Source organism: Schistocerca serialis, chromosome 8 (assembly GCF_023864345.2).
Source record: "Schistocerca serialis cubense isolate TAMUIC-IGC-003099 chromosome 8, iqSchSeri2.2, whole genome shotgun sequence".
In the NCBI taxonomy this organism is placed as follows: Eukaryota; Metazoa; Arthropoda; class Insecta; order Orthoptera; family Acrididae; genus Schistocerca; species Schistocerca serialis.
Window position 1 is genome coordinate 326,810,746 of NC_064645.1, and position 72,089 is coordinate 326,882,834.

At 43.9% G+C, this 72,089-nt stretch overlaps 1 protein-coding gene and 4 non-coding genes across 5 annotated transcripts; 2 read left to right on the forward strand and 3 right to left on the reverse strand.

The window, feature by feature from the left end:
• The first annotated feature begins 4,329 nt into the window (after positions 1 to 4,329).
• On the forward strand, positions 4,330 to 4,401 carry Trnaa-ugc (transfer RNA alanine (anticodon UGC)). Its single transcript has one exon. It is a non-coding gene; the product is annotated as a tRNA-Ala (tRNA).
• Positions 4,402 to 16,882: 12,481 nt separating this feature from the next.
• LOC126417001 (uncharacterized protein in mobD 3'region-like) lies at positions 16,883 to 18,136 on the reverse strand. The gene has a single exon (XM_050084888.1). It carries the CDS (start codon positions 18,134 to 18,136, stop codon positions 16,883 to 16,885), a length of 1,254 nt encoding a protein of 417 aa, XP_049940845.1.
• A 12,530-nt stretch (positions 18,137 to 30,666) lies between these two features.
• On the forward strand, positions 30,667 to 30,738 carry Trnaa-ugc (transfer RNA alanine (anticodon UGC)). Its single transcript has one exon. It is a non-coding gene; the product is annotated as a tRNA-Ala (tRNA).
• A 17,733-nt stretch (positions 30,739 to 48,471) lies between these two features.
• On the reverse strand, positions 48,472 to 48,543 carry Trnaa-ugc (transfer RNA alanine (anticodon UGC)). The gene has a single exon. It is a non-coding gene; the product is annotated as a tRNA-Ala (tRNA).
• Positions 48,544 to 52,474: 3,931 nt separating this feature from the next.
• Trnaa-ugc (transfer RNA alanine (anticodon UGC)) lies at positions 52,475 to 52,546 on the reverse strand. The gene has a single exon. It is a non-coding gene; the product is annotated as a tRNA-Ala (tRNA).
• Positions 52,547 to 72,089: the final 19,543 nt, after the last annotated feature.

Consider the following 72,089-nt stretch of genomic DNA (forward strand, 5'->3'; position numbering starts at 1 on the left):
TGGTATCGGCGGCAGACGCTGGATCCTTCCGGCGGGTCGCCTCGTAGCAGAGGCGGCGAGTCGGCTTCTGTCTGCGGTGTCTCGGCTTCGCTGTGAGCTCCTGGACCGGTCTCCACCATGAGCGTCCACCGTGGGTTGGGTAGCCGAAGCAACGATACACGGTGCCGGGGGGCGGACGTTAGGCAAGGAAACTGCTATTCCCAGCCGGCCGGGGTGGACGAGCGGTTCTAGGCGCTACAGTCTGGAATCGCGTGACCGCTGCGGTCCCAGGTTCGAATCCTGCCTCGGGTATGGATGTGTTAGGTTAGTTAGGTTTAAGTAGTTCTAAGTTCTAGGGGACTGATGACCATAGAAGTTAAGTCCCATAGTGCTCAGAGCCATTTCAACCATTTTTGCTATTCCCAGTCGAGTGTTTCATTCCCAAGCACCGAACTCTATGGATTTGTACATTTAACTTGGAAAAGGATAAGTCACAACGTGACGATGAACATCAGACTGGGAGTATCAGATTCAAAGTCAGCACACTAAGTAGGCTAGGAGTCAAAGGGCCTCCGTGTCCTCTAGGTTTCGTGCTGTCTCACCGACTCTCTCTTCACTCCGCATCGCTCTCCTTAGCTCACAGACTCAATTTTCTTTCTCCGCTTGGCGTTGTCATTTGCGGACTACATTCACAGGGCCACCCTGTGACCACGTCTCCCAGTGCCGGGTGGAAATTTTCTACCTTGCTTGGCCTGATATTTGACTCGTGAGCTGGTGTTTATCACATATTCACTGTAGAGGCTATTCTCAACGTCCGTCACACATTCTCCCGATGTTTTTCCGCACTCCTTAATTTCTGCGAAAGCAGCCGCACAACATTTTCTTTTAACGGCTGTCTCTGTGAGAGGCCTGGACCGTTTTCTGTTTGCGCTTCGTCTAAGAATCTGCTGGTGTTCGTGATTTATGACCAACGTTCTTAATGTCCTGCGAATTCTTTTTCTTTTTTAAGCTGGATGACTCTTCTTTCGCAGTTTCACAGTTTTGCACACCTTCCTGTGCGAGTTCTTGGCACGTTTGTCTCTACACTCCATCTCAGTTCACTTAATTGACTTTTGTAAATAACAGATTTTAGCTATCAGTTGTCCTTTGGAATTTTTATTGGCAGATCTAGATTTCAGTATTCCATTAACTGTGTACAAAGCCAGACCAACAGGCATTACATGCATCGGCCAAAAAAAGGATAGTGCATTGAGAATGGCTAGTTGCTAGCTGAAATCTAGATCTGCCAACAAAAATTCCAAAGGCCGACTGATAGCTGAAATCTATTATTTACAAATCAAAATAACGGTCGCTGCGTGCAACAGCCTCTGAATGGAGGGTAACCTGACTAATTGACTTTGTAAATTATAGGGATTATTTGGAATCTATTACATCATCGACATCGGTATTCGCGACTGGAAACATCAGTTCCCTATATTTTTTCGAATTTTCACGTAAAGGTCTTCGCGGACGGGATAAATTTCTAGTAAGTCAGTGGTTCACAGCACTCTCAACCTCACTAAAGTTTCGGGTTTCTAGACAAGTAACTTCCAGTCTATATCTTCGGAATTATGATGTGCAAGCGATCGGTAGCATACTGCTATGTGCTTGATATCGAAAAGTACCGTGAAAATGGTATGATATTCTGACAAAAAATGTGAAATTAGATGTGTTCTTGTAATCCCAGAGTCTGGAGATCATCGTAGAAAGCAAACAAACATGCACGTCGGGACCAGAAACAGCAATGTCTCTGTACCGAGGGGAAACGAGTCCGTCTTTGTACAACAGTATTCGCGGTATATGTACTAGTGTCTGGCGGTCGCTACTGCGTGTCCTATCGTCAGATACGGATAGATGCAGCACGTCGATAGTCGGAAGGGGAATGAAATCTTTTCTTTTTTACATAGAAAATTATGTGCGCTATAGATACTGAGATTCGTTCCAGAACCACAGTCGTAAAGAGAAAACTTACCGAGTACATTGCTCGGTGTCAGACTGCGGTAGCAATCCTAATATTTAATTGTAGTTACACCGATAATTATGTCTGGTTCCCAATATTTTTGTGAGTCTGGAGATGGCCGTTGAAAGCGTAGCAGCAAGCCAGCAGGTCAGGGCCGGAAACAGCATCTCAGCGGAAGCCTTTGTTCCGAGATGGGGCTTCTCCATCCTTTGTACACCAATTCGGAGAGTCCAAGAAAGCTACTGGCATATGACGATTTGGCTCGCGGCTCCCCCTAGGAGGGCGAATAGTGAACTAATACCCATTTGCCTTCGGGACCGCGTGTGTCGCGTGTATACTGTGCGGAAATTTGAGAAAATTCAATACGAATGTTTGCGCTGGGAGTATGGATAGCGGTCCAACTGCTACAGAGGGCAGATAACCCTCTGGCCGGATACGATGAGCTACACCACTCGGTCACCTCGTCTTGCTGTGTGTTTGTTTATGCTACTGATTTTGTGTACGTAAGTTTCATTAAGACATAATTCATTTGTACAAGCGATTGCCACCACATTTTCTCTTAACTGTGTGTTGCCATCACATCAGCAATGATACATTGGAGATGAGTGAATGGCAGTGAGGACAACACACTTCGTTGCGTTGCGCGCTTATTACTAGTCACCCCGGGCACAAAATGAAACTCTCAGAACTGGGGTCTTCAGATGGCCAAGCGTTTAGAAAAAAATAGTATTCTTGACGCCGGTCGCTAACAACATGAGCCTTTTGTTTTGGCATAAATTCGAAACAGGAGCTGGCGCTGTTTTCAATTTCTACATCACTTAAACAGCAAAATGTTCAGTATATTCTACGCTTCAATAAATTCATAAAAGGTATGAGAAGGAAAGGCAGTGGTAGTTGTGGTGGACGATTCCGTGGCAGATATAGGAATTCCGTCATTACTTAATCACAGTCTGGGTAACTTACAACAACCTTGTTTAAAAGGAAATTACTGTTGTGATGTAGTGTTCCCTCAAACAGATGGACGGCGTCGCACACCGTCAGCGCCTGCATGTCTGTCGATGTCTCGCTAAGGACTACACTATGGCACGGATGATGACTTCTCTTCTGTTGTAGCGCGTGCCACGAAGAGGGTCCTCCGTTTTGGCGAACGGCTCGTAACCGCATTGACTGATATCGGGTGAAATACGTTGGGTGTTGTAACATCTCCCATTCCCAGGTAAGCAGAAGCTCCTGCACGTGGTTCGCCGTGTGACACGACGCATTGTCATGAAGCACGACAGGATGCAGTGCCAGGAGGAACAGTGTAATGCGCTCCGACCACTTGCCATTTCAATCTCGATCTATGCACGACGTTCATGTTTCCCAAACATATTGTTAGATCGCTTGAACTGGACTTGCACACTTTCAGACAGTGCACACAGCAACTGATTCAGACACAGCCGTCGCCACCCACTGCACTAACAAAAGTGACGTGCTACAAGCTGCAGGCAGTGGGGATCCCGAGGCCCAGGAGAAAGGCAGGCCGCGCCGCGTACGTCATGAAGGTAGGCCTGAACTCGTCCGTTCGCTCAGCTCAGCAGACAAACTTCCTTTTCTAAACCTGTGAACTCGCAACTGGGGGCGTACATACTAACGAGAATCACATCTTCTAATGGAATATGCTATTATGAAGTCTTACTGATTAACAGTACTGCAACAAAATTTAAATTAAGATAAAATTTAATTAAGATATAAATGGCATAACAGCTTGTTTGTAGCATTTAGTCTCTTCTGCTTAACAATCCTTATTTCATACAATACTTGGTGCCATCTACAACCGATAATCATCTTGGCACGATTTTAATTTCATTGTACCACAGAACAGCCGTAACAAATTATAAGTAAGCCGGTGGGCTTCCGATCATTGTAGGACGAATAACAGCAAGACTCCATAATAGCGGATTCCAGTAGAAGATGCGCACTAAAATCGTGAGGTCTATAGTTCTCCAGCAAAAGTATCTAAAAGAATTTCAAGAATTTATGCAACATTTACCCAGTAATGATACTCTAAATGGATGCACAAATAGAAAGTTACAGTATTTAATTATAAACATTTACCACTCAGAATTCATACTGTATACTGAATGGAAGAACCATTCTACAGCGTAGCGTTTCCAGCACAAGGCAGTTCATAGCTAAGGAGCAGCTATCTGCATCCTTGACTGAAAGAGGACAGGGGACATGGGAGAGTGAGCGCGCACTTTCCTGGAATGGGGTACCGTTCTGTTCGCTCACTGTCGCAATCGTTCTCAGATAACGGCAATGTGTTGTAAATTGACACGGGGAGCACAAATGCAACGTCCTGCGTATGTGGGGATGTAGCTCAGTGGTAGAGCGTTCGCTTTGCATGTGAAAGGCCCCGGGTTCGATCCCCGGCATCTCCAACCAATTTTTATAACGAACTCCCATCGTTGGTCGACAGCATTAATAATTAACCTCTCAGGGGCAGTGCGTGGTTTCGAACGCTCGGAACAACACGAACACGTACTTAGAATGTAAATAGCTCATCCCAAAAACAGGTAGAAAACATCGCGTCTTACCTCCACACACACTTTAGTGGTCAGCTATTCAAGGTCTAGCGGAGAAATTTCTTCAACTCGAAGAAAGAAAACATGTATTCCACCGACAGCGGACACACCTGTGTCCTAACTTATTGCTATAATTCCATCTTCTTAAAATAACAGCGCTGTCTAAACAACTGACCTGATAGTGTTGCACAGCTGTTCAAAGTACAGGTGTGGGGATCACAAAAAAATTGCTCAAAGCAAAGTGGAACGGAATACTGTGCTCATCTGAATAAAGCCACTTCTTTCCGCATTCAACATCACTTATGCATTCAGGCAGTATCAAACACTACAGCGTTTATTTTAACGATGATATCAGTATCGCAATGTCATAACTTTATTTTTGCCAAGGATATTGTAGTATAAGCTTCTACTTCGGCGGAGAAAGTTGATTATACAGCACAGAGTGAAATCTGATGCTGAAAAGAGGATCGTGTAAGTCTACTTGTGATTTTTTACATTGTAGTTCTACGAAAGCAGAGACCCTTCTCAAGTGGAGTTTCTATTCCATAAAGAAGTACACATCAACAGGTTGACAATACTTTGTTGCCTTCTGTGCGTTTAGTTACTGTGTCTATCGTGGTAAGAGGCGCAGTTTTGCATACAAATGGTTGGTACCACTATTTTTGGGATGAGCGATTTTTATTCTAACCACATTTTCGTGGGGTTCTAAGCGTTGAATGTCACAAAGCTCGCCTGTCAGAACGTACAGTTTATTAAGTGTGAATAATTTGCAAGAGTACAGGCGACGTCATCAAAGCTGGGGTATTGTTCGTGACCTTGTGCCGTAGTGTGAACTCACTGTTTTATCAGCTTCAGATATTAAAAACGCTTTGAAAGAGCTAACCTTCGGCCGTCGTTTGAGGAGATACGTTACAAAACGCGTTGCGAGAAAATAGGACAGCTGAATTTACGTTGAAATTTAAAGTGCACAGCCACGCGACTTGGTACAGTTACAAATGGCGAGAGAACGGGAAAAATGCGTTCAGCTCCCACTTTACATTCCACCTTACCTACAACAAGTAAATCGACTCATTTAGGACCCAGATTGCTGTAATTCAATCAGAGCGTTTGTACGGTTCGGTATTTGTTATATTAACATTCTGAAGAGAAACTATGCTAATGGAGGATTAAGAGGGATAGTTGTTGAAATCTTTCAACTCAACAATTAAATAAATAAAATGGAAGCAGTCGTGATCGCACAATATTTTTTTTTTAATTTTTAGGCAGTACACCACCAGCCGCAAGCAGGAGGGCTGCCATACGCCACCGAATCCGGCAGACATCTACTGTCTGAAGATGGTCTTATAATAAGATCGAAACCGGTCAACACAATAAAAAAAAATTATGTGATCAAGGCTGCCTCCAGTTTATTTATAGTAATTATAGATCTCTGTTTCGTACAATAAGAACTATTTTCCTTAAAATGTTCAACAATCAAATGTGTCAACTACTTCTGCACAGGCCTCAATAACTCATTGGAACGTACTGTAAACATAAAAATTTTTGCTCTATTGCTTGAAATGACAAGCAGATACTAATGAGATCGCACCCCTCGCCAACAATTGACTATACGATCTTTAAATCAAACAGTAAAAGTTTGGTAGATTGCGTGACTGATGTGCGAATGGAACAGAATAATTACAGGATTAAAACATACAGTTAGTTGCGTAGCTGAGGCAGCCATACCACGGTAATTGGAATTCTCAGTCGAGTATTTCATTCCCAAGCACTGGACCATACGGATTTGTACATTTAACATGGAAGAGAAGAGGATCAGTTACAAAGTGACGGTGAACATTAGGGTAGGAGTAACGATCAGATTCAAGTTAGCAGACTATGAAGGCGATGGGTGGGAGAGCCTTCATGTCCTCTTGCATTCGCGCTGCCTCAGTGACTGTTTCTCCACTTCTCATCACTCTCCTTAGCTCACGGACTCTTCGAATTTTTTCTGCTATCGACATTGTCAATGGCAAACTAATTGTCCAGTACCATCCAATGACTAATCGCCGTTTCGTAACCACGCCTCCCGGTGCAGGGTGGAAATTTCTTATCTTGCTTGGGCTCATGTGTGACTCGTGAACTGGCATTTTTCTCTCATGTTCACTGTAGATACTGTTCCCAGCGTTGGTCGCACACTGTTCCGAAGTTTATCCCGCAGTCCTTAGTCGCTGTGAAAGCATCAACATAACACCTCTTTGTAACGACTGACTCTACCTGAGGCCTACAGTCTTACGTTTTACTGAGAAGCTGGTTGCGTTCATGACTTACGAGCAGTCTTGTTACTGTCAGACAATCTTTTTTGTTTTGTTTTTTTAAGCAGGCTGACTTTTCTTCCACAGTTTTGCAAACCACTCTGTGCTAATCCTTGACGCTTTTGTTTCTACAGTCCATCTCAGTGCCTTTGTCAGTCCATGAATTCTCGTCATTTCTTTCGAATTTTTAAGACAGGCCTAAACTGCTACTGCCACCCAGGAGTTCCACACACTTCCATGTGTGCATTCTTGATACTTTTGTGTCTGTGCTTTATCGTAGTGTCTGAAGGGGTCCATGAGTTATCGAACACTCCTAATTGTCTACCAGGCCCATGGCAAGGTGCCCATTCTGAAATGAGCCTAGGTCATCTGCCAGCCTATGCCGTCTTGTGGTTGCAGAATGAAGTCGACGTTCCACTCTCCATCCGCGCCGGCCAGGGTGGCCGAGCGGTTCTAGGCACTACAGTCTGGAACCGCGCGACCGCTACTGTCGCAGGTTCGAATCCTGCCTCGGGCATGGGTGTGTGTTAGCTTAGTTACGTGTAAGTAGTTCTAAGTTCTAGGGGACTGATGACCTTAGAAGTTAAGTCCTGTAGTGCTCAGAGCCATTTTTCCTCCATCCCCTTCTGACTTCAGGAGTCAGCGAAAGTGGTCACAGACAAAGAAAGGTATGCTACTGCTCCATGGCATGACCCTTAAAGCTTTTCGTGTGGAACGTTGAGAGTCATGGCAAAGTGGCCCGTCTATGTTCACTTTCCCTGCTGCACACCCACACTTCATAAAGAATAAAGAAACTTCACTCCCAAATAATGACACAAATACTTCAGTGACTAATGTGAGATTTTGAGGATATGTTACTTTCCAGTTGCGCTCAAGCATGTCAAGTCCAGTCGACTAAATACACGAATTGTTATCCTTAGTAAGTCTATATACAGCACGCACAGATAAATGTTAAAACAAGTGTACGGTAGCTGAGGAACACAAATCATACTGACCATGGTGATTAAGTTACAGATGTACATTAGACAGATGCAAATCAAACAAGAAACCATTCACAGTAATACTTTTCACCACGGAGATACACGTCACAAATGAAAATACTCTGCAAGTATACATACGAGACACACAGAATTAGGATGTGTGCAACTAAAACTGATAACGTTCATCCACTGTTATGTCATTCCAACGGTAGGAAGACACAGCAAGAGACACAGATTTAAGACATGTGATACAAAAGTTGACTTTACACGGTAATGATGTTCATCAAAAAGCTCTATATAATTGATGCAATGAGGTTATCTGTCCCAGTCACACAAAAAATAACTGTTGATGATATACACTCTTGGCCAACCAATTTGATTCACAGGCACGACGACGCATGCTAGAATTGTCAAATGTCAGACAGCCAACTCAGGACAAATAAGTTCACCCTCATGACACACAATATGTCTGAGGTTATATGCAGTTCCACTGTCGGTACAGTTGGAAACTGCCGTTGGCTCTTAGTCCACAACAAGGTGCAGACCACAAGTCTTATTCACTAGGGAAAGACCTGAAGTTCTCTGCCAGGGGAAGACCAGAAGACGAAGAAGGCAAAGAATTATAATCACTTTCCACGAAGCCTCGGTACAGGAGCCGAGTTAGCTGAAAAAAAAAACCGCCTCCACATTGTATAAACCAATCGAACTAACCGCTATTCATTGAATCCCTCCTCTTAACTGTTCTAGAGGCTGGGTAGCCAATCCAGACATAGCACCGTTTATCGTGAGAGGTGCCAATCAGTGACTCTAAATTTCTCTTGTCTGAAAGAAGATAATTTTAGACTATGGAGGCGTCATTCTCACGGTAAGCATGGCCATGTTATGGCAAAAAACATCTACCTAGACGGGACTATAGTCTTTCATTTATGGAGAGATAAATCTTTTTGGACCAACCGTTTCCAGTTCCTGTAAGAAGGCTGCTGAGCTTCCCAGGCAGTCGTGCCCATGAAATGTATATTTTTCCTGTTCGCTAAAACAACCCGGCGACTTCGCGGTTCTAGGCGCTACAGTCTGGAGCCGCGCGACCACTGCGGTCGCAGGTTCGAATCCTGCCTCGGGCATGGATGTGTGTGATGTCCTTAAGTTAGTTAGGTTTAAGTAGTTCTAAGTTCTATGGGAATGATGACCTCAGAAGTTAAGTCCCATAGTGCTCAGAGCCATTTAAACAATTTTTTCGACTTCACGGCATATGGGGGCGGGGAGGGGAGGGTTTACAGTCCTGCCTCCAGTAACCACATACACCAGCCTCTCTGTCCATATCGTCTCAGTTTCTAACATGAGAATGCACGGAGTGTTATGACCTTCCCACCATTTGCTCAAAAGCTCAGTTGACAGCAGTATCCCCACGTACTTTCTGCCAACTTGTGCGACAGTCTGCTACCTGGCTCAGGTAGGAGATTTTGCTGGTAACGAAGTAGTCAGACTAATGTCCTTGTCATATCAACATCTGAGGGCTTCATCCATTGTTTTGTTTTGTTTTTGTTTTGTTTCGTTTTAGGGTGCAAAAACAACTAGGGTCATACGTACCTATGTCATAACTGCAGAATACAAAGAGAGGAGCTAAAAACAACTACACGTTAATCCCAATCAATGGAAGAAAAGACAGCTAGAAATGGAGACATTTAGATGAGTCTATAAAATACGCCATAGATAAATGGAGGTCATCAACTAAAAATTAAATGTCCTTCGCCATATTGCTACGATGGACAAAAAGTAAATGCGGTCGACAGACCACGTGTCTTTCGCTAAAACAGCTGATAATGCAGACGGCAAACACAAACGAGAACGTAAGTGGTTACAAAAAGGACATACCATAAGGAAATGGCGGACCATCAAAGGTTGAGTGCAGTGTGTACAAAGTGGTGGGGGAGCACCACTTAACAAGTGGCGATGGCTAAAAAGACAGCACAACCTAGCTAAAAGGATCTCCTCATGGCGAGAGGACCGAGAGGAGGTCGTCCTAGCCACTGGGAGAGGTTTCATAACACAGAGCTTGTTCCCATGACGGAAGGACCAGTGGTCATGCCAAAGTGAACAAACTACAAGGACTGCATCCTTGGCAGTGGCGTCAGCAGCCTCGTTTCCTGTCTGACCGACGTGACAAGGAACCCACATAAACATCACAGTGCCTCCATCAAGAGTGAGCAAGTGACAACTTTCCTGGACCCATTGCGCTAAGGGATGGACAGCGTACAGAACACAGAGGCATCGAAGGCACTGAGAGAGTTGGAGCAGTTGACGCAATTGAGAATCCTGTGTCACCGGATGTACTGCATGCCCTGGTACAGGGCGAAGAGCTCCACTGTAAATACTGTGCACTGTTTCAGAAGCTGATACCGAAGAAATGAAGATGGCACACCCGACACCACAGTCATTCCGAGAGCCATCAGTGCACACAAAGTTCCGTGCGAAGGTCGTGAAACTAAAGGCGATAGAGGGAGGCTGGAGTAGAGTCCTTAAGATGTGAACGAAGGCCAAGGTGAACAAGGGCAGCCGCACGAAGCCAGGGGGTGAAGGGTTCACACCCCCAGGCAAGGAGCAGCTAGCGTGAAGTTAAGCCGCTGGAGCAAGAGCCAAAAGCAGACTCCAAGAAATAACAGAGAAGAGGGACGCGCCGCATACTGGCAACCAAAGGAGTCATCCAAGAAGGAGGTATAGGATGGGTGGCCACGTATGGCAGAGAAATAGCACGCATATCTGCTGAGGAGAAAGTCAAGGCAGTAGGACAGCAGTAGTTCCGCAGCTTCGGCATACAGACTCTCAACCAGGATAGTGCAAAGGTGCCAGTGGCCTAACGGATGCCACTATGGTGCGTTTTATTGAGACGGAATAAGTGGGATGGACGTGCAGATGCATAAACGAAACAACCATAGCCTAGATACGAACGGAGTAAGGACCGGTACAAACGTAGGAGGATGGTTCGATTTGCTCCCCAGAAGTACCACTGAGGACACGTAGGGCATTGACAGGCCGCATATGGCGGGCTGCCTGGTAAGACGTGGGAGGATCGAGAAAGTTTCCTACCGAGCATGAGCCCAGGCATTTCGTAGTTTTAGCGAACAGATGAGCAATTGACCCAAAATATAAAGACGGTGGAAGAAACCAATTGCGCCGCCAGAAATTCGTACAAACAGTTTTGTCAGTGGAAAAACGAAAGCCTTTGTCGATGCTATACGCATAAAGACGATCGGAACATCGCTGAAGACGCCAGGTCCGTGGGGAACTGCAATAGATGGCAAAATCGCCAATGGAAAGGAGCTGGAGATGCCCTGCTTGAGCCAGGCCGTTATAGGGTTAACAGCGATAGCAAAGAGGACGACGCTCAGGATGGAACGATGAGGCACACCGTTTTCCTGGATAAAGGTGTCAAACAGGGTAGAACAGACACGTATCTTGAAAACGCGGTCTTTTAAAAATTCCTGAAGGGAACGGGGAAGATGGTGACGGAAGCCCAACATGTAGAGAGTACAGAGGGTACCAGCCCACCAGCAGGTGTTGTATGCTTCCTCCAAAGCGAAAAACACGGCCACAGTCTGGGATTTCCGCAGAAAACCATTCATGACATTGGTGACCAGTGACCAGACGGTCTACTGCAGAACGGCGAGCTCGAAATCCAAACTATGTAGTGGTTAGTAAATTGCGAGACTCGAGCCACCATACCAGCCAGGCATGAATAATACATTCCATCAGCTTGCAATGGGTCGGTAACTTACAGGGCTTAGGTATAGTTATGACAATGGTTTCACGCCAATATCTGGGAAACGTGCTCTTTGCTCAGATGCGGGTGTATGTATGAAGCAGAAATTGCTTGCCCGCAAGAGAAAGGTGCCGCAATATCTGAATGTGTTCTGTGAAGTTTGGAAGGAAGGAGACGAGGTGCAGAAGTAAGTCTGTGATGACGGGGCGTGAGTCGTGCTTAGGTAACTCAGATGGTAGAGCACTTACCTGCTAGAGGCAAAGGTCCCGATTTCGAGTGTCGGTCCGGTACACAGTTTTAATCTACCAGGAAGTTTCATAGCAGTGCACACTCAACTGAAGAGTGAAAATCTCATTCTGGAAACATCTGAATGTGAATATCATCTGGCTCTGTGGTGGAGGATCAGGATTAATTGAGAGCATGATCTAGCTCCCTCACAGTAATGGCAGCATTGTAACACTGAAGACTGTGAGAAGTGTATCGCCCGAGCTTCCTCTGCTAGTTTCCGATGGATATGAAGGGGTGTCACTTTGGTGGTTGCACAGTGCCAGCCTTCCAAGACTCGCTGCTACAGGGCACCGAGGCAGGACAATCGTGCTCCATGGGGTCTACAGAAGCGTCAGAATTCTCCTTCTGTCGGCCTGCAGAGTCCTGGGCAGAAGAACGGTTGGTGGTGCTCACTTCCGACAAGGAAGTCGGCCAGGTGAGGGTATCACGCGGTGACACTGTCGAAGAGCATCTTCGAGTCGGTGAAGGTGAAGACCATTTGCCTTTGTGTGACATTTTGGAGCCTTTCCAGTTGACAGAGAAAGACTCAGATGTTGGTTGGCTGGAGGGACGTAGGAAATCTTCAAAGGAATATTCCTTCTGTCCTTTCCGGCCTGCCTGCCTGGAATGTAGCTGGTGACTTCACCCCATGACGCGAAAGTTTTATGGCGTGTTGCACAGCTGGAGGAGGAGATGGGGACGCTAACATGGGGCTGCAGTGCTAAATTTTAGGTCGCATGTCTGCGTGGCCAGAGACGTAGCAAGAATAGTACTGTAGGTGCCAGATGGTAAAATGCAGGGTTTCCGATTAGCCAACAACTTACGAGCGATCGGATAAGGGACTTTTTCCTTCACACAGATCTCCTGGACAGTCTTCTCTGAGCCGTCACGGATCGCAATTTAAATCTGTTTGCTTTTTGAAACCACCCGCCTTCTGAGGACTCGCCGCGATGTCAATATCGAGATCGGATTGGAGTCTCTGGTCGCCGCATATCTTTGGAGAGTGGGCTTCCCGCGCGCCGTGAGGCGGACAGGAGGAGGAAGAAGGGTGTTGCTGTGAGTTAGCTCTGGATTTTGCGTGAGGAGCGACGTCGGTGTCGGAGGGCAAGGCCGTTTGGTCGGTGGGCCCCGCAAAAGCAGTCGGTTGGGGACGGAACGCCGTGATCTCGAAGATCCTAGTGTGGAGGGCCGGTGTTGTCCCGATGGCGATCATCGTGCTGTCCTTCAAGGGCTGAAAAGTGATTTCTTGATTCTACCCTTGGATTCCGACGAAGACTTACTGCAAGTTTGGCGTACGAGGTGAACATAAGACTTCTAGAAAGGTGCATGTTGGTGGCGCGTATAACCGACTAGTGAGTGGTGTAAGCTTTTTTTCTGTTTAGCTGCTTTCAAGTAAATTAGTTTGGATCGAAGGTGGAACCAAGTGAAGGACCGAATCATTGCTTGTCTTATTAAGAAACCTAAGTCGGCCCCAGCGTGTTAAACTCTGTTATCTACGGTTATAACGAGTAATTGACACTCTTGTAGTGCCCACGAGTGAACTTTGGAGGTACTGTTAAGTGTTTGTAGTAAGGGAAAGATCGACTGTGGAGCTTTCATTCGGACGATTATGAATCGTGTTAATTGCAGTTCACTTCTTATGGTGTTTTACGATTCTACTTGTGGCGAAATCGCCAATAGGATTTTCATAATTTAGCTTGGGACGTCATTTGGTGTGGCCCTCCCAAGAGTGTAAAGTCCCAAATATTTTCTTACTATCTTGCTGAGATTGCTTTGCAACAGCTGTAGATTTGTCTCTTGTCTAGCCGGCCGCAATGCTGTTTGGTGCGGTGCGGTATAGACGAAGTGTTCAGTAGTACCGCATCTACTCCCTCACCCGTTTTAAGATTTGCAAGCCGCATCCCAGTATGCAGTCTGTGTAAGTTGGTTTCTCCCTTTTAACGTTCTGTACTTCGTAGAAAACATTTCCCGTGCCGCATGTGATCCTGAAGGAGAGCACGGTGCACAACAGCGCTTCTCCACGGCGAAATAAAAAGATATGTATCGTATATTTTTATAATGGGTGTAATCACTGAGATCAAGAGTTGATTTGTGTGCTTTTTTATTTATCTTGAAAGGAAAAGATTACATACTTGGTTAATTATAACATCTATGCCTCATTATTTGTCATAATTCTGCGGCCCCGTGATAGTCAGGCACGAACCCACCAAAGAGCGGTAAGGGTATTGGGGCGGTTTCCCATTGTTACCTGCCTTCATGTCTTCTGTTGGCATGGAACACATCTCTTGTCTGCCATGTATGTGGTTTTCACAGCGGAACTGCTGGCCGTCTATTCTGCCCTCTGTTTTATGAAACAGGCATCCTTCACCCAAGTTTTGTTTTGTATAGACTCAATGAAAGGCCTTCAGGCTATCACTCAGTGTTTTTCCCGCCATGCAAGATCCTCTCGCCGATCGTGGTGATGCAGCTTGTTCAGTTGATTTCCTTTGGGACCCTGGCCATGTTGGTATCCCAGGCAATGAAAAAAATGGTTCAAATGGCTCTGAGCACTATGGGACTCAACTGCTGTGGTCATAAGTCCCCGAGAACTTAGAACTACTTAAACCTAACTAACCTAAGGACATCACACACATCCATGCCTGAGGCAGGATTCGAACCTGCGACCGTAGCGGTCGTGCGGTTCCAGACTGTAGCGCCTTTAACCGTTCGGCCACTCCGGCCGGCCCAGGCAATGAATTTTTTTGTGACCTGTTTGAAGGGGGGGGGGAGGGGAGAGGCGACCGCCTACCCAGCCCTCCCCGCCCCCCATTCTTTGTGACAACTCTAGGGGCGGATTTAGGCATTTGCATCAGATCTCCTATTGCTGAATCGTGGGCTGACTCTTGGGAGGCTACCCGCTGGTCCAATAAACTTCACGCCATCAAGGAGACTCCCACAATGTGACGTTCTTAGTTCTGCCCCTCATGGCGGGAATGTACCATCCTCTGCCGTCTTCGTACTGGCCGTATTCGGTTGATCGATGGTTTCTTACTCTGCAATGAGCCGCCGCGCCTCCCCCACCCCCACCTTGAATCTCCCCTGGAATTAGCCCCTGAGTTAGCACAGTCTTTCGTTATGGAAGCGTTGACCTCTGAAGCACCCCTGTCTAACTGAAACTGAACACTTTGGTCTGAAATAACAACGGCCACAAAAAGTTTGTTGGAGTGGCGTTGTACTGAAGAAACTACTGATTTCTTGTATTGCACAGTTTCACTTTTATGCTCTACACTAGCACTACAGGTCGGCTCACAATGAACAATATACATTTGAAAGTTCGATATACGTGGACGTGTGTTCTGATCGCAAGAATTTGTCATTTGCAGACAAACAGCTTTAATGTGCCCATTCGTACCACATGCAAAACAAGTCGCGTAACGCGAAGGACACCGGTCACATTTGTGACATTTGAAGAAATGCAGGCAAGATTTTACTCCGGTAGATTTACGGCCTGGTTGTTTACGTGGTGATCTGCTGTGTATCCGATTGGGCCGCTTAGTGTTAGCCTTCGAAGTTGCAGTGCAAACAAGTCAGTGACACACGTATACACTTTATTGCGCTGTGATAAGTTGTACAGCACTGCTATCTCTTGGAGCTGCGGCACAAATGTTCCCTGCCTGAAAACTATCAACGACACTGTCTTACCAGTCGTGAAAGTCAGTAATTGGAAGTCAGTAATCTGCTAGACGTATTGCAACGTGTTGTCAGGGTATTTTAAGATTGGTTCACGGACTCTGCTATCTGCTACGTTTTGAGTAATAGCGTCACGAATCATCAAATCAGTATAGTACTTTCCACATTCACACTTCAATTTTCACCGTCTTGTGGGCTCCTGAAAATCTGTCACCCATTACTTGTACGTTTTACCAGGTTGTTTTTTTAACCTACAGAATTAAAATCTGGCAGCCACCACACTGATCTTGGTTCAATGCTTGAATACGCTCTGGAGGCAACGGCGAAGATTGTGCTTCTTGTGGCACTGCAGTGGGTGATGTAGTGTGATTCCATGTCACAATTCTTGACATCTACGTTTGGATGAACCTATTCGTTAGTTCCGTTAGCTAGTCCATTGACTGTATCTGTAACTGAAGAAACTGGTTTAGACTGAGCGGTGCTGCCGGCAGTGTTTGTGCTTGTGGCGCCGCTAATTGTGAGACAGGCAAATGAGGGATTGGGAATGGTGGGTGTGACACGGTATACAAATGCTAAAACACACACACACGCACGCACACACACACACACACACACACACACACACACACACACACACACACACACACACACACAAGACACAAGAAATCCTAAACGTAACTTATGAACTGTGATAGCGCAGCAAGCAAACAGCAAAACCGAAGAGCACAATCTGTAACAGAAAATTTTCGCAAGCAGGAAAAGTAAACAAACAAGCAAGCTAGGAACATCAAAGTGACAAAGGAAGTAATGCAGCACAGTGAGTTCGGAATTCTCATTACCAGATGAAATGTATGAGTGGTCTGAGTAGAACTGCTCGTACACGTTGTTGTGACTTGGCAAGACAGCCAAGCCACTATGAGGTAGCCGAAAGGCACGTGTTTTAAGCTCACGCAGGCTGGCGTGAGATCTGGAACAGTTAAAGGAGCTGAGTCTAGTAAAAAAAGTACGTAGCTTCTGGAATACTTAACTTTAATCCATAATTGGTAAACATCGGTCTGACCGTACATGCATCACAAGATAAATAGCAAATGATATGGCGCCTTGCTAGGTCGTAGCAAATGACATAGCTGAAGGCTACGCTAACTATCGTCTCGGCAAATGAGAGCGTAATTTGTCAGTGAACCATCGCTAGCAAAGTCGGCTGTACAACTGGGGCGAGTGCCAGGAAGTCTCTCTAGACTTGCCGTGTGGCGGCGCTCGGTCTGCAATCACTGATAGTGGCGACACGCGGGTCCGACGTATACTAACACACCGCGGCCGATTTAAAGCCTACCACCTACCAAGTGTGGTGTCTGGCGGTGACACCACACATGTCATACTGTGATAGTGTCAACCAAGTCAGTGTCAACCAAGTCAGTGTCACCCAAGTCAGTGTCAACCAAGTCAGTGTCAACCAAGTCAGTGTCAACCAAGTCAGTGTCAACCAAGTCAGTGTCAACCAAATCAGTGTCAACCAAGTCAGTGACAACCAATTCAGTGTCAACCAAGTCAGTGACAACCAAGTCATTGTCAACCGAGTCAGTGTCAACCAAGTCAGTGTCAACTGAGTCAGTGTCAACCAAGTCAGTGTCAACCAAATCAGTGACAACCAAGTCAGTGTCAACCAAGTCAGTGACAACCAAGTCAGTGTCAACCAAGTCAGTGTCAACCAAGTCAGTGTCAACCAAGTCAGTGTCAACCAAGTCAGTGTCAACCAAGTCAGTGTCAACCATGTCAGTGTCAACCAAGTCAGTGACAACCATGTCAGTGTCAACCAAGTCAGTGACAACCAAGTCAGTGTCAACCAAGTCAGTGTCAACCAAGTCAGTGACAACCAAGCCAGTGTCAACTAAGTCAGTGTCAACCAAGTCAGTGACAACCAAGTCAGTGACAACCAAGTCAATGTCAACCAGGTCAGTGACAACTAAGTCAGTGTCAACCAAGTCAGTGAGAACCAAGTCAGTGTCAACCAAGTCAGTGTCAACCAAGTCAGTGACAACCAAGTCAGTGTCAACCAAATCAGTGTCAACCAAGTCAGTGACAACCAAGTCAGTGTCAACCAAGTCAGTGACAACCAAGTCAGTGTCAACCGAGTCAGTGTCAACCAAGTCAGTGTCAACCGAGTCAGTGTCAACCAAGTCAGTGTCAACCAAATCAGTGTCAACCAAGTCAGTGACAACCAAGTCAGTGACAACCAAGTCAGTGTCAACCAAGTCAGTGTCAACCAAGTCAGTGTCAACCAAGTCAGTGTCAACCAAGTCAGCGTCAACCAAGTCAGTGACAACCATGTCAGTGTCAACCAAGTCAGTGACAACCAAGTCAGTGTCAACCAAGTCAGTGACAACCAAGTCAGTGTCAACCAAGTCAGTGTCAACCAAGTCAGTGTCAACCAAGTCAGTGTCAACCAAGCCAGTGTCAACCAAGTCAGTGACAACCAAGTCAGTGTCAACCAAGTCAGTGTCAACCAAGTCAGTGTCAACCAAGTCAGTGTCAACCAAATCAGTGTCAACCAAGTCAGTGTCAACCAAGTCAGTGTCAACTAAGTCAGTGTCAACCAAGTCAGTGTCAACCAAGTCAGTGACAACCATGTCAGTGTCAACCAAGTCAGTGACAACCAAGTCAGTGTCAACCAAGTCAGTGTCAACCAAGTCAGTGACAACCAAGTCAGTGACAACCAAGTCAGTGACAAATAAGTCAGTGACAACCAAGTCAATGACAACCAAGTCAGTGACAACCAAGTCAGTGACAAACAAGTCAGTGGCAAACAAGTCAGTGACAAACAAATGAGTGACAAACAAATAAGTGACACAAAAATATACACTTTATTGCGCTGCGGTAATTAACTAAAGTTGTACAGCCACTTGTTGGACGTGCTTGTGGACAGATAAAACTAAGCAGTGGTCTGTCAAGGCGTGTGTTACTGAATATAGTGCAACAAAAATATGTCTGTCCTGGAGGCCACACTGTCAATCACTGCAGTCCCCATGCGAAGGCCATAGGCGACTTCAGTTGCAGAGCAAGTCTCGTAGGCTGATCTCCACTACGAACTGTAGCTACAAACAGCTCCGTACTGGATCTGTCGTACGTCAACGCCGTCGTGAACCTGCCGTTGCTGCTTGTGGCCGCGCTTATCACAACGGCGACCCAGAGGTTGCTGACTGGGTTGTGCTTGAGGTTAGCGGCGAACCTTGAAGCGCCGCCCATGGCGCCAGTGGGAAACTATCTCAGCGCGCCATCTCCAGTTGCGTCCCTTGTCAGGACGCAACAAAATCAATATAATTAATTTACAAAAATATAACCATATTCCGAAGAAAGGAAGTATTAAATGGCATAGTATATTTTCATTAAAAATAGAGCAAATACCCGTAATTAACGTAAATACCAATGCTAACATATTTAAATCTATTTTTATGTTAGACGTGAGAAATGATGAGCACTGTATTAGGTAGACAGACCTCCTACTGTACAATACCTTACACGTGCATACAAAAATTAAAATTACATTTAATCAGTTTGATCCCATTGCTTAATCCCATTTACTTTTAGAACCCGCCTTCCTTCAGTGATTCATAATTAGTATTCAAGCAAAAATTACTTGTATTATCGTTTGCAGTATGCTGTTCGTTAGGAGTAACATTCTTCTCCTTCTTCTTCTTCTTCCGTCATGCATTAGGCCTTTCCTCAGCCTGTTGCAGCTATACCTGATCCTTTCATCGTTTCGCAGGTCTTGCAGTGCAACTTTTACCTTGGAGAGTATATAGCCAAAAATGTTGTGTTAACCTGATTTGTCCATTCGTAACAGATGGGATATACATTTTTGTCGGTATTCGTCAACCTTACTGTTTATATCGAAAATATTTAATTCTTCCTGATATCTGTACTTCTTTTCTAGTCTAGCTTGGTGTATCCTGCTATGTACTTGAGGAATTTCATTTCATTAACTTTTAATCTTATTTTATCTTTCTTTCTCATCACACAAGATTAATTTCCATATAGTAATGTTGGTACTGCCATAACTTTATAAAATTTTAGATATCTTTCTGTTCTTTCTTTACGTTGGAGGGCTCTTCTGATAGTGCCACTTAAGTAGTTAAATTTCTCAATTTTGTCTTTTTCATCTAGGTCTCCCCTGTACGACAGCATGGTTCCTAGAAATTTGAATCTAGCTATCTTGTTGTCTATAATAATTTTTGGATTTTTTCCACAGAAAGCCATTGCTTTTGTTTTTGCATTGATGTTGACATATTATATATCTGGCATGTTTGGTATAGTTCGTAGGCAGCTCTCTGCAGTCCATCTTCATTATTCGAAATCAGCACTTGGTCATCGGTGAATAACAATGCCATAATGTAATCTTTTTGGTTTAAGTTATACGTATAGTTCTTCAGTTTCATTCTCCATTGCCGTATAATGCCGTCAATATGTATGTTAAAAAGCAGTGTAAAGAGGCTGCAACCTTGTCGAACTCCTAAATTAATAACCCTTGTTGTTTCTTCATTATCCCCAATTAATAGGATTCTTGTATTAGCATAGATCTTTTGAACTACCTGTACAATGTGTATTGGTATACCTTTTCATATTATGATATCCCACAATAGCTGTCTATTTACTTTATCAAAAGCATTTACATAATAGACGAAAAGGATGTTTTTTTCTTTACTGAATTCCTTATGTTTTTCTATAATTTTCCGTAGCATAAATATGTTGTTTTTACAGCTTCTCCCCTTTCTGAATCCATTTTGTTCTTCTGACCGCAGGCACTCCGTTATGATTTTTAGTCTTTCAGTTATTATTCTAGCATAGACCTTATACGCTGTATTTAATCGTGATATGCCTCTATAAGTTCCATGTTTTGATCTGTCTCTTTTAAATATTGGTTTTATAAATGAGATCTTCCACTCTTCTGGTATTTACGTTGTTATCCAGCAAAGATTCAAAAATCTGAGGAACCTTTTTTGAATGCCGCTGAAGAACATTTCATTACTTCGCTGTTAATGCCATCACTTCCTACTGCCTTTTGGGTCTTTGTATATCTGAGAGCATGTCCTAATTCTTGGATTTGTTTCAAGATCTTCATCATTTTCTGTGTTCATTTTATCAGTCCACATTTGTTTGTAATAATGCAGCCAGTCTTTTTGTTCCCTATTACATTGATATCCGCCACATCATTTTCGCTGTTATTCAAGTGTCTTACCATTTTCTATGCAAGTGTTTGTCTCCCATGGACATCGTTTTCGATGCTGGCAACAAAGTTCTCAATCGTCTCGTTGGAACTTCCTGCTTAGTTTATTCACTTCTACTGTATACTTCATTATTCTCCTGAGTTGGGTTTTGCAGATTTTTTAAATATATTTCTCTCTTTAATTCAACAGCCTCCTCTGTTTCCTTTGTTCGAATCATGTTGCCTTTTTTCTTCTCCCTGTGTTTCGTTTTGTCTAAAGCGTCACTGGCTGCAGTTCTTAATATGTTCTTAATCTTTTCCCACTCATATTCAATACTCTCTGATTCTGGAACTACGCCTATTATTGTGTGTAAGCATCTTTGATAAAGATTCTTGATTGACTCCTGTTCTAGTAAGTAGACTTTATATACCTCACTTGGTTGTTCTGAGGATTTTTTGTGTGTTTTATGCCATCTCTACTTTCGGGCAACTTTTGCTTGTAGCAGGAAATGATCTGTGTTAATGTCGTGCCTTCTATATACACGCACGTCCTGAAACAGAACAGATGTTTTTTGTGTAAGTCTACAGGCTTTCGTGGCCGTTGTCACTGAAGTTAAAATCTTCTAGGTCATTAGGGCGCGTCATGTTTCTTCTAAAATGTTCGACGTTTCGACCCCTCTGCTGGGATCTTCCTCAGGATCTTTTGGTGGCCTCTGTTCTAGCAGTAGTGGACACCAAAAGATCCTGAGGAAAATCCCAGCAGAGGGGTCGAAACGTCGAACATTTTAGAAGAAACATGACGCGGCCTAATAACCCAGAAGATTTTAACTTCAGATTTTTTTGGTTTGCCACGAAGTAGTCAATTATTGCTCTAAATCCTTTGGCGGACGATGTGTGTTTGTGTATCTCTTTGTGTTTAAATAAAGAGTTTAATATTCTGAAGTTGTTGAAAGTTCCAAAATTTCTTAACATGGCTCCATTGCTGTTGACTGTAGTCTCTCCAGCATAGCCAACTATATTATCTGTCTATCCACCCCTTCCTATTCTTGCATTGTAGTCTTCGCCAGTTACAATATAGTCATTCTTATTTATCCCAGCTAGTGTTTTCTGTAGATCTTCATAGAACGTCTCGCTTTCCTTCGCTCTCCCTTCCTATGGTGTATACACTGCTATACAGGTTAGATATCCTCTAGAAATCTTGCATCTTATGCTGCATATCCGCTCGTTTATCCATGCATAGCTTATCAATCTCTTTGTCCATTTTTTATTTATTATTATGGCAACCCCAGATTGTGCTCTTTTGATTTGTTCTACTCCACTGTATATCATAGTACAATTTCCTAAATCTTTAGTTCCTTTCATTTTCTTTTTAGTTTCTGTGATAAATGCTATATCACAACTCCTCTCTTCTAATATTTTATGTGGTTCTCCTTCCTTTGTCGATACCCCTCTGACGTCCCACGTTAGTAAGGTTACATGTTCCGCTATAACAAAATCTTTAACCTTTTTCATTTTACGGTTCGTCGAGTGGTTTTCCGTCCGCCATTCCGTATGTAGCTTGCCAGTAACTTTTATTTCGCCTGGCCGCCTTACGGGGGCTGCCACTTCAAGGCCCTCCAGCGTGCCTGATTTTCTTATAAGGGTTTACTCCCCTAGGAAAGCTGGCTTCTCTATGCCTCTAGAGCCCTCCCTGGCCTACGTTGTGGGTCACACTTCGCCTGGATCCTCTGTCAAGGCCTGTCCGACTTGGGTGACCCTGCTGGTAGCTACGCTACCGTGGGCACAGCCCTTGACTTCATCGAAGCAGGCAAACCCTCACGCCCCATTAAGCCGGCGTCACCTGGGAGGGAGGAGTAACTTTCAAGTAACGTAATTAAACTGGTCTGCACAGATTTTCATCTATATGGTCTTATGCCCTGTTGATATGTTTCTACAAATAATATATGTACCAGAATGAGATTTTCACTCTGCAGCGGAGTGCTAGTTCTGCAAGGTTCGCAGGAGAGCTTCTGTAAAGTGTGGAAGGCAGGAGACGAGGTACTGGCAGAAGTAAAGCTGTGAGTACCGAGCGTGACTCGTGCTTCGGTAGCTCAGATGGTAGAGCACTTGCCCGCGAAAGGCAAAGGTCCCGAGCTCGAGTCTCGGTCGGACACACAGTTTTAATCTGCCAGGAAGTTTCATATCAGCGCACACTCCGCTGCAGAGTGAAAATCTCATTCTGGAAACATCCCCCAGGCTGTGTCTAAGCCATGTCTCCGCTATATCCTTTCTTTCAGGAGTTCTAGTTCTGCAAGGTTCGCAGGAGAGCTTCTGTAAAGTTTGGAAGGTAGGAGACGAGATACTGGCAGAAGTAAAGCTGTGAGTACCGGGCGTGAGTCGTGCTTCGGTATCTCAGATGGTAGAGCACTTGCCCGCGAAAGGCAAAGGTCCCGAGTTCGAGTCTCGGTCGGGCACACAGTTTTAATCTGCCAGGAAGTTTCAATATATGTACCGGCGATACAAAAAACAATGTATTCTGCATAAGATCAGACATTATGTTTGAATCTCAGCGTTACACAGATTTATTAAAGTAATGCAATTATAAAATTTGTTCGTATGACTTTTGAAACAAAAATACTTTATTTACTAAAAGCAGTGTGCACTTTTTGTAAAAAAATACTTTATTTACTAAAATAAATGTGATATAATTACAGTTTTTGATTAACTCATTATACTTGAATCTTAAAGTTTCATCCGCATATGTTTTTTTTATGTTTGTTACTATGACCATAAGTTATCTTGCCGTTCTCGACTTTCCTTTAGTGTTTGGGGTTTTCACTTACGCTAGTTGCCAAAGCATATAAGGTAATGTTTAACTACTCGTGTTAACCATTGATATATCTTAAGTAGGTAGCAAAGAATAAGGCCAAAAATAGTGCTGAGATTTAATAAAAGGAGAAATCAAAAGATATCTGAAGCACATTATGAATAAATGTTAAAGAAAACACAATAGACTAAGATGATACGTTCAGATAAAATGAAAATGTATCGTCAGAGGGAAATTAAAAAAAGTGTTTAAGTGAATTTACAGTCGGCGCGTATGTGAGTTGGACCAGTTAGTTAGGAAGCTTATTTGTGAAGCGATGAGACTTTGAACGAATTACTATTTACGAAGCCATTCAAATGCGTCTAATATAAGCTGTCCCCATGCAAAACGTATTCAAAATCGTTCGACGAGGATGGGATTCGAACCCACGCGTGCAGAGCACATTGGATTAGCAGTCCAACGCCTTAACCACTTTTTCTTTCTTTCTTTCTTTTTTTTTTTTTTGACGCTACCTTTCTTTTTTTTTTTGTAAACATTTTCTTTTCTTTTGAAAACCCGTTAATAAAATGGAACTAAAAAAAAGTAAGTGCCATCGCCATTTTTCATCCTACAACAAAAAAATCTAGACCACTTCAGGCGTTGGCTCCTGACTAAACCTACCCCTGAGAGCTGCCTATATACCAGGGGAAATATGGGAAATCAAGGTTAGGGCTATCCTTACAAACAAAACAAAATCTTCCTTTTTCTTAATTTTTTTTTTTTTTTTTTTTTTTTGTGTGTGTGTAAGTGATCAGAGGCCTTCTGCGCCCCGCTGGTAATATGTTGAGTCACGTCTTCTCGAAATTGATGTGTTCCGTTCAATTGTTCAGAAATGTTCATTGGTTCAAACAGGAAACCTTCTTCTCTCTTGGCTTAACACATTCTAGCTGCGAAGCGGCTCGTGGAAACCACTCCCAAGGAAGTTCGAGAAAAATTGTCTGTATTTTGGGTGACGGACAACGACATAATGACGGTCATTGAGGTATGTCCAAAAATCGAGTACAGAGTCTACAGTTTGTCCAAATATGTAGTGAATGGCATGTCCGCGAATCCAATTCACAGCATTGGTCTTTGTCCGAGGAAAATAGTCACGTTCCGGAAATAATAATGAAAGGGGAGTAATCCGATCCGGAATGTCCCGCGTTAGAAAAGCCACAAAACGTCGAACCAAGTGCCAAACCTCCGCCGCCGGTCCGCAAACAAACCGATGTTCATCATTGTCTGGCACTCCATACGTGGAGCATAGAGGTGATTGGGCGAGGTGGATACGATGAAGGCGAAATTGGTTGATTTGCTTACCATTGACAGTTAAGTACCAGACAGATTGTACATTCGTGTCAAGGTAACAGGCGAACACCGCGCGCCATACATGACGCCAGTCAACCTGGGGGAACTTTTGTTCAATCGGGTTAGGTGGACGACCTAATTGGAGGACATTGTATACTGCCTTTGTCTTGAGTAAAAGCTGTCTTGGTAAGGTGAGGCGTAGATAACTGAGTTCCAGAAAGAAGTACCGTATATAATGGAACTGGGCCGGAACATCCGAGATTATCACTGGGGCTGACAGTGAAACAGGCGAGTATGCCGACAGGAGACCAGTGAGGCTCGTTGGGCAACGGGTCCATACCGTCAACTGGGAGCTGACAAATACGGCGCGAGCTCTATCCGGCACGTGAAACAGACCTATCCCTCCTCGTTCACGGGGAAGAGTAAGGGTTGCATAGTTAACTTTGAACAACATCCCAGAGCTGACGAAAGATGCCATCGCTGCCAACATGCGACGTGCAAGCGGGAAAGGTGGAACTTGTGCTACATGGGGAACTCGGGATGCGATATATGTATTGACATATCGAGCTCGTTGGAGAATATCTAGGGATCGAAGGCGATGGTCCATAAGACCTGCTCTGATCATTAAAAGGAGGCGTCGGCAGTTGATGGTGGCTGAACGCCGGAGATCAGATGAAAAATCTATTCCCAAACAACGAATGGTATCAACAGTGGTGAGAGGTGTAACGCACTCCACGGGAAGTCCCGTGCCAATGAACATAACTTGTGACTTGCGTACGTTTAAAGAGCTACCCGACGCCTCACCATAATTCGCTACCCACGTCAAAACCGCTCGAACCTCATCGGCATTACGTAAACAGATGACTACATCGTCAGCATAGGCCGTGCAACAGAATCGGTAGCGATCTATGGACAACCCTACCAAACGTTGTCTTAGTCCACATAGCAAGGATTCCAAGGAAAAGCGTACAAAATTGCTGATGGAGGGCAACCTTGACGTACGGATCGACCTATTATTATCGGTGGAGTGAGTCTGCCATTGTACATAATCCTGCATGAGGCACCCCGCAGAAGGCGCATCACTACCGTGATAACGGCGACTGGGAAACCCATATGGTGGAGAACGGCCGTAAGGAACGAATGGTCAACCCTATCAAAAGCTTGACTAAAGTCCAAAGACGCAAGTGCCCCAGAGAGGCGTTGTGCCTGGGTAACGGCGATCATATCCCTGTAGCGGCATAAAGCCGTGCGAATATTATTATTTCCTCCCAAAGATGCTTGGTCTGGCGACACAACGTATCGGGCAACGTTTTTAAGTCGTGCTGCCAAAAGGCGAGTGAAGATTTTCATATCACTGTTAAGGAGGGTGAGGGGCCGATAATCACTGATATTGTTGCCACCGTGCGGTTTATGTACGGTAATAATAATTCCTTCCATGAAAGCGTCCGGCACAGGTACTTCCGGAGACATCAGTTCCCGACAGATGAAGGTGAAGGTGGACTCTAACAAATCACGGAAGGTGCGATAAAATTCGAGGGGGGAAGGTGCGATAAAATTCGAGGGAAAGACCGTCGGGTCCTGGGGAGCGATTGATGGTTCCTGCCCGGATCGCATCGCGGACTTCCTCATCAGTCACCTCTGACATCAAGTCAATCGCCGCATCTCCTGGGATACCACCGAAGTTGAGCTGTGAGACTTCCTCGATCAACTCTGGGGAATGTGGAATTGCGGCGTAGAGCTGCCGGTAGCGGGCGTGAAGCACATTCCCTATTGCAGATTGGGTTACGTAGCGACGCCCTTCTTGATCCGTTAGGACGTGAATCAAGTTTCGACGTCGATTTTGTCGTTCTTGGATGATATGGTACATCGACGGATGTTCATGAGGCATGCGATCAGCAGTACGAGATCGTACTATCGCTCCTTCCAAATGCCGTCGCATGAGATTGGAGATTTGGGCCTTAGCTTGGTTCATCCTTGTATGGCGCTCAGGGGAGGCTGGCATCGTGGAGCATTCTCGTAGGATCCTGTAGTAAAAGTCCATAGTGCTCTTCCTCCAAGCGACAACATCTTTGCCATACCGGATTAAAGTTTTTCGAAGAGCAGGTTTTGCACACTGGATCCACCAGGATATGGTAGACGGATACGTGGGTCGGCGTCTATTACATGTGATCCAAGTGTCTTCTATTAGAAGTCGACAGTCAGGTGAATTAAGAAGTGCCGTGTTCAGTTTCCATAAACCACGTCCGTGCCATACTGCCTGTCTTGTGAGAACAACATCACAGAAGCAAGCCTCATGGTCTGAGAAAGCAACAGGCCAGATTTCAGCCTGTCGAGTGTGTTGAATTAGGGATCGCGAGATGTAGATGCGATCCAGTCGGCTAGAGGAGTGCGCAGTGTAGTACGTAAAGCCCAAAAGATCACCGTGAACATGTCTCCACGTGTCGACAAATTGTAGCCGCGTGACGACTGTTTCCAGAGCTGCGCATGGTGATTGACGCGGCAATTGATCCTGAGGTCGCTGGGTGCAGTTGAAGTCTCCACCCATGACCCAGTCATAGTGTGGTCCCATAAAAAGGGTGTAACTTCATTCGCGAAGAAGGCATTGCGTTCACGACGGTAGCTGGAGCCCGACGGCGCATAAATGTTGACGATGCGTACACCAAAGAGAGTAAGGGCCATACCTCTGCCTCTGGGGAGGTATAGGACGTCTTCGGCAGGAAGACCTTCGCGTAAGATGATGGCAACACCACTACCGGTGTCCGAAGCGGGAGAAAGATGCACCGTGAAGCCATGTGGTGGTGAAAAATCGGCGACATTCACTTCCTGAAAAAGCGCAATATCTGTGTCCGCATCATAAATCATATCGCGGAGCAGCGCCAGTTTGTGGGGCGCACGAATGGTCGCGAGGTTAATCGTTGCGACACGATAATGCTGGTGTTGGAGTCCCACAGGCACAGGTGGGGCTTCTTCTTCAGGAGCGAGAGGTCGTCGATCTTGCCGGTCCGCTGAAGAGGCTGCTATTGTGGAGAGTTTGGAGAGTTTGCAGGCGCGGGCGCAACCGATGGGGGTGCCCCATCATCAGCAGCGTCCACCCCAGTCCCTTCGATCTCCACGTCGTCTGCCCAGGAGACTGATGCTGCGGTAGGGCATCGGCTGTGCACGTCATCCACGTGGAGAGGAGACGTAGTTTTCGTCTCATCGGATAGGCTCTCTTCAACGTCGACCTGTGGGGGCGACGGCGCCAGTAAGGAGGGGTGTTCGTTGCCAGTGGTCGCCTGTGGCGGGTCTTTCGCATCAGACTTTTGGTCATCAAAGAGCGATTTGTCGTCCATCTACGGGTCTGCATCCCTGGTATCCATCCGTAGAATGGATATCAGGGGGTGTACGGCTACGTTTCTTTCTCTTTCGTGTCGACCCTTGTTTTCGAACAGGTCGTTCAGAGTCCGATTGCGGGTGGCTTTCGTCTGACTCCGGACCAGTCTGAAGGAAAGCAGAAGTAGGTACCACTCCCGGATCAACGTCCATCTCAGTAGCATTTTCAGTCACAGTGCTGCGATGATTCGGCAGGTCAGGATCTGGCGTCTGGGGCACCTCAGAAGGAATCTCAGGAGCGGTTGCATCTACCTGATCAGACGTCGTCAACGGAGCAGGAAGACTCTGTGTAGACGTGCTACCTTCCTGGGCAACCTTGGCGTATGTGACAGGGATCTGAGTCATCACCGTTGGGGACGCTTCCTCGCCGACCGGCGTCTGGATCAGGCGCCGTCGCATGCAGGCGGATCTGACGAGGCCTTCTTGTCCACAACCCGCACATGTTCGGGGTTGGCCGTCGTACATGACAATGGCTCGCACCCCGCCAATGGTCAGGTATGACGGTATATGTTTTTTCAGTTCAATTTTGAACTGACGCACACCATTAAGGACATGGTAGGTCGTGAAGGTTTGCCATTTTTCCTCTACGTAACCGATGACGTTACCGTATGGTTGCAACGCAGAGACAACTTCGTCCTTCGGCACTTCAAAAGGTAGTTCAAACACCCTAATCGTGCGTTGACCGTACTCTGCGAGTTCAAGTGTCACAGCTCCGACGTGACCATCAGAGTATTTGAACTTAAGTCCATTGGCATGGCGGCGAATAACATCTTCACACACCTCGGTGTTTGTCATTTTAATATGAACGACACTACTCGTGATCGAAAAATGGATTCCGATAACGTGGTTAGGATCTAAACGAACTTCTTCACGTATGAACGTTTCAACTTCATGTGCACGAGGTCGCGCATGTTCAGCTGGGAAGGAAACTTTAAGGGTCGCACGGCGGTAAGCGCTCGACATGTTGTTCACGGTGGACGGACAGAAGCCTCGAAGCTAAGCCGCGGAAGTAAACAACGCCTGCAGCGGAGCACTGGCCGGGGCGCGGGGCCGTCCGCACGCTGCCACGGCTGAGAGCCGACAGAACCACTCGGCCACCCCATCTTGGAGAACATGTGTGTTATGCTCTTTTTCTGTATACGTAAGTTTCATTACGACAGAATTATATGTAGAAGCGATTGCCAGCATTTTTTTTCTTAATTGTGCTACCATCACATCAGCAATGATATACTGCAGATGACGTAAGTCAGTCAAGTGGAATGAGTGATTGCCAATGAGGACAACAACAAATTTCATTGTGTTCCGCACTTACTATTAGTCACCGGTGCTTTGCACAAAATGAAACTCTCAGAATTGGGAGCTTCAGATGGCCAAGCGTTTAAAAGAAAACATTGTTTCCGGTGCCAGTCGGGAGTGACATGACCCCTTTGCGCTAGCGTAAATTCCAAGGAGCAGTTGGCGCTGTCGAAAGAGTGAAAAACGATCATCATATGAAAAATTTATTTATTTTTAATTTTCAACATTTACGTCACTTACACTGCAAATAAACTGAAATAATGTTAATTATGTTCTACTTTATAATTAATTCATAAAAGGCATGAAAAGGAAAGGCAGAGCAAGTTGTGTTGGATGAGTACGTGGCAAAATACAGGAATGTCTTTACTGCTTGCTCAGAATGTGGGTAACGTACAACAACATTATTCAAAAAAATTTTGACTATTGTGATGTAGTCTTCCTTTACGCAAATGGAAGTCATCGTACACCGTCAGCTTCTCCATCTTTGTCGATGTCTCACAAGGACCGTCCTATGACATGGATGATATCTTCTCTTGTGTTGTAGCGTGTGCCAAGAGGAGGTTGCTTCGTTTTGGTGAACGGGTCGTAATGGCACTGACTCATATCGGATGAATACGTTGGAAGTTATACTGTCTCCCATCCCAGCGTACATTGACACCGCAAGGTATATAGTTTTCCAGCAAAAAGTGTCTAAAAGAACTCATGCAACATTCACCCAGTAACGATACTCAGAATGGATGCACAAGTAGAAAGTTGAAGTATTTAATTATTCACATTTAGTACTCCGAATTTATACGCAGGCAGTTTTTGAATGTGATGTGCGTGCTGCAAGGTCATTTTTTGATTAGATGCGCACGTCGTCGAATTTTCCGGGATCACACGACTATGAATCACACGACTATATAACGACTAATGAAATATATGTATACTGCTAGGGAAATCATTGTCTAGTGTCCTGTAGCGTTTCCAGCAAACGGCACTTAAGAGTAGCTAAGTGTATTCTTTGCTGAAAAAGTACAGCGACATGTGAAAGTGAGAGCACGCATTCCTGGAATGCGGCACCGTTCCGTTCCCCCAACTGAGTCACGATCATTCTCAGATAACGGCCGTGTCTTGTAGTTTGACTTGTGAACAGTAATGACGTGTGATCAATGTGTGGGGATGTAGCTCAGTGGTAGAGCGTTCGCTTTGCATGTGAAAGGCCCCGGGTTCGATCCCCGGTATCTCCAATCAATTTTTATAAAGAACTTCCAACTTCACTCAATAGTATCAGTAATTTATCCGACAGGGGCATGCGCGTGGATTCGAACGCTCGGAACTGAACACGTCCTTACAATGTAAATCGCTAAACCCAAAAAGATAGAGAAAACGGCGCGTCGTACCACGATACACATTCTAACGTTTAAAAATTAAAAGTCTAGGGTAGCAATTTTGGTAACGTGAAGTAAGAAAAAACAGACACAACTAAATGTCCTAACTTACTGCTATGTTTCCATCTTCTTAAAATAAATGTGCTATCTGAATAAGTGACCTGACAGTATTGCACAGCTCTTCGAAGTGCAGGTGCGGAGATTTTAGAAATGTGGGCGAACAAAGTGAAACAGAAAAATGTGCACATCTGACTAATGGCGCTTGTTTTTCACATTCAACATCACTTCTGCATTCAGGCAGTCCAGTATCAAACGCTGTACTAATTATGTTAGCGATGCCATTGTTATCCCTAAATCATAACTTCCCATTTTCCAGGGATACTGTAGTATATGCTTATACTTCGGTGCAGAAAGTCGATTATATAGCACAGAGTGAAATCCGATGATGAAATGGAGATGGCGTAAGTCTACTTGTTTTTCACATTGTAGTCATACAAAAGCACGAATCCTTCTCATGTGGAGCATATATTGCATAAAGAAGTATAAATCAACAGGTTGACAATATTTTGGTCCTATTCTATAAACATTTTGTTTCTTCAACTTACCGAAATTCCTCTCTTGGACCTCAAATAGGCGATCATTAAAATGTTTGTCGTGGTAAGACGCGTAGTTTTGAATGCGAATGGCTGATACCACTATTTTTGGGATGATCGATTTTTGTTATAAGCATATTTTCGTGGGTTTTTGAGCGTTGAATGTAACAAACCTTCTTTGTCAGAATTTAGATTATTAAGTGCGAAAAATTTGCAAGAGTGTAGATACCGTTATCAACACTTGAGTATTGTTCATGACCTTGTGCCAGTGTGAACTCACTGTTTTATCAGCTGCATATATTAGCAATACTTTGAAATAGCTAACCTTCGGCTGTCATTTGAGAAGATACGTTACAAAACCCGTTGCGAGAAAATAGGAAAGTTGAAATTAAGTTGAAATATAAAGTGCACAGCCACGCGACTTGATACTTGATACGGATGCAAATCGCGAGAGAGCGTGAAAAATGAGTTCATATTCCACTTGACATTCAACATTATATACAACAAGTAAATCCACTTATTTAGGACTTAGAGTGCTGTATTAAGTCACAGCGTTTGTAAGATTCGGTATATGTTGCATTAACAACCAGAAATTATGTTGAAAGGGTACAGTACCTCCCGACATTGAAAATAGGTACAACATTCTTCGTTACTCTTGTCAGAACAACATATTTTTTGTAATAATAACTCAATTTCACTTAATACACTGAAGCCAGATACCAGTGTAGGAAAGAAGGACAATTTATTTATTTAATAGATCACATGTGCACTCCCACAAAATAAATCCCTACATCCAATTTGGTGAGATCTGTGAAATGGATGAATGTATGGTCGTCTGCAAACCGCAGATAGTGAATGTGCAATATATGATCATCTTTGAGACGGTCCTTTGGTCACCTTTTGTGGAACCAGAGAGATGAAATTTACCTGAGCTTTGAGCGCCTGAATTGTGCCTGACCAATACGGTAGCATGGTGCTCCCCCACCTCGGCAGAGGTGTGAGATGACCTGAAGTGTGGTGTCACCGCCAGACACCACACTTGCTAGGTGGTAGATTAAATCGGCCGCGGTCCATTTAGTACATGTCGGACCCGCGTGTCGCCACTGTGTAATCGTAGACCTAGCGCCACCACAAGGCAGGTCTCGTGATACGAACAAGCACTCGCCCCAGTTGGACGGACGACCTAGCTAGCGACTAGATGTACGAAGCCTTTCTCTCTCATTAGCCGAGAGACAGAATAGCCTTCAGCTAAGTTAATGGCTACGAACTAGCAAGGCGCCATTAGCCTTACAATGATTGTAATTAAAGTCTCCTGTGTATCGTCAAGAGCGATGTACCACAATGATTGATTAAAGATAAGTATTAATCCAGCTACGTACTTTTCTTCATCGCATTAATTACGTAGCCTGTTCCAGTACTTCACGCCCGTCTGCGTTAGTCTAGCGTGCATTTTCAGCCATCTCGACCTACAAGGTGTTGGCCCAGCTGCCGACACATCATGAAGAACGGCCATGTTTCAGCACTCTGGCACTGGATCTTGTGTCTGTAAGACCTGTCTTAGGTGTACTCCGAAAAGACATAAGAGTGGAGAAAATAGTATGCATGTGAAATACTTAAGAGTAGTTTGGAATAGTTATTTCTCTATTTCAGGAACTTTTGGGGGGAGAATTAAATGACTGGCAGGTAATATTAAGGGGATCGTAGTAATCTTCGGAAGTGGCCAACGGTCACAATGACACTACGTGTAGCAATAAGTAGAAATACTTGTGAGTGCTAGTACTAAGTTGAAATACTTGCGAGTGCTAGTACTAAGATGAAATACTTGCGAGTGCTAAAGTTAAGCTGAATTACTGGCGTGTGTACTATAAGTTGGAACTATTTAAGAAATGGCGTGTGTAGGACTTGAAATTAGAAATGGTTCAAATGGCTCTGAGCACTATTGGACTTAACTTCTGAGGTCATCAGTCCCCTAGAACTGAGAACTACTTAAACGTAACTAACCTATGGACATCACACACACCCATGCCCGAGGCAGGATTCGAACCTGCGACAGTAGCGGTCACGCGGTTCCAGACTGTAGCGCCTAGAACCGCTCGGCCATTTCGGCCGGCTTTGACATTAGAGACGAGCACTTCCACGTGGTGAGTACTGTGTGAGTCTCAATCTGTGTATGAGACAAAGGATAAAGAGAAGTACTCGTCCAAGGTATCAGTTGAGGACTCGCATGTGTGACGAATATGATCTTAATATTACTTTGCGTGTTATGTTTCCGTGTGACGCTAGATTCAAACTCTAATACTCTGAGAGAGAAGCAAGGTGCGTCAGCCGTCTATCCAGCAACGCCACTTGGCTCGCATTGCACTGGAAGACGTGCGTATATCCTCCAGAGTTCGTAGTAGGAAAGAAAAGTTACGAAGTGGGGCAGTGTCGTGTGCAACTGGGATGAATACTAATTGAAGTGGGAAAGCTGAAAGTGAAGTGATTCTAACGTTGTGACTATTCTTTGTGATGTATTCTATGTTGCTAGTGTGAAGTATTTCATGTAATTTAAGTATATGTGGTTTGCATGGGAAAGTAGCAAGATAGGTTCAGAGGCAGTGGGTTATGCATGTTCCTTTTTGTACCGCTTGGTCTGAAGTAAATTTTCGTGATGATGAGTGTGAGAGCCGAAGTGTGAGATATTGAAAAAGATCCACCATCCTATCCAGAAAGCGCACTGTAGCGTTAGATAATTACGAGACCATAAGATAGAGAATCACCAATGTAAAGCCATGTCCATTGGGCGGAGTTTGTCATGTGTAATTGTTGTATAAAATGTAGTAGTGTGTTTAGGTTATCTTTGAATCATAATAGAATTTATCGGAATAAAAATGATAGTGAAAAGAAAAAGATTGGTGGCCTTGTTCTTCGAATAATGTGTAGTCATGATATCCAGAATTTATAATGTGTGTGCCATTCATATTAAGTGCGATGGCCACATGTTGAACAAAGCCGTTGGGTAAGAAAGAAAATTTGGTATTGCCAGAGTGTAGTGAACAATCAGAATTGTGTAAATTCCTAATAGTCAGATGTGCGTTATCCGTTTCCGTTGCGTAATATTCAAACAGGAGAATAATTTGTAGTTTAATTGTGGGTACTAGAGCTCATACTCAGTCATTGAGGTTACTCGAGAAATAAGAATAAATCTACTCACTGGGCAGACCACTCATCTTGCAGGCCTGACTGCTTGATGCCACAGTATGAGCAAGGCATGTGGGTGCCTCTCAATGTTTATAGAGGAATAAAAGAGACAGTTATTGAAATCATTCAACTCAACAATCAAATGCAACAACCCCACATTGCCGACTGGTGAGAAATTATGAGCAGGGCATCAAGTAGACTATCCTATTACTTCACAATTCGGCTGTACAAATTAAAATTGCGTTTAGTCATTTTCATCCCGTTTATGAGTCTCATTTACTTTTAGAATTACTTTATTTAAACGCATTTTTTCAGTGCTTCCTCTTCATTCAGCATCCTAGGCACAAATTACGTCTATTATCATTGTGATATGCACGTAGTTAGGAGTAAAATTCAAATCACGTACTGAAATTCTAGTTTGCACTTATTTTCGCCTGTATGGTTTTATACCCTGTTGATATATTTGTGCTAATAATATGTGTAGCACTGAGACAAAAAACAACATTCTCTGCATAAAATCATACGTTACACGAATTTATTGAAGTGACTATAAAATCTGTTCGCGCGCACTTTGCTGTGAGAAAAATACTCTATTTACATAGAACAATGTGATTTAATTAAATTTTTTGATCAGCTCATTATATTCGAATGTTTAAGTTTAATTTATACTTATGAGTCTTTGAGTTAGTTACTATGACTGTAAGTTTCTGTCTTGCCAGTTTCGATATTTTTGTATGAGTCTTGCACTTAATTTAATTTCCAAAACATAAAGGCAACGATTCATTATTCAGTCAACAAGAAACACTGATAAGTAGTAAGTGGTTACTAAAGAATCATGCAAAAAATAATGTTCACATTCAATAAAAGTCGGGAACCAAATGAAAACATGTCTGCAGTAAATTATGATTAAATGGTACACGAAACATTATACACTAAGATAATATGTTAAAGTTTAATGTAAACTGGTCGAAAGAATTTACAGTCGCCGCAGATTGTTCCATACGAAATGTGAAGTGGCGCAGTGAGCAATACAGCTTATTTATGAAGCTATGCGACTTTGAACTTGTTACTATTTATGAAGTCATCCAACTGCGCCTAATTTAAGTTGCCGCCACGCAAAGAATCAAAACATTCGACTAGGATGGGATTCGAGCCCACGCTTGCAGAGCACAATGAATTAGCACTCCAAGGCTTTAACCACTTTTTTTTTTTTTTTAAACAATGCAATTTGTGTATGCAGCATATCTGTATACTCGCTACTTACACTCCTGGAAATGGAAAAAAGAACACATTGACACCGGTGTGTCAGACCCACCATACTTGCTCCGGACACTGCGAGAGGGCTGTACAAGCAATGATCACACGCACGGCACAGCGGACACACCAGGAACCGCGGTGTTGGCCGTCGAATGGCGCTAGCTGCGCAGCATTTGTGCACCGCTGCCGTCAGTGTCAGCCAGTTTGCCGTGGCATACGGAGCTCCATCGCAGTCTTTAACACTGGTAGCATGCCGCGACAGCGTGGACGTGAACCGTATGTGCAGTTGACGGACTTTGAGCGAGGGCGTATAGTGGGCATGCGGGAGGCCGGGTGGACGTACCGCCGAATTGCTCAACACGTGGGGCGTGAGGTCTCCACAGTACATCGATGTTGTCGCCAGTGGTCGGCGGAAGGTGCACGTGCCCGTCGACCTGGGACCGGACCGCAGCGACGCACGGATGCACGCCAAGACCGTAGGATCCTACGCAGTGCCGTAGGGGACCGCACCGCCACTTCCCAGCAAATTAGGGACACTGTTGCTCCTGGGGTATCGGCGAGGACCATTCGCAACCGTCTCCATGAAGCTGGGCTACGGTCCCGCACACCGTTAGGCCGTCTTCCGCTCACGCCCCAACATCGTGCAGCCCGCCTCCAGTGGTGTCGCGACAGGCGTGAATGGAGGGACGAATGGAGACGTGTCGTCTTCAGCTACGAGAGTCGCTTCTGCCTTGGTGCCAATGATGGTCGTATGCGTGTTTGGCGCCGTGCAGGTGAGCGCCACAATTCATTGTCCCAGGAAGGGGAAACTTTATTGACACATTCCTGGGGTCAGATACATCACATGATCACGCTGACAGAACCACAGGCACATAGACACAGGCAACAGAGCATGCGCAATGTCGGCACTAGTACAGTGTATATCCACCTTTTGCAGCAATGCAGGCTGCTATTCTCCCATGGAGACGATCGTAGAGATGCTGGATGTAGTCCTGTGGAACGGCTTGCCATGCCATTTCCACCTGGCGCCTCAGTTGGACCAGCGTTCGTGCTGGACGTGCAGACCGCGTGAGACGACGCTTCATCCAGTCCCAAACATGCTCAATGGGGGACAGATCCGGAGATCTTGCTGGCCAGGGTAGTTGACTTACACCTTCTAGAGCACGTTGGGTGGCACGAGATACATGCGGACGTGCATTGTCCTGTTGGAACAGCAAGTTCCCTTGCCGGTCTAGGAATGGTAGAACGATGGGTTCGATGACGGTTTGGATGTACCGTGCACTATTCAGTGTCCCCTCGACAATCACCAGTGGTGTACGGCCAGTGTAGGAGATCGCTCCCCACACCATGATGCCGGGTGTTGGCCCTGTGTGCCTCGGTCGTATGCAGTCCTGCTTGTGGCGCTCACCTGCACGGCGCCAAACACGCATACGACCATCATTGGCACCAAGGCAGAAGCGACTCTCATCGCTGAAGACGACACGTCTCCATTCGTCCCTCCATTCACGCCTGTCGCGACACCAATGGAGGCGGGCTGCACGATGTTGGGGCGTGAGCGGAAGACGGCCTAACGGTGTGCGGGACCGTAGCCCAGCTTCATGGAGACGGTTGCGAATGGTCCTCGCCGATACCCCAGGAGCAACAGTGTCCCTAATTTGCTGGGAAGTGGCGGTGCGGTCCCCTACGGCACTGCGTAGGATCCTACGGTCTTGGCGTGCATCCGTGCGTCGCTGCGGTCCGGTCCCAGGTCGACGGGCACGTGCACCTTCCGCCGACCACTGGCGACAACATCGATGTACTGTGGAGACCTCACGCCCCACGTGTTGAGCAATTCGGCGGTACGTCCACCCGGCCTCCCGCATGCCCACTATACGCCCTCGCTCAAAGTCCGTCAACTGCACATACGGTTCACGTCCACGCTGTCGCGGCATGCTACCAGTGTTAAAGACTGCGATGGAGCTCCGTATGCCACGGCAAACTGGCTGACACTGACGGCGGCGGTGCACAAATGCTGCGCAGCTGGCGCCATTCGACGGCCAACACCGCGGTTCCTGGTGTGTCCGCTGTGCCGTGCGTGTGATCATTGCTTGTACAGCCCTCTCGCAGTGTCCGGAGCAAGTATGGTGGGTCTGACACACCGGTGTCAATGTGTTCTTTTTTCCATTTCCAGGAGTGTATTTGCTCTTTTCCCAGGCATAAGACGAGTTAGAGGAAATGCAGTTGGGTTACAGTGAGTTTAGTGAAAATATATCTTTCTATAACTTTCTACTTCCAGGAAACTTGTTTTTCAGAAATATTTAAGTAATTCAAAAATATTATTGCAGTCCACACATTATTCCCCACCCCACGTCGCCCCCCCCCTCCCAAAAAAAAGCACTCGCAAGTGTATCCTGTGAAGTCCATTATTATCGTCAGGCAAACTATTTACTCTCATCAAGAGAGAAAAAGCAGTCATATCCCGAGAAAATTGCATCAAAGTACTTTCCGTTACCAATATTTGGGCGAAACAATGCGTTACGCGTGCTTTGCTGCCACATTCTGTGATGACAGAGAGCTTGCAAACCACGTCAGTTTTTCTATAGAAATTTTAAAACCGTCATGCAATTGTAAAAATGCGCACAGTACATGTAAATCATCAACTGTAGAACAATAAAATTACGGTATCTAATTTTACATATGAAGTTCTCATGTACGTCACACAATTCCTTCCTGGAAATTTAATGTCCCAGATATTCGTTGGCCTGCTCGTTTGATGCCTTTTATGAAAATAGTTTGCCCCTTTTTCTCCAAAGTAATAAATAAAATCTATTTCTCATAATTTCCGTTTAGTAGCAGTGTAAGTAAGTAAAAATTGAAAATACAAAAGTTAAACATTAATGCAGTCCTCAGTAGAGAACATTATTGAATTATACGTACTTTGCTTCGTGGCCCTATACAAACACTCAGTTGTGACAATTGTAGATAAATGAAATAAATGTGCAATATTCCAGAAGATACAGCAAACACTTCAGTAAACAGAAAGCCCCGTGTAGCCTCAGAGATGATGCTTGTGCTACACGAGGCTGGAGATTCATCATCTTCACGCTCCCTTAATAGAATCAAGGAAGCAAGTTTGGAAGAGAATACGAAACATGGATTCCATGGTTTGTTTGACTCTCAGTTCGGAAACATCCCAAGCGTTCCATATTTAGTGTTTATGGAAGAAATGGTTTCCTTCGTAAAGCTCTTCTTAAGAGATGAGTGTTAAAACCATGAAGTCTATATTCCTCAAGCAGAAACTGTCTGAATGAGTTTCTAGCATTTATACAACATTTACCCAGGAACGATAATCCAAAGGGCTACCCAAGTATAAAGTTAAAGTTTTTTGATTATTGGCATTTCTCTCAGATTGTACACACACGCTGTATTTGAAGGTGGTATACGCGCTGCAAGGACCATTATTTTGATTAGATGCGCATGTCTTCAAATGTTCCGAGATCATCCGACTGACGACTATATATGTGAACAACGTATAACTGAAATATCTGTATACAGCGTGGGAGAACCATTCTCCAGTTATTTACTACGTTTCCAGCACACCGCAGTTCGTAACCTCCGGGAAGCTAAGTGAATTCTTGGCGGAAATAGTGAGGTCGACGTTTGAGAGGCAGCGCAGACATTCCTAGGACGCGGTGGCGCTCCGTTTGCTCTGCTTGTCTGTCGCAATCGTCCTCAGAAGCGTTGAAGCGGGGGGACTGGAATCAAGTTATCAATCTTCCGTTTGTATTAACTGAGCTGTAGCTTCATGGTATAACAGTCGTTTTGCATGTGAAAGGCACCGGATTCAATTCCCGTCATCCACAACCAATTTTTATAATCAACTTCCAACGTTAACCAATAGCACTAAAAATTAATCTCACAAGGGTACGCCTGACTTTGAACACTCAGAACTGAACTATTAAGTGCTTAGAATATACAATGAAGAACTAAACGAACTGGTACACATGCCTAATATGGTGTAGGGCCGCGCGAGCACGCAGAAGTGCCACAACACGACTTGATATCGACTCGACTAATGTGTGCAGTAGTGCTGGAGGGAACTGACAACATGAATACTGCAGGGCTGTCCGTAATTCCGTAAGAGACGAGGGGTTGGAGATTTCTTCTCGACAGCATGTTGCAAGGCATCGCAGATATGCTCAATAATGTTCACGTCTGGGAAGTTTGGTGACCATCGTAAGTGTTTTAACTGAGAAGAGTGTTCCTGGAGCCACTCTGTAGCAATTCTGGACGTGTGGGGTGTCGCATGGTCCTGCTGGAATTGCCCAAGTTCGCCGGAATGCAAATGCACATGAATGGAAGCAGGTGATCAGGCCGTATTTAGACATATCGGGGGTCCAACATCACTCCAACTGCACGCGCCCCACGTCATTTCAGAGCCTTCACCAGCTTGAACAGTCCCCTGCTGGCATGCAGGGTCCATGGATTCATGAGGTTGTCTCCATACCCGTTCATGTCCATCCGCTCGATTCACTCTGAAACGAGACTCGTCCAACTAGGCAACATGTTTCCAATCATCAACAGTCCAATGTCGGTGCTGACGGGTCCAGGCGAGGCAAAAAGCTTTGTGTCGTGTAGTCATCAAGGGTACACGAGTGGGCCTTCGTCTCCGAAAGCCCATGTCGGTGATGTTTCGCTGAATGGTTCGCACGTTGACACTTGTTGAAGGCCAGCATCGAAATCTGCACCAGTTGGCGGGAGGGTTGCACTTCTGTCCTGCTGAATGATTCTCTTCAGTCGTCGTTGGTCTTGTTCTTGCAGGATCTTTTTTCTGGCCGCAGCGATGCCGGAGATTTTATGTTCACCGGATTCCCGATATCCAAGGTACGCTCGTGAAATCGTCGTACGGGAAAATCCCCTCTTCATCGCTACCTCGGAGATAATTTGTCCCATCGCTCGAGCGCCGACTACAACACCATGTTCAAACTCACTTAAATCTTGATAACCTACCACTGTAGCAACAGTAGCCGATCTAACAACTGCTCCAGTCTCTTGATGTCTTATATAGGCGTTGCCGACCGCAGCGCCGTATATCTATGTATTTGAATACGTATACCTACACCAGTTTCCTTGGCGCTTCAGCTCCTCCCCAAAAAGAGCGAAAACTAGGCGTAGTGCAGTTTAATCGCAGTCTGCTCCCAGCAGTGGCGAGCCGAGCACGCCTTGTTTGCGTCTCGCCTGTTGTGCTTCTTGCGAGCGAGCACGAGTTTGTTTATTTTCGCGTACTAGTTTGTATTCGTGTCACAATTCACCGACCATCGTTGAGTTTTCCTGTCTCCAAGTCGCGATTGAATTAACGTAGCCTCTGCATCATGAACGACCCAAAGCGTACGAAGCTGAATAGTTTATACGGGACGAAATGCGCCTTCCACCGCAAGATGTTCTCGGAATTTAGAACGAGATTTTCACTCTGCAGCGGAGTGTGCGCTGATACGAAACTTCCTGGCAGATGAAAACTGTGTGGTGTACTCGGAATTCGTTTTTCGATCCTCAGTACCACTGTACTGACGTTCTGCGGCTCCATGCTAACCATCTCAAGCTCCCGTACTGTGACGGCCTCCGTACGTTGCGGGTTTAAGAACTCCCGCTTAACGTGCCGTCGAACGTTGTCGTGGCCGCCTTTAAACCTTACGACAACGTCGTCAGTCACACTGCTGAAACGTGTAAGACGTCAGACTACTACCGTGTTCTCAATGGTGACCGGCAGACATAGACTGAATTGTGGAAGCACGTGCCTTCCTACTTGACTGCAGAGGGGTCGTCATGTACTATGGCCAGCCGCACAGTTGTTCTGGTTGTGATCAGGAAGGCCATGTCCGTTCTGAATGTCTCCGATGTAGACTGATTTGTCGCCCTCCCTCCAGTACCCACAGTGTTTATACGAGGGCTATCCACAAAGTACATTACGTTTTGAAATTAAAAATAAATAAAGTATTGGAAAATGGTTTTATTATATACAGATGAAAGCCACACTTCAATACTACTTTTCTACATGGTTGCCATTTAAATTAAGGAACTTATCGTAGCGATGGACGAGCTTGGGAATCCCTTCGTCGTAAAATTCGGCCGCCTGTGCCTTCAACCACGTGGTTACCTCCTCTTGAAGCTGTGCGCCGTCATCAAAACGCTGCATAGCCAACCACTTCAAAATGGTTCAAATGGCTCTGAGCACTATGGGACTTACCGAGCGAGGTGGCGCAGTGGTTAGACACTGGACTCGCATTCGGAAGGACGACGGTTCAATCCCGCGTCCGCCCATCCTGATTTAGATTTTCCGTGATTTCCCTAAATCAGTCCAGGCAAATGCCGGGATGGTTCCTCTGAAAGGGCACGGCCGACTTTCTTCCCCATCCTTCCCTAACCCGATGAGACCGATGACCATGCTGTCTGGTCTCCTTCCCCAAACCAACCAACCACTATGGGACTTAACTACCGAGCTCATCAGTCCCCTAGAACTTAGAACTACTTAAACCTAACCAACCTAAGGACATCACACACATCCATGCCCGAGGCAGGATTCGAACCTGCGACCGTAGCGGTCACGCGGTTCCAAACTGACGCGCTTAGAACCGCACGGCCACACCGGCCGGCAGCCAACCACTTCTTCGTTGTTGGGAATAAGTGGAAGTCGCTCGGTGCGAGGTCGGGACTTTACGGCGGATGAGGAAACAACTCCCACTTAAAAGATTCGAGAAATTCACGAGTGGCATTTGCCGTGTGGGCCCGAGCGTTCTCGTGAATCAGCAAGACTTTGAGCCCAACTTTCCCCTGCGCTTGTTTTGTATTGTTCTCCTGAGGTTGTGCAGAGTTTGGCAATACCTTTGAGAGTTTATTGTAGTGCCTTTTTCCAGGAAATCCACAAAAATCGTATTTCTACCGGGTTACTGATTAACCACGTGGTTGAAGGCGCAGGCGGCCGAATTTTACGACGAAGGAATTTCCAAGCTCCCCCATCGCTACGATAAGTGCCTTAATTTAAATGGCAACTATGTAGAAAAGTAGTATTGAAGTGTGGCTTTCATCTGTATATAATAAAGAAATTTTCCAATACTTTATTTATTTTTGATTCCAAAACGTAATGTAGTTTATGGATAGCCCTCGTATTATGCGTCCGCGGTGGGGCTGCCTGCTGCGGCCCCTCAGTCAGTCGGCACCGGCGTCGACTTGTTTCGGCAACGCGATGGACGTTTTGCCTGTCTCTCCTACGCTGCCACTGGACGCAGTGTCAACGAACGATGACCGCCAGCAGACGCAAGCCGTCCGTCCCGAATTCATGAATGTTGATCGTGGGACTGTACCGACCTCCGCTTTTCTGCCGTCTGGCATCCGACACGGAACGGCATGTTAGAAAGCAACGGTCGCCGAGGAAACGAAAGAAACCAGGCTGTACTACTCCTGATGACTGCTTCCATCGGATGATTCCACAGGTTGCCGACCCTCCTACTCATGATGCACTGTGCTCTGACACAGAGAAGTTGCAGCATTAGAAAATTGTGGCGAAATGCAGGAAGATCTGCAGCGGATAGGCACTTGGTGCAGGGAGTGGCAACTAACCCTTAACATAGACAAATGTAATGTATTGCGAATACATAGAAAGAAGGATCCTTTACTGTATGATTATACGATAGCGGAACAAACACTGGTAGCAGTTACTTCTGTAAAATATCTGGGAGTATGTGTGCGGAACGATTTGAAGTGGAATTATCATATAAAATTAATTGTTGGTAAGGCGGGTGCCAGGTTGAGATTCATTGGGAGAGTCCTTAGAAAATGTAGTCCATCAACAAAGGAGGTGGCTTACAAAAAACTCGTTCGACCTGTACTTGAGTATTGCTCGTCATTGTGGGATCCGTTCCAGATCGGGTTAACGGAGAAGATAGAGAAGATCCAAAGAAGAGCGGCGCGTTTCGTCACAGGGTTATTTGGTAACCGTGATAGCGTTACGGAGATGTTTAGCAAACTCAAGTGGCAGACTATGCAAGAGAGGCGCTCTGCATGGCGGTGTAGCTTGCTCGCCAGGTTTCGAGAGGGTGCGTTGCTGGATGAGGTATCGAATATATTGTTTCCCCCTACTTATACCTCCCGAGGAGATCACGAATATAAAATTAGAGAGATTCGAGCGAGCACGGAGGCTTTCAGACAGTCGTTCTTCCCGCGAACCATACGCGACTGGAATAGAAAAGGGAGGTAATGACCGTGGCACGTAAAGTGCCCTCCGCCACACACCGCCAGGTGGCTTGCGGAGTATTGACGTAGATGTAGATGTAGATGTAGATGTAGACCCTAGCACCAGACGACGCGACGTCCTCCCCCGACTACATCTCCAGTCAGCATCCTCCTACGGCCATCGACCTTCCTCCCCCCCCCCCCCCCCCCCCCCCACGGCCATGCGTCTGATGCAGTTGGCTTGTTGGCCTTCCTCTCTGTTCTGACGCTGTCTGTGGGCGCGCCTCTGATAGTGTCCCACGGAACCAGCCCAGTGAGAAGCCCGTCCTCCTGGGCGGACGACGTCGGCGATGACGATGAACATTCTGGAGGAGTGCAGAGCCTTGGTGATGTCTGCTCCCTCCCCACCACAGTGGTGTGCCTTCCAAGTTTGAATCGCCCATCCTCCTGTCGATGGTGTCTTTTCAGAACTATTACATAGCCACGGTGTGGCCGTGCGGTTCTAGGCGCTTAAGTCTGGAACCGCGTGACCGCTACGGTCGCAGGTTCGAATCCTGCCTCTGGCATGGATAAGTGTGATGTCCTTAGGTTAGTTAGGTTTAATTAGTTCTAGGCGACTGATGACGTCAGAAGTTAAGTCGCATAGTGCTCAGAGCCATTTGAACCTAACATCCAAAAATTGGGTGTGGGGCTTCTTGCACACAGCGCTACAACTTTGCGTATAGTTGCTGCTGTCCAATGCTTAGGACTTGATTGTGCGAGTAATCTGCGGCGCACGATTGTCCACAACTGCCGGCGCCTATTGTCCCAACTACGAGCTGGGCTCCTAGAACATCGTTTCGAGCCCTTGATCTTCTGCAGCGGAGACAATATGTAAATGTATATTTGGCGTGTGGCACGGACACTTCCTATTCCGCCGCATATTAGCTGCATTCGGTTGATACGTTTGCCACGGCTTGCTGTTCAAGATAAAGTACGAGATCCTCACCGTCCCTTGGTGAAGGGGCGGTTTAGGTCTGTATCATCTACCTGACAGATCTTTAGCCCTTTTTGTCAAAACTAACATGGTGTTGTGGCGCCGTTCTTCTACGTGCCTTACTATCCTATTGCTGGAGGCCCTTTCACCACACTCTCTGTCAGCAACTACTCCGCTTTCGGACATCCCGCAGCCCTTCTTTTACTTCCGCCCATTTTTTCTCGAAATAAGCTACGTCCGTACCGCGATATTGCGAACGCACTTGGCATCCCAGTCTGCATGGTATCTTGCTGCTAATGGGAAGCAAGTACGCCGATCACGGCCTCACGGGATTCACCTACATCTACATCTACATACATACTCCGCAATCCACCATACGGTGCCTGGCGGAGGGTACCTCGTACGACAACTAGCATCTTCTCTCCCTGCTCCACTCCCAAATAGAACGAGGGAAAAATGACTGCCTATATGCCTCTGTACGAGACCTACTCTCTCGTATCTTTGTGATCTTTCCGCGAAATGTAAGTTGGAGGCAGTAAAATTGTACTGCAGTCAGCCTCAGATGCTGGTTCTCTAAATTTACTCAGTAGCGATTCACGAAAAGAACGGCTCCTTTCTCCAGAGACTCCCACCCGAGTTTCTGAAGCATTTCCGTAACGCTCGCGTGACGATCAAACCTACCAGTAACAAATCTAGCAGCCCGCCTCTGAATTACTTCTATGTCCTCCCTTAATCCGACCTGATAGGGATCCCAAACGCTCGAGCAGTACTGAAGAATAGGTCGTATTAGTGTTTTATAAGCGGTCTCCTTTACAGATGAACCACATCTTCCCAGAATTCTGCCAATGAACCGAAGACGACTATCCGCCTTCCCCACAACTGCCGTTACATGCTTGTCCCACTTTATATCGCTCTGCAATGTTAACGCCCAAATATTTAATGGACGTGACTGTGTCAAGCGCTACACTACTAATGGAGTATTCAAACATTACAGGATTCTTTTTCCTATTCAGCTGCAGTAATTTACATTTATCTATATTTAAAGTTAGCTGCCATTCTTTACACCAATCACAAATGCTGTCCAAGTCATCTTGTATCCTCCTACAGTCACTCAACGACGACACCTTCCCGTACACCACAGTATCATCACCAAACAGCCGTACATTGCTATCCACCCTATCCAAAAGATCATTTATGTAAATAGAAAACAACAGCGGACCTACCACTCTTCCCTGGGGCACTCCAGATGATACCCTCACCTCCGATGAACACTCACCATCGAGGACAACGTACTGGGTTCTGTTACTTACGAAGTCGACTGGCGTGTCATCTTCACCTCGCAGACATTCCGTTGTGTGTCACCTGCGATGTTTTGGACACTGACGAGCATCGCCTATTGTGCGGATGGTTGAGAGAGGATATAAAATGTAGACTGGCGACGGGAAAAAAGCGTTTTTGAGAAGAGAAATTTTTTAACATCGAATGTGACTTTTTCTAAGGTATTTGTCTGTAGTGTATATCACCAATTTAGTATTGGAGGGAAGTGTGGGGTAAAAGTTGTAGAGAGAGGCAAAGAAACGAATAGCATAAACAGATTCAGAAGGAGGTAGGTTGCAGCAGTTATTTGGGATGAAGAGTCTTGCACATGATAGAGTGGTGTGGAAAGCTGCATCGAACCAGTTTTGGGACTGAAGACCATGACAAGTATTTATTTTCGGAAGTTGCAAGAAAAGGACTCAATCACTTAGTCAAATTAGTGGTTGGTAATTGTTTCGTAACTTATCTCCGATTTACTTTGCAAGACAAAGTGTCCAAAGGTCTGTAGTGCAGTAGTTTATCTGGACTACGTGGACCGTAAGCCATCTAGGCTACCGAAAATTCAGAAAACTTGGAACGACATGGGTTGAATACCGTGAACAAACACATATTTCGCATAAATTTTGACCAGATATTGAAAAAAAAGTCCCAGTGAACTTTAAATAAAATAATCAGTAAGTTTCTTTTGAGCCATATGTATTTGGTGTGCAGCTTGATGGCATAAGCGGCTTGCCAGTCTCAGCTGGGCTTAAGTTATATTGCTCATCAGTAAGGGATAGTTACCATGTTTGAATCTTAGCAGGGAGAGATAGAATCCACGGGAACGTATTGGCTGACGCTAAAAGAGAGGAGTTGCACAGCACGAACGTTTACTATAAAAATTCCGGGTGAGTACGAACCAGGAAAGGGGTGGACAACATATTACTTCATCCCTAGTATGTCTCGTGAAGTGACCAAACGAGAAAATCCGAGAAATTGTAGCTCTTAGGGGGTTTGCGGACAATTTCCTCGCACACGGAAAGGAGAAACAGATCGTGGTCCGCGGCCCACTGTAAGGTGGCTTGCGACGCATAAATGTTTTTAAAAAAATCATTATTTTGTCCAGTTGCGTTGTTACATCTGTATGTGTCGTAATGTTTTCCCATTGAGTGTCAACTTCGTCGGATAATACGTAATCGCTACCATCATTATACGGAGATGAGTAACCGGCGATAATTTCGGCCCCAGTGACCATCATTTTGGAACAAAACTCTTCAATTTACTGCCGATTATTATTCTTCCAATACCACACCGTTGAAGTTCTAAGACCAAATTCAGCAGTAACGATTCTGAATAGTTATCTTTGTCCATCCTTCGAAGTGCATCTTTTTGCTCACAGCCACTACTACCTCCTGTCCCTTTGATGTCGTTTTATACTCACAACAAACGTGAGCGATACGGTATTTTAAAATGCTATGTTAACTCATCAAGTGACATAGTTCAGGCATACGTGTATGGCGGTTGGCTGAACTTAAATTTTTAGTATTTTTCGTCGTCGATTGTTTCTGCTGTTAGTTCGGGAGTACCAAAAACTCTACAATTTCTATTAAAAAAGTGTACTTTTGAGTGCTGGATAACCGAGGTTACATCGTCCATCAATGTATGTAGAGCACGACCGTGTATTCTTAACCGGATATACATTCATATACATCATGTATTATTGATATGGAACACTAAAACTATGATGAATAAAGGTTTCCAGGTTTACCATGACTGGTTTCGAATCACCTAGCGACTCATCAACAGATGGTACACATTTCTAATGAATGATTTTTTGAATAAATGGTATTATGATATGCTCCAAATATTCATTAAAATATGTGTCATATGATGAATTACTAGGCGGCTCGAAACCGGTGATGATACGGGTAAATGAAAACTAAACCATTACGGAAGGTGACTGCTCAGAGTTATTTCTATAATCCTTTAGAATCAGAGAACCGTTCAAATGTAAGCTAACATGTGCGTTATTGGTCATTGACAAAGATTTGCACAGTAAGTCGGAGGTTGATTATAAAATTTAGTTGGAGATGCCGGGGATCGAACCCGGGGCCTTTCACATGCAAAGCGAACGCTCTACCACTGAGCTACATCCCCTTACTGAACGACTTTCTTCCTTTCCGGTTAAGCGTTTTCTCAGCAGTCCGCTTACGTAAAGTGGTGACGCATGGTTAGGCAACCGTCCAGCGCCGTGTACCAGGGAACCATACATAGCCTTCCGCAGAAGCAGCGCGCATCTCGTTTCCCAAGAATGAAATTTCACCAAGCTAATAGGGAGTTTGTAAATATTTTATACAAACTATCTCTGCACCAACAAGAGCGTAGATATCTGATTTAAATTAAGGTACTTACACTATGAACAGAAACTTCAGGTATAGTTTAAAATATTAAGCACGGCTGTAAATTTAACAACTATACGACAGTAAACTTAGGGAGGTTGAAAAAATCAAGCTGTCCAGTATCAAATAAAGTTTTATTGGAACCTTTGTTCAAGTTTTAAAACAATCTTCAGGAGGCGTAAAGGACACTGAAACATCATACTATGCTGATACAGTACATCGAATACAGCCATACCTCTCTTGTCGTATGACACGATATTTCAGCGCAGAGTCTTTTTGCCGTCTTCAGGTGCATATTGTCTAAAGCACAGCGAAATTTTCTGTTTAAGGCCCCCACATGCGCTTGCGTGGCGTAGCCAGAATTTGTCGCGCTCACGTTGCTTGAGTACATGCGCGTCTGCTGGAAGTCAGTGCGCTAGTTCGACTGCGCTTCGTGGTGAAAGTTCGCCTCATCGTACCAGGTCGCAGAACGTCGCCGGCTGCACAGAGCACGAAGTTTTTCTGTGACAGGATTCCATGTACTATCTAACTGGAAACCGACGTCCCGGTTTGTAAGGGCCTCAGGCAGTCGTATTTCCACTAAATCTTTGATGATGGAGATAAAGAAGTGTGAAACATCGGTCACAGTTTTTGTTTCATTGTTAAGGGTCTTTCATTAGGAGTGATAATTTTTAAAATTTGAAAAAAAATGCCTGTCTACCTATCAAAGTAAATTGTGCTTTGTTTTGAAGGTTAGACATTGCAGTTATGTTCTGAACAAAATATCGTACAAATGTTCACCGAGGCTTTAAATACACTGATGCACAGAGTGATTCCAAATGTTAATCTCTATGTCCAAAGTTAGTGGCATTATGTCTGCGACAGCCCAATGAATGTCCGCCTCCAAATGTTCCAAAATTCGTGGCTTGTCAGCATAGACCTGGGCTTTGATGTAGCCCCAAAGTAAAAAAAAAAAAAAAATTAAAAAATCCATGGGTGTTAAAACACACGACCGTGGTGGCTAATTCACAGATCCACGTCTTGAGATGAAAAATTCTTCCTCAACAAATCGAGCATACCTGTAGCATCAATGTGCGGCACATAACGCCGACCTGCTGGAACCAAACGTTTTCAGTAGCAGTGGTACCCAGTTCTCGCGACAGAAATTCGCGTAACGTGGATCTGTAGCAGCTACCTCTGTATGTGTCGTAATGTCTTGCTATAGAACGCCAACATAGTCAGGAAATCCATCATTGCTACCATCAACGTACGCAGATGAAAAACCGGAGATAATTTCGCCATCAGGGATCCTCACTTTGCAACAAAACTTTTCAATTTCTTACCGATTCTCCGACACCAAAATCAGCAATAATATGTTGAGTAAATCTCTGTATCCAACCTACGTAGTGCACCTTTTGGTCCATGGACGCTGCCGCCTCCTTTCTCTTTGATGTCGTTTTATACTCGCAACTAACGGGGAAATACAGTACTTCACAATGATGTTAACTTATTGATTCTGTGTCAGCATTCGTGTATAGCGGTCGGCTGAACGTAAATTTAATAACTGTCTTCGTCGATTGCTGCTGCTGTTGCTTCCGGAGTACAAAAAAACTCTACAGTTTCTGTAAATAAGTTGTTTCATTGGATGCCTGATAACCGAGGTTCCACTGTCCATCAAGGTATGTAGAGAGCGTCAGAAGCTAACATTGTTCGCAGATGATGCGATTGTCACTAAGAAAGCAGTAACGCAAGAACACAGTAACGATTTGTAGAATGACCTGCAACGGAATGATTAACGGTGCAGGCTCTAGGAGTTGATCATCAGTGTAAATTAATATAACATATTGCGCACACACAGGAAAAGAAATCGACCACACTATTTACAACAAACTGTTGGAAAATATAGGCTGACAATTGTTGAACAATGTGAAAAGATACGTAGATTACATGCAAATTATAGCATGTAAACGTGGCTACAGATTTTTGGATTTACGTTATGATATGTTCGATATGCCTGCCATCATTGACAATGATATGGCGCAGACGAATAGTGAAATTCTGCATGACCCGCTGAAGTGTCTGAACATCGATACTGTCGATGATCTGGATGGATGTTTTCAGCTCAGCAATGGTTTCGGGGCTATTGCTGTACACCTTGTCTTTAATATAGGCTCTCAAAAAGGAGTCGCATGTGTTCAGATCTGGAGAATATGGCGGCCATTCGAGGCCCATGCCATTGCCCCCTGTGTACCCCAGAGCCAGAATGCCGACCCCAAAGTGCTCCTCCGCGACACGAAACACTCTCCTGCTTCGACGGGCTCGAGTTCCGTCTTGCCTGAACCACGTATTGTCGAAATCAGAGTCACTTTGGCTAATAGGGATGAAATCAAAACCTTCACGTACCATTTGGTAGTCACTGTGCCATCAAGGAATATTGCACCGACATTGCACACGACATACCCACCAGTTGAGAGTGAAGAGACTTCTCGATCACGAAATGCGCCAATTTTGCTTATTGACAAACGCATCCAAATGAAAGGCCCCACGTCCAATCGTACAGTTTAAACGTTCTAACGCAATCAGTTCAGAAGTTATGACGATTTTATTTCATATAGTTCAATAGGTTTCACCCTCTGTCTAGGAGTATCTATCCAAAGCGAACTGAAGTGGGATGACCATATAAAACAATTAGTACGAAAAGCCGATGCCAGGCTGAGATTCGTAGGTAGACTCTTAAGGAAATGTAACTCATACAAGAAGGACGTGGGTTGTAAAGCGCTTGTGCAACAGATTCCTGAGTATTGTTCATGAATCTGGGATCCTTACCAGGTAGGACCAATAGAAGGGATAGAAAAGATACAACGAAGAGCGGCACACTTCGTCACGGGATCGTTCGGTCGGCGCAAGAACATTATAGATATATTCAATCAATTCTAGTGGCAAGCGTTAAAAGAGTGGCGTTGTGCATCACGGAGATACTATTGAAATTTTGAGAGAGAGCTTCCCAAAACGGGTAGTCAATTACTTCTTCCACATGCATCTCACGAAATGTCCACAACTTGAAAATTCGAGAAATTGGAGCTAACACAGAGGCTTACCGACAACCAGTGCTCTCACAGACCATTAGCGACTGAACAGGGTAGGGGGCTTCAGTTAGTGGTACCAGAAGTATCCTCAGCCACACACTATCAGGTGTTGTACGGAGCAAGATGTACATGTAGACCAGAATCTTCTATTTTCATCCAGACATACAAATAAAACTTTTATTCACTGTGAATGTTAAACACTGCGAATATGATAAATAAAGATATCCAAAAAGACTGTAACCAGTTGCCTTTTGTGATGCTTCAGTTTTTAATTGTCAAGACCGTTTCGAATCGCTTAGCGAGCTATCATCAGACTGTACACATTTCTATTAACGATCTTATGATGTACATAATTATCGGCACATTCATTGCTTACTTATTTCATTTTTTTTATCTTACCATACCTACAAAACTGCTACAATGCTCCAAATATTCATTAAAAATGTGTACCATTTGATGAGTTACGGTCATGATAAATAACAATTCAAGTACCACAAAAGACCACTGGCGGAGTTATTTCCATAACCTTTTACAATTGGATAATCGTCCAAATATTGTCTGGCATGAAGTGGATGTTACTAGTGATGTAACACTAAGACCGAGAAGATGACGATAAAATTTAGTTGGAGATGCCGGGGATCGAACCCGGGGCCTTTCACATGCAAAGCGAACGCTCTACCACTGAGCTACATCCCCGAACGGAATGTTGTGATATCTTTCCAGTCATACACGACTCAGTAGGTCGCCTACGTAAGCCGCTGAGGCGTAGCTAGGCAACCGGCCAGCGCCGCATCCCAGGGATCTATAACCTTCCTCAGTGGCCCTTGGTACACACACAGCGCACGTCTCTGTTTCTCAAGAACGAAATGGAAGGCATCTCACTTATTTATGTGGGTTTTCATCTTTGTAATTATCTTATACAAACTTTCTCTGCATCAGGAAGAATGTGGGTATCTAAACAAGGGGATGTCCGGTACGAATAGAAATCAGATACACCTTAAACGTGGCTGTAAATTCAGTAAGTGTACGACTGTAAACTTAGAGAGGTTGAATCAAATCAGGCAGCCAGTATCTGATAAAGGTTTATTGGAACTACTGAACTATGTTCCGACAATTTTAAACTACTCACTTCTGATGAGGCCCCTTTTAAAACTGTCGAAACCTAGTTCAAGGGTTTCAATTCTCGATTTTTCTTTTTTTTTTTTTTTGTTTTTTTTTTTCAAGCTCTGAAAATGCCAGGTACGATTTCTCTACAAGTTGTAGCGGGAAGAAAAAGGTCCAACCGGAAACTACAGTTCCCTTCATTTGTCCTTGTATTAAAAATATTTGAAGTGTCTCTGCAGTGACATACGTCATGGCAGGAAACTGTTGAACCAGTTTATTATGGGAACGAAACGAATTACACACATTTCATACAAATATTGTTTTGAAATAAGTCACTGAAAGTTTACCTCTTTTAAGCAATAAGCTCTTGTGAAAACCTACACGGCGACAAGTAGTCGTATGCCATTGCTGACTGCGAGAGCCCGAAGGCTATTCTTTGCCCACAATGACACTTTTCCTCCGCGAAATGTGAGAGTTCTGTACATAAGTGTACCTGGTAAGAGTAGGTGACAGAAATGGGTGTGAGTTTAGTGTGCTGTGTGTGTGTGTGTGTTAGATGATGAGAGAAGGGAGAGGGTGAAACCTGGTGCCGGCACATAGTCTACTCTCGAATAGAACCTGTGGGGCCACAAAGCTTACCAGGTGTAGAGGTATGAAACCGGAATTTAGTTGCAATAATTACTCTTCTTTTGTTTGAAACTGATGAACAATATTTTATTCATAATAACCTCCAATGCTATATATACATTTCTTCCACCTCCCCGGCAGGCTATTAATGTCACGCCAAATAACAGTTCTTCTTTTGAAGCGAACCGGTCAGTTAACTATTTTAGTACATTTCCATACGAATTGAAGCGTAGCTCAGCGAGAGCGTGTCCGAGTGATGCAAATAGATGATAATCGGACAAAGCCAAGTCTGGAGAATACGCCGCATGCCCATGTATTTCAGAACTGAAAGCCTCGAGCGTTTCCCTGACCCGTTTGGCTGTGTAAGATGGGGCGTTATCATGGTGCAATATGACTTTGTGTTGCCTTTATTTCATATTCCGGTCGTTTTTCACGTAATGCTCGAGTTACATAGATCATTTGTTGTTGGGAGCGATCTATGTTAATGGTTTCACCAAGTTTTAGCAACTCATAATAGATGACACCCTTCTGATCCCACCAAACACAGAGCATTGTCTTCTTTCCAAAGCGGTTTGATCTTGCAGTGGATGTCGATAATCTGTGTGGATTCACCTATGATTTATGACGCTTAGGATTTTCAAAATATATCCATTTTTCATCACCTGTCACTATTCGGTGGAGAAACGACAGTCTTTCGTATCTGGCGAGCAGCATTTCACAAGCGGTCTTTCGATGTGCTTTCTGTCTTTCTTCAACTCATGCAGAACCTTTTTTCCCACGTCCTGCACCTTTCCCATAGCTTTCAACCGAAGGGAAACGACTTTCTGCGTCACATTCAATTGTTCCCCGAGTTGCTGTTGGGTCTGAGTATCAGCTTTATCCAATAAGGCCTGCAATTCGTTGTCTTCGAACTTTATAGGTGGTTTCCCGCGCTCGTTGTTTCTTACGTCGAAATAAACACTTTTGAATCTTCTGAATCACTCGAAACACTGTGTTTTGGCAAGAGCATGTTCGCCGAAAGCTTCGGCAAGCCTTCGATGCGATTCTGCAGCAGTTTTCTTCAAATGATAATTGAAAACGTATGCTGTCCGCAAATCGTAGTTTGTAGGCACAGAACTCGACATGTTTACAGGTCTGAAACAGATACCAAAGTAAAAAAGGTTTGTGCCAGGTGGGTTCCCAGGAGGTTGACAGTGGCTCACAAAGAAGCAATTAAAACGGTATGCAGCGAACTTTTGGAACAGTATGAGAATGGTGGAGATGAATTTCTTGGAAGAATTGTGACAGGTGATGAAACATGGCTCCATCATTTTTCACCAGAGACGAAGAGGCAATCAATGGAGTGGCATCATGCAAGTTTCACCCAAGGAAAAAAATTCAAAACCACACCTTCTGCTGGAAAAGTTATGGCTATGGTGTTTTTCGATTCCGAAGGACTCTTGCTTGTGTACGTCATGCCAAGTCGAACCACCATAAATTCTGATGCATATGTGACGACACTGAAGAAACTTCTTGCTCGACTGAGTCGCGTTCGATCACATCGGCAAAATCACAATGTTTTGCTGTTGCACGACAATGCACGGCCACAAGTCAGTCAAAAAACCATGCAAGCGATCACAAAACTCGGATGAACAACACTGAAACACCCGCCTTACAGTCCTGACCTGGCTCCATGTGACTATCATCTCTTTGGGAAACTGAAAGACTCTCTTCGTGGAACAAGGTTTGAAGATGGCTCCCTTGTGCGCGCTGCCAAACAGTGGCTCCAACAGGTTGGTCCAGAATCTTACCATACTGGTATACAGGCGCTGGTTCCAAGATGGCGTAAGGCAGTTGAGAGGGATGGAAATTATGTGTAGAAATGAAAATATTGTTCCTAAAGGATGTATCTACACACTGTAAAACTTTCCAACATGTAGAATAAAAGATGGATTTAAAAAAAAAAGTAGTGTGCATTTCTTTTGGAGTGAACCTCATATTATTGTCATTACTATTGCCATTCCTATTATTATTACTTTTATCAGTATCATTGTTAGTGCCAGCAGCAGCTGTAGTAGTAGAAGTACAGACATATTAACTTTATTAGTTCATAATCAATATTATTTACTCACACTGGCACTATAGACACTTAAATCATTTGTCATATTAAAATTGTTATTTATTATGTAAATATGATGTGAAAAAAGTACTATATGCATAGAAAGCTGGGCCACATTAAAAGAGGGCCTGATGGCACTAGTCAGGTTAAATACATAAACAAATAAACAGATAAATAATATTCCTGGAATATATAGGTTTCTTGAGGCAAATATTAAATTATGTAGTTAAATTGCAGTTACTATTTAGTTTTGTTAGTGCCTTTTTAGGTGTTGTGAACAATCTTCTATATGAGTCCTAATTTTGAATGGTGATGTAGTCTATAAAATCACTCATCAAAATTAACTACATATTTAAAGATATAGACATTTGCTTAAATAGAGAACGAAATTGTATAATTACTTTTTTTTAAATCTAACACTTTGTTAACACAGGCTGTGTTCAAGGTAATTATAATTTTATACATTACAGTGTAACAATTGACTGTTTAAAAATACTAATTTAACTTTAGTATGTAATAAACTTTGTACTTAATACAATGAAGATATGTTTCTCATGATAATTTTAGATAGATAACATGTATAGGTAGGTTTATAATGAAAGCTGTTAATTGCAGGATTTACTGAGTTAACATATATGTTCAGTCTCAAATAATTGTGCATGGTAAGAAATATAAGCCAACTTCTTACACTTTTGGTGACTTCACTGTCAATTATAACAGGAAATTTCGTTTGATTTTCCTTCTGTCTGATTCTTAAGCTGTCCCTCAGGAGTGGTGAAACACTAGTTAATCGAATTCTTCATATGTGAACCTGAGGTATCTCTATGGGTATCCTGAGTACACAACAGTATCAAATAGGAGTTTCACCATTTTGCCATTTGTATCTGCTTCTGCCTTGTTTCCATGACAATTCTATTACTATTAACTTGCAGATCTTTCTCATCAGCCAAGCAGACCCACTGTAAACTATTTGTAATACATTCCATGTTTGTTGCCTATCCACATTAGGATGTTAAACTATCGTATAGATATTGCTTACTATAATCCTCTCAAATTTTTATACTAAATGTGCATCATTACCTTGCAGAGACTCTCAAATTTACGTTTTGTTTTTTTCCGTCTGAGTTTTCCTGCATTCTTAGGTGGATAAATATCTTCCTTTGTAGCAGTTGTTTGCTGTCATAGTCTTTCATCTGATTACACACTGATGAGTTAGTTTGAAGTGTCAGTCTTTGTTAGGTATTAATCACCCTTCCACATATGATGCTCTGAAAGTTGACATGTTTGCAGAAACTTTATAAAATTTCGCCATATCTGTGCAATCTTCACTGGGCCCTTATTTTATTGCCCATATGAAATGATGTACCAGGCTAGCGAAAAAAACAGTCGGATGTCAGCTACAGCCAAATGCAAACTATGAGAAGGAAGATTATGTTTTTGAAGCTAGTGTTCAAAGATATTCTAGCACAGCTACTATTATTGACATGTACACTGAAGTAATTGCCTTTAGTTGCCTTACTGCTTTGGTGAAGATATTAAATTGTTGGAAATGACAATGTAACGTATTGTGAATAGAATTTTATATGAGCACCAAGGCTGCTGGAATAATGTGTGGCCGCTAAATTGTTTGGCTGTTGGCTGTCTATGGTAGCAATGATACAACATTACCCTCTGTTCGTTTATCATTTATTGATATTATCTTAGTGTAACGCACCTATACTTAATTTAAAAGAAATATTCCCACTGGCGATTATCACATACCCCTAAATTTACTACCGGTGGTTCCTACTGAATATGCAAATTAATTATATGTAAAAATTGAAATCTAGTTAATTTTAGGAAAAAGGCATCGTCCAGTTTCTTGATTGATTCACAATGTTTAAGAATTGTTTCCAGTAAGATAATCTACAGTTTCCTATTATGATTTGTTGTTAATTCACTCTCCAAAACCACAAATTAATGACCTTTTCCTCTTCTGCAAAGAATTTGTCATTAATTCTGGACCACCTATTAGACTGCACTGAAAATAGAAATGCTTTCTGTAAGAAGGCGTCTCAGTCGCTTATTCAACAGAAATATGAAAAGTATTTCCTTTCGAGCTGAAAAGAAGCTTGTGGAGTCACTAATACACCTCACCCTTGACTATGGTGATGCTGTCGTCCAAGGACATTCGTACGAAAGCTCACTCAGGCTAGAATTGGCGATGAATGGTCGTGTACAATACATTTGCGACGCAACCTATTTCACCCATATCACCACTGCCTACTAACTACACTCCTGGAAATGGAAAAAAGAACACTTTGACACCGGTGTGTCAGACCCACCATACTTGCTCCGGACACTGCGAGAGGGCTGTACAAGCAATGATCACACGCACGGCACAGCGGACACACCAGGAACCGCGGTGTTGGCCGTCGAATGGCGCTAGCTGCGCAGCATTTGTGCACCGCCGCCGTCAGTGTCAGCCAGTTTGCCGTGGCATACGGAGCTCCATCGCAGTCTTTAACACTGGTAGCATGCCGCGACAGCGTGGACGTGAACCGTATGTGCAGTTGACGGACTTTGAGCGAGGGCGTATAGTGAGCATGCGGGAGGCCGGGTGGACGTACCGCCGAATTGCTCAAGACGTGGGGCGTGAGGTCTCCACAGTACATCGATGTTGTCGCCAGTGGTCGGCGGAAGGTGCACGTGCTCGTCGACCTGGGACCGGACCGCAGCGACCCACGGATGCACGCCAAGACCGTAGGATCCTACGCAGTGCCGTAGGGGACCGCACCGCCACTTCCCAGCAAATTAGGGACACTGTTGCTCCTGGGGTATCGGCGAGGACCATTCGCAACCGTCTCCATGAAGCTGGGCTACGGTCCCGCACACCGTTAGGCCGTCTTCCGCTCACGCCCCAACATCGTGCAGCCCGCCTCCAGTGGTGTCGCGACAGGCGTGAATGGAGGGACGAATGGAGACGTGTCGTCTTCAGCGATGAGAGTCGCTTCTGCCTTGGTGCCAATGATGGTCGTATGCGTGTTTGGCGCCGTGCAGGTGGGCGCCACAATCAGGACTGCATACGACCGAGGCACACAGGGCCAACACCCGGCATCATGGTGTGGGGAGCGATCTCCTACACTGGCCGTACACCACTGGTGATCGTCGAGGGGACACTGAATAGGGCACGGTACATCCAAACCGTCATCGAACCCATCGTTCTACCATTCCTAGACCGGCAAGGGAACTTGCTGTTCCAACAGGACTGGATGAAGCGTCGTCTCACGCGGTCTGCACGTCCAGCTCGAACGTTGGTCCAACTGAGGCGCCAGGTGGAAATGGCATGGCAAGCCGTTCCACAGGACTACATCCAGCATCTCTACGATCGTCTCCATGGGAGAATAGCAGCCTGCATTGCTGCGAAAGGTGGATATACATTGTACTAGTGCCGACATTGTGCATGCTCTGTTGCCTGTGTCTATGTGCCTGTGGTTCTGTCAGTGTGATCATGTGATGTATCTGACCCCAGGAATGTGTCAATAAAGTTTCCCCTTCCTGGGACAATGAATTCACGGTGTTCTTATTTCAATTTCCAGGAGTGTATTATAATGGCTGTGTGCTGACAAGTGTAGAGACTATCATACTCTATGTTTGCTCCATCGTCTTCTCAATCGTTGTGCTCCCTCTTATTTATCTTCAACTCTTACACTACTATCTGAACAGCATATCAGAAATACTCGTTCTCAACAAAGTCAAATCCTCTCTGTACCATCGCATAACACTGCCATGTTCTCTCAACCATTTTCTATACCAGGAACCCGACTTTCCAACGACCTTCCTCAAAAATTCAGCGAACTTAAATTCCTCCCAGACTTCAAAAAGACAGTTAACGACCAATCTTTGGTTATAATAACCGTCTCTCCCACATGCTAGTCTGCAGCTCACTCTCGTCAGTCCCTCCTCCACCACAATTTTTCCTTCCTCCATGCTGGCACAGTTTCTTATTTAAATTCTGTTCTTGCCTAAGAGCGACTGTCACTGTCATTTCAATCTTTTCCTTTTTTTATTCCTTCCTTTTCTGCAGTACTAAACATGTATTCAAAGGTCCTAAATTATTCTCCATTATTGTTAATGCCCTTTATTATTATTATTATCATCATCATTATTATAATTCGCGTCAGCTACTATTTACATTGTCATTATAATTGTTGTGGATTAAAATTATTATATTACTATTATTATTTCCTCCACTTTCTCAGACGTTAAGTCCGGTTAAAAATGGAGTGACGCGGACCTTGATCAAGCGTCACATCCTTTTAACTGTACGGTATGTGTTATATTGCATTTAGGAACTTTTGGGTAATTGAACATGTATCGATAATTACGGATTTCTGTAGTTGTATATATATGTTTGGATGTAGCTGTATTGCATTGATGTACTGGTGGATATTGTGTGGTATGATTCCTGTAGTTGATAGTATAATTGGTATGATGTCAACTTTATCCTGATGCCACATGTCTTTGACTTCCTCAGCCAGCGGGATGTATTTCTCAATTTTTTCTCCTGTTTTCTTTAGTATACTTGTTGTATTGGGTATGGATATTTCGATTAGTTGTGTTAATTTCTTCTTTTTATTGGTGAGTATGATGTCAGGTTTGTTATGTGGCGTTGTTTTATCTGTTATAATGGTTCTGTTCCAGTATAATTTGTATTCATCATTCTCCAGTACATTTTGTGGTGTATACTTGTATGTAGGAACGTGTTGTTTTAAAAGTTTATGTTGTAAGGCAAGCTGTTGATGTATTATTTTTGCGACATTGTCATGTCTTCTGGGGTATTCTGTATTTGCTAGTATTGTACATCCGCTTGTGATGTGATCTACTGTTTCTATTTGTTGTTTACAAAGTCTGCATTATTCCGTTGTGGTATTGGGATCTTTAATAATATGCTTGCTGTAATACCTGGTGTTTATTGTTTGATCCTGTATTGCGATCATGAATCCTTCTGTCTCACTGTATATATTGCCTTTTCTTAGCCATGTGTTGGATGCGTCTTGATCGGTGTGTGGCTGTGTTAGATGATACGGGTGCTTGCCATGAAGTGTTTTCTTTTTCCAATTTACTTTCTTCGTATCTGTTGATGTTATGTGATCTAAAGGGTTGTAGAAGTGGTTATGAAATTGCAGTACTGTAGCCGATGTATTTATATGAGTGATTGCCTTGTGTATTTTGCTAGTTTCTGCTCGTTCTAGAAAGAATTTTCTTAAATTGTCTACCTGTCCATAATGTAGGTTTTTTATGTCCATAAATCCCCTTCCTCCTTACTTTCTGCTTAATGTGAATCTTTCTGTTGCTGAATGTATGTGATGTATTCTATATTTGTGGCATTGTGATCGTGTAAGTGTATTGAGTGCTTCTAGGTCTGTGTTACTCCATTTCACTACTCCAAATGAGTAGGTCAATATTGGTATGGCATAAGTATTTATAGCTGAATCCTTCTGTTATCTTTAGTAATTGGTTGAGTTGTTGATTTGTTGCTGCCAGTAGTTTTAGATCATTCATGTATAGCAAATGTGTGATTCTGTGTGGGTATGTTCCAGTAATATTGTATCCATAATTTGTATTATTTAGCATGTTGGATAGTGGGTTCAGAGCAAGGCAGAACCAGAAAGGACTTAATGAGTCTCCTTGGTATATTCCACGCTTAATCTGTATTGGCTGTGATGTGATATTATTTGAATTTGTTTGGATATTAAGTGTGGTTTTCCAATTTTTCATTACTATGTTTAGGAACTGTATCAATTTAGGATCTACTTTGTATATTTCCAATATTTGTAGTAACTATGAGTGGGGTACACTATCAAAAGCTTTTTGGTAATCAATGTATGCATAGTGCAGCGACCTTTGTTTAGTTTTAGCTTGATATGTCACCTCTGCATCTATTATCAGTTGCTCTTTACATCCTCGTGCTCCTTTGCAACAGCCTTTTTGTTCTTCATTTATAATTTTGTTCTGTGTTGTATGTGTCATTAATTTCTGTTTAATGACTGAAGTTAATATTTTGTATATTGTTGGTAGGCATGTTATGGGGCGATATTTAGCTGGGTTCGCTGTGTCTGCTTGATCTTTAGGTTTCAGATATGTCATTCCGTGTGTAAGTGTATCAGGGAATGTGTATGGGTCTGCAATGTAACTGTTAAATAATTTAGTTAGATGTGAATGTGTTGAGGTGAACTTCTTTAACCAGAAATTTGCTATTTTATCATTTCCAGGGGCTTTCCAATTGTGAGTAGAATTAATTGCTTGGGTGACTTTATGTTGCAAAATTATCACTTCAGGCATTTGTGGTATCATCTTGTATGTGTCTGTTTCTGCTTGTATCCATCGTGCATGCCTGTTATGTTGTACCGGGTTTGACCATATGTTGCTCCAGAAGTGTTCCATGTCTGTTATTTTTGGTGGATTGTTTATTTTAATGTGTGTGTTATCTATTGTCTGGTAAAATTTCTTTTGGTTTGTGTTGAATACTTGGTTTTGTTTCCTTCTGTTTTCACTTTTTTTGTATCTTCTGAGTCGTTTGGCTAATGCTTGTAATTTCTGCTTCTTTCCGTCTAATTGCTCTGTCGCTTCTTGTTGTGAGATTTTACCTAACCTTTTTCGGTTTTTTTCCGAGATTTCATTTCTTATAAATTGTGTTAGCTGTCCGATGTCTTTTCTCAGTTTTTCTATTTTGATCCGTAGCCTGTGTTGCCATGCTGGTTTTGTGGGTTTCTTCTGTGTGTTGGTTGGTTCTGATCTCTGCCTAGTGTGTATATTTAGTGTAGTGAGTGCTCCTATATAAACCAGTAGTTGTAACTCTTCCATAGTTGTGTTTTCATTTAATTTATTGTGTATGATTGTGTTGATAGTTTTTATTGTTGTTTCGACTTGTGGGTTATTTGGTGGTCTATGCAAGAATGGTCTAATGTCTGTATTTGTGTCTTTGTATTCTATATATGTTAGCTGAAATTTTTCTTCTATATCTAACATCTGTGTCACTTCGTGTTCTATTTGTGCTTGTTCTGGTGGCTGTCTTAAGATTTCGTTTTCCTCTGATTGTTTAATTGGTGCGTGTTGTTCTTTGTTTGTTTGCTCTGGGATGTTTGAGTCCATTACTGTATTTTCTTCTTCTTCTGATTGCACATTATTGTGTTCCAGTATTTGTTGTACTTGTTGTTTGATGTTTTCTAATTCTGACTGGGCTATCCTGTTATTTTTTATTATTACACGGATTTGATCAGCTAGTCGTTGTTCTGTTAAAAATTTTAATTCTGGGTATCTGGTAATAAATGTTGTGTATACTTGTGATCTGTATCCAGTTGTGTTGGTTCCTAGGTTTGTTGCTTGGTAACAACAGAACATGAGGTGTCGATTAACTTCATCTGACCATCTCATCCTCTGTCTTTGTTTTCCTTCTAGGGTGGTTGGAGGAAGCATATCCTGCAAAACACCTCTATTTGGATTTAAATCATTTTCCAGTTGGCTAGCAGTGTCGTTACCATTTTGGGCGGGCATAGGGTTCAAGCGTCGTCCCCGACCATGACGGCGCTTGTCCGAGGCTTCTTTAGTTCTGTCCTGAACCAACTAATCACACTAAAAGGGGGGTTAGCCCTATTAGTGGTTTGTTCTTTTCGTCGCCTTTTACGACTGGCAGAACATACCGGAGGCCTATTCTTTTTCCGGGCCTCCACGGGGTTATTATTATTATTATTCCTGTGAATGTTTTTGTAATATTTTTGAAACAGTGAAACTCCAGGTTGGGTTACCAGCAACATAAGAAAAAGATAGTGTAAGTCAGTGTAAAGATGGCATATTGGGTTGCAAACAGGCGCAACGAAAAGAAACTTTCACATTAGCTTTCAGCCAAACACTCCTCCAGAAAAAAAGGACTCTCACACACTCACTCAATCACACACACACACACACACACACACACACACACACACATATATATATATATATATATATATATATATATATATATATATATATATATATGCAAACAAGCACACGTGATCGCCCTCTCTACCACCTCAAACCGAGCTGCTAAAAATGACAGTCATGTGTGCGTGAGGTGTGCTTGCGTGAATCATTGTGTGAGTACCTCCTTTTCTGATGAAGGCGTTGGCCGAAAGCTAATGTGCCTATCTGCAACACAACATATCTTTACAATGAGTGTTTTCCATGCTTGTAGTACCTTTGGTGTGTGTTGATATTTATGGTCAAATGTAAGAGAGGGCCTTCAGGCCTTAATCTTGTCAGCCTAAATAAGAAGTAAATAAATCACTAAAATCAATTATTTTTCTATAATTTCAATTAAATCAACTAATCACTTGAATTCCAAATAATTAATCAAACTTTTCATATACCATTTGCTACTAAAAGTGAAGTGCGTCAATGAATGACACCCTGATTAAATCAGTGATATTCTTTCTAAGAAAGACTTTAATTTGCAAAGTAAATGTTTGAAATGCGCTCTTTGCTTTTGTCATGACTTTTGTTTATTATCCAATGAAAGTCACTACTGGTTCAAACAATTTGTATATTTGTTCTGAGCCGAACTGTATTTTTAGCTATTAAATGCGACCTTGTAGTGATAAGACATTGAAATAGCTGTAGTCTCTGGCGGCACTCCTCGACAGCTATTAGGCAGTGTCTTGGACGAAGGATTTGAGGGAATGCCACCGGACGCTCTGGCTTGGCGCAGGCCTTTGTACCCACGAGAAGCTTCTCGACTGCTGATTTACGCCAGTCGTTCACCAGCAGCAGATGTGTTGTCACCGCCAGTCAGGCAGTGACCTCAGCGACAGTCTTCATTTTCGTTCACCTTCGTAGGCCTAAGCTGCTTGCGTTCCACACACTGTGAGTAATGGAAATAATTACAACAGTGAAATGAAAGACGTGTCTTCTCAAGGATGGTCATCGCTACCGGGTGCACAAAAAATGTGATGAGTATATGAACTGGTTGTGCGTGAATTCTGAACGGAGTAAGTACTGGGCTCTTTAAAAGCTACAGAAGGCAGAAGCGTGGCTGAACAATAACATCCTCGCCCACCTGACAGAGCAGATGTGCATATTAAAAATGTAATTCACAACTGCAGAAGAAGAGTCTGCGAAGATAAGACACTTCCTGTTTCCCAAATTTCTAAAGAGGAATTTCAAGATTTGAGAGATAAACGTTTAAAATTCGTCGTAAATATGCCAGATTATGAGAACTCAAAGACTGCACTGTGTAAAGCAAGAAAGGAAACTATTGGCACGATCCTGAACCCTGGCATTTGTTGGGAGGTCCACATGAGCGAAGATATTTTGAAATTAACTTTAAACAATAGTTTCATGAAAGTTAACTAATGGTGTACTCTTGACAAAAAAAGTTTGGTGTTCGGTTACGAAGAAGTGGAGAAAGCTTTGCGTGAAAATGGAACTGTTCTTACGGAAGAGACGTTTGACGGTTGTTCGAAAGAGCTCAAACAACTGTACAACATACACGTTGACATATGAAATATAGAAGAAGGGAAAAATCTATTTGGTGTTTTTTGTGCTTTGTTCCCAGACAAAAATCAAAATACATATAAAAGACATTTTTCTGGATTAAAAAATAAGCTGCCTGGATGGTCATCGTAAATTGCAGTGCTACACTTTCAAATGCCTACAATTAAAGCTATGAATACAGTGTTGCCCGAGATATAACTCTGCAGTTGCAATTTTCACTTCATCCAAAATCAGTGGAAGAAAATGCAAGAACTTGGATCAACAGAGGACTACAGATATAGAGAGAGACTAAACTGTTTTCTCGCGTGTGTTCTGCATTGGTGTGCCTTCCACCAGACAGTGCTGATGAAGCGTGGTTAGTAATAATGAAGGAAATGTCCACTGGAGAATAGGTCATGGGTTTCGTAGACTATGAACACTCAATGGCTGGGGAAAGTCCTACTACATGAAATGAAATGTGTAATTATTTTTTTAACAGTTAGACAGCATCACCAATGCTGTTGAAGGTTAGTTTAGGAAATTAAACTCCCGAATAAATCGGAAACATTACCCGCCAGGATAGCCGAGAGCAGTTACGCGCTGCTTCCTGGACTCGGGTAGACGCGCCGGCCACGGATCGAATCCGCCCAGCGGATTAACGACGAGGGCCTGTGTGCGGGCCAGCCTGGATGAGTTTTTAGGCGGTTTTCCACATCCCACTAGGTGAATACCGGGCTGGTCTCCAAGTTCCACCTCAGTTACATAGCTCACAGACGTCTGAACACATTCGCACTATTCCATGGATTACACTAGACGGAGACAGTTGGGGCACACTAATTCCTTCCTGGGGGGTAAGGGGTGGCGAAAGGGAGGGCATTTGGCCACCCCTTAAAATTAACATCCCACATCCGATTAACCAGTGGACCCCGCCAGTCGGAATTAATGCTTGGAAAGAGAGAATAAATCGAAAACACTCCGACCATGATTCATTCTTGTTACTTGAAGGTCGAGCGCCGCCACACTTGCTTATGTTATAGTGTTTTCAGCTTCAAAGGATGGCAAGTAAAAAATGTACAAAATCAATATACAGTTTTCAGTTTCCGTTCCGTTAGCTTTCCGACCGTGGACTTTCCGCCCTGTGACGTCAACGTGAGTTTCCGATCAAAAATATTGTAGCCGAGGGTTTCCCGACCATCAATGAAAGCCGCAGCAGTGGAGTAGCTCTTCCGACCGTTTTGCAGCAAGAACATTCCTTGTATTTTATCCAGCCTTAGGGGTTAACATGAACATATTACATAAGCATTTTTTAAAAAATTTTCCTTTTTATTTTTCAATTCTTATATTTTTGTATTTATAATTCTTTTCTTTCTGCGATATTACTGCAGAAAATGATTAAACTTTTTGCCTTATTTCGTGAATTTTAATTTGGCACTCAATTTTTTTAAAGAAAGTCAGACATTTTCAACATCTTGTTAAATCCACGAGACGTTACGTATTCTTAGAATGTCTTTTACTCTTTTGTCAAGCTCTACGTATCGCTTTCTTCTTTTTTGAAGAGGCAGTGCAGTGAAATCTTTTTTTTATTTCAAAATACAACACTTACTGATTCTTCTTTCAGCTTATTTGTCAGGTGGTATAAGAGATGCATAATTAACGAGACTGACAGCACCGCGCTGTGTTATTCTACTTACGCAGACTGGCGCGTTCATCCGTTCCAGAAGGTCAGTCCAAGTTTCAGCTCCGTGCAGTCATCAGGTGATTCTTGAGAACGCCATAAGTAAAGCTGTGTCTTTGTTGTGTGTTACGAAAATGAAACAGCGGAATTTAGAGCAACGTTATGCCATTAAGTTTTGTATTAAACTTGGGTAGCCAGCGATGCGATCTTTGAAAAGTTGAAACACGTCTATAGGGAACATTCCTTACAAAGAGCATAATTTTTTGCTGCCAAAAATAATTTTTGGAAAGCGAAGAAAACGTTGGAGATGAACGTTGTTCAGGGAGACCTTCAGCTCCAGAAACCGACTAAAACGTCGAACTTATGCGTGCTCTTATGAGGTCAGACTGACGTTCAACATAAAGGATGATGGGTGACATGTTAAAATTAACCTCTGTCACCGTACATCGAATTTTAATCGAATAGTTGCGCATGCGGAAGGTTTGTGCCAAAATGGTGCCGAAAAACCTCACAACCGAGAAGAAGGAAATCGAAGAAACTTGTGCGTTGATCTTCAGAGCACACCCAATGACCAGGAATGGTTCAGTCGTGCGATCACACGTGATGAATCCTGGATTTTTTAAGTACGATCCTGAGACAAAGAGGCAAAGTGAGGAGGAATGGCACACTGAGGCATCTCCTCGACCGAAAGGAGCTCAAATGAGCTAATCAAAGATTAAAAAAATGCTGATATACTTTTTTGACAGTAGGGGTATCATGCATAACCAATCAGCTCCTCCAGGACAAACTGTCAACCAAGATGTCCTTCAAAGACTCAGAAAAGAGGTGAATCGAGTGAGGCCGGAAACTGCATCACGACAGTCCCCTACGTCACATGGCCATTTCCATCAAGGAATTTTCTACCTCAGGAGGCATTCCTGTTGGTCCACAGCTACACTATTCATCTGATGTGAGTCCTTCTGACTTCTTTTCTTTTCCCGAAATTGAAAAATTTCTTAAGAGGGCATCATTTTGGGACTCTGGAGAACCTTCAAAAGAATGTGGCCGACGTGTTAAAGGAAGCATTTCAGATCTACTACAAAGACTGGAAATAACGACTTCGCCGGTGTATAGCTGGCGAATGAAACAGCTTTGGAGGGGACAATATTCTTGTTTGAAGAAAATGAAAACTTTAGTTTATAAAAAATAAGTATTGTTTCTTTTCTCACACACCTCGTACGTCCGGTAGCTATTTGACACTCCTCCGATGCTAGTTGCCAGCATGCTGGCCTCTAGAACTACTTCACAGATTTTCCTCTGTAAACGTGCATTTTTAAAATTCTCAGTAAATGTTGGAGGGTTCCACGGAGGGTATTGCCGACATGCGGTATTAGAGGGACCCTTTGCCGTTGTATTCAGGTCAGTGTCCTGCCCCTCTGTCATCACGCCACAGCAGGGCGTGAAATAGGAGAGCTGAAAAAGCATAACCATTATTTAGTGCTTCAGATTGCATCAAAATTTTGTTGAATGGTTTTGAATGGTCCTGTGTTGTTCCTAGAAAGGGATCAGACCACGTTCAATGCGGATGTAGCCCTATAATATCATTAGAAAGGGTCTGAAACGTCTTCGGGTTGTCAGCAGTGTCAAGGGTTGTGAATAACGTGGTCCTGTTACTGATCACACTGAGAACTGTCGCTTCGACGAGAAAACGGATGGTTTCATTGACGCCCTTTAATCACCGCTCTATGTCTGAAATCTTTTCCTCGCCAACCCATAAAACAACAGCGTGATTTCAGCGCTGGGTGTTGCCTTTCTGACCTCCATCTTACTTGCGTCAAAACAAGGGGTGAAATGTGAGTAAGAGGAGGTGTGACGACCGTGGCGTTAGGTGGAATTTTGGGGAAATTTCGTGCCAATGTGACACCATTAGTCCACCTTACAAGTCACATGACCTTCAGAGTTCTGGCTTTTTTTCCCGCATGTGTCGACACCTTCCTCTATGAAGCGTCGTACACTCTGTGGGCGATGTCGCAGGGCGTCACGCTTTTGCACCATTACAGAAGTAGTTGGTAGGCACCTTTCAGCCAAATTTCAAACTTATGCGTCACAATGGGAAACAATTACGCGGTTCATACACTACTGGCCATTAAAATTACTTCACCAAGAAGAAATGCAGATGGTAAACGGGTATTCATTGGACAAATATATTATACTAGAACTGACATGTGATTACATTTTCACGCAATTTGGGTGCATAGATCCTGAGAAATCAGTACCCAGAACAACCACCTCTGGCCTTAAAAACGGCCTTGATACGTCTGGGGATTGAGTCAAGCAGAGCTTGGATGGCGTGTATAGGTACAGCTGCCCATGCAGCTGCAACACGATACCACAGTTCATCAAGAGTAGTAACTGGCGTATTGTGACGAGCCAGTTGCTCGGCCACCATTGACCAGACGTTTTCAGTTGGTGAGAGATCTGGAGAATGTGCTGGCCAGGGCAGTAGTCGAACATTTTCTGTATCCAGAATGGCCCGTACAGGACCTGCAACATGCGGTCGTGCATTATCCTGCTGAAATGTAGGGTTTCGCAGGGATCGAATGAAGGGTAGAGCCACGGGTCGTAACACATCTGAAATGTAACGTCCACTGTTCAAAGTGCCGTCAATGCGAACAAGAGGTGACCGAGACGTGTAACCAATGGCACCCCATACCATCACACCGGGTGATAAGCCAGTATGCCGATGACGAATACGCGCTTCCAATGTGCGTCCAACGCGATGTCGCCAAACACGGATGCGACCATTATGATGCTGTAAACAGAACCTGGATTCATCCGAAAAAATGACCTTTTGCCATTCGTGCAACCAGGTTCGCGATGAGTACACCATCGCAGGCGCTCCTGTCTGTGATTATCGCGTCAAGGGTAACCGCAGCCATGGTCTCCGAGCTGATACTCCATGCTGCTGCAAACGTCGTCAGACTGTTCGTGGAGGTCGTTGTTGTCTTGAAAACGTCCCCATATGTTGCCTTAAGGATCGAGACGTGGCTGCATGATCCGTTACAGCCATGCGGATAAGACGCCTGTTATCTCGACTGCTAGTGATACGAGGCCGTTGGGATCCAGCACGGCGTTCCGTATTACCCTCCTGAACCCACCGATTCCATATTCTGCTAACAGTCATTGGATCTCGACCAACGCGAGCAGCAATGTCGCGATACGATAATCGCAGTAGGCTACGATCCGACCTTTATCAAAGTCGGAAACGTGATGGTGCGCATTTATGCTCCTTACAAGAGGAATCACAACAACGTTTCACCAGGCAACGGCGGTCAACTGCTGTTTGTGTATGAGAAATCGGTTGTAAGCTTTCCTCATGTCAGCACGTTGTAGGTGTCTCCACCGGCGCCAACCTTGTGTGAATGCTCTGAAAAGCTAATCATTTGCATATCACAGCATCTTCTTCCTGTCGGTTAAATTTCGCGTCTGTAGCACGTTATCTTCGTGGTGTAGCAATTTTAATGGCCAGTAGTGTAAAAGTGATCCTATAATTCTGTTGCGCAGCACAGCAATGAAATAATAGTTGCGTCTGTAGTCGACGCCAAGACACCCTGTCTTCGCTTTATGTATGTTCATGTGAAGCAAGCTAGGGAATGCCAGGAGCATTTTTTCTTTTTAAGTATAAATACGCTGTGTGGTCGAAGAAGTGCAGCAGGAGAATCTCAGCCAGAAACTGCAGCCAAACGCTGCAGCCAGCCACGTCGCAATATTGCAACATGCCTCAGCCCGACGCAGCTTAAAGTGCGACCTGCACGGTTCGTGTTTTCCACAAGGCTAATACCAGTGCTCAAAACGGCAAGCGCTGGAGCTGATCCTAGTTCACAAAACATTATGAGTCTATCATAGTTATACAAGTAAAACAACAAATAAAATTCCAGGATTTTTAAGCTCTAATTTATTTAGTACTATATAGAAATTACTGACAAAATTCTTAGCAAACATAACTAACTTTTACAATGATCTGCTTGGCATAGCTTGCATACCTTGAGCGTATATAAGAGAAATAGGTCAGAACTATCTTTAATTGAAGTATGAATATTCATAATTTCGCTTTTTAAATACCTTCTTTTCGTTGTCCATTGATACTGTCTCTCGTCGTTGGCGCAATTTTGTCTGAATGGATCAAACCTCCGCTTACAGAAATGATTTCAAGGTACTGTTTTGTTTTATATACGTCTTTCAATGTAATGAAATAGGTTCTTTCTTTCTGTCTTGCACATCATCACTTTCAATACTCCTCATCTCAGGGTGCATCCAATAGGCACAAGGTCAAACTTATAACTCATACATATCACTGACAATATTACATTAGAGATACTGCATCAAAGTTCTCCCATGGAGTATAATCTAGTTGTTACAAGAATAACATTTCAACAGAAAAGAAGTTCATCTACAACAGTTTCACTTTACTGTTTCCAAAAGTTTCAACGTTTAAATTTCCGAACAGCCCCAGGGCACCTACAAGTAAACAAGAAAGAAATAAAAGAATAAATTAAGAAAGTCTACCGTAACGACTGGACTGAACTGTCAGAAAAAGTTAAAGAACTAATAAAACTGGAGCAACCACTGAGAAAAAGGTGAAACATGACATGTGACAGAGCCATAGAAGACAGAATACAAGCCTGGAAAATTTTTAACAGTCATAGGACTCCCGAGAAGTGGGAAGAATTCAGCGGGATACAGGAGACCACTTTGAAAATAATCCGTAGAGAAAAAAGAGGTTATGAAAACAACTGATTGAATGAAATAGAAGAGGACATCAACAAAAACAACACACGAAATTTTTACAGAACATTCAGAGAAAATGACAGGATACCAACCACCGAGCTTATGCTTCAAAAGAAAAGACGTAACACTGGAGACAAATCCGAAAAAGAACTGAGAAATACTAGCGCAATACTTTGACACACTACCAAACTGTGATAAACCGATGCATATCGTAGATTCCAGACCGCCAACACAAGAGAAGACCGTGAAAATAACGAAATCACTGAAAAATAACAGGGTATCTAAAGAAGATGGACTAATTGTGGAAATCTGGAAATTAGACCGCGAATACGTCAATGGGGTAAAGAAGGAGAGACACAAGGATAGAATCGTGAACTAAAATGTCTCGCCTTTGCCGATGATATAGCCATCGCAGCAAATAACAGAGAAGCAGCCAATGAAGCTCTAGAGATACTACATGAAATTTCAGGTAAAAC

Coding starts and splice junctions, on each gene's coding strand:
- LOC126417001 (XM_050084888.1), bottom strand. CDS start 18,136: ATGGTTGTCACTGACTTGGTTGACACTGACTTGGTTGACACTGACTTA.